Source organism: Bidens hawaiensis, unplaced genomic scaffold (genome assembly GCF_021521415.1).
Source record: "Bidens hawaiensis isolate Kalapana, Puna unplaced genomic scaffold, B.hawaiensis_p1.1 tig00046632_1, whole genome shotgun sequence".
Lineage (NCBI taxonomy): Eukaryota > Viridiplantae > Streptophyta > Magnoliopsida > Asterales > Asteraceae > Bidens > Bidens hawaiensis.
Genome location: NW_027498308.1, coordinates 1 through 72089, shown reverse-complemented (window position 1 = coordinate 72089; position 72089 = coordinate 1). Strand labels below are relative to the sequence as shown.

Below are 72089 nucleotides of genomic sequence, written 5' to 3'. Positions count from 1 at the left end.
CACTTAGTTTTATTTTTGAATATGTAATTTGAATATGTATTATCGGATAGGGGTTTCTAGAAGGAATGACAGCTGTCCTAGGTTGGCAGGCCTATAAATAGAATATTTAGGGCACGCCGCCAAAGAGAGGCAGACAGACACACACACACTACACACGACACATTAATTGAGAATATTTTGTGTGTGACGGCTGTCCTAGGATTCCTTATAAACCCTAAATCAATTACCCCGTTTGTATGATGAACATTATATAAATGGAAATCTTTTGAGTGAATCCTGTGTGTGCCTTCTATCTTTGAATATTCATTGCAACCGTATGTTTGTTATTGATTCCGCCTTTAACAAACGGTCATCTTTCTAAATATAGTAACCCGTCATTAACTCTCTTGTCAACACGATTAATTTTGTGTGAGTTATGACATGATTGATTAAAATCCGAGCTGAATCAACCATATAAGAGGGACCCGACACCTTCTTTGATTCATTCTCAGCTTCTTGTTTCTTCCTCAAAGTCATTAATCTTCTTTTCTTTTTGGGAGGCTCAGGCTGTTCTTCCCTTGATTGTCTTTTAGATGACTAAGATTGAACTCTCTCTTGCTTGTACTTTCGCTGCAGTCTACTATAATGAGAGTCAACAGCAGTTTGGGAAGACTGTTCACCAATTCTGGTGACATTCCCTTATCCAACAGGTAACCACATCTTCCATCAAACTTCTTTCTTAATTTGTCAAGCTTTTGTGTCAGTTCAGATCTCTTGCAATTTGCTCCGTTTCTTTTCTCTGCACATCTTCTCTTGTTGTGTTATACAACTTTTCAAGATCATCAATTTTGAAATGGGACAAGTCTTTTTCAGAGAAATTATGTTTTCTTAGGTACTCTCTAAATTTCAGACTGTCTCTATTTTTCTTCTCCATCATCCTTTTCACATCATCCCTCTTTTTATCCAACATTTTCTGCAACTCCTCATCAGTTAAGGAAACCAGATCTTCAAACTTGAAACCATGTCTAATCAGACCAATAATCAAGGGATGGTTCCTTCTTGCATCATCAATACTTTGTTGAATGCTTGCCCTTTGATCTTTTGTAATTTGTACTTGTAGAGACACAGCATCAACATTTTCAACAGTTTGGCCTTGATCATCTACATCATCATCATTTTATTATTCATCCTCCTCCTCTATTGATTCATTTACAACATCAATCTTAGGTTCATTAGGAGTTGGCACATCAGGAACTGGAACATTTGGGACCCCATCAACTACTTCCTCAGGCCTTAAGCTTTGTAGAGGAATAGCTGTAATTGGACTTCCTTGCTCATCTAGGGTTTCAATAAAACATTTGTTCTTATCATCCAATCTCCTCTTCTTGACTGATTCAGCTTCTCCAGCCTGATCATATGTTTTTCTTTTTCTTGTATACTTCTTCACATATCTTGAATCATCTTCACACTCCCAATTAGATGGGTTCTGTCTGATATCTTTTCTTATCTGTTCAGCCCATTTGTTTACAAAAATTGTTTCAACAAATTCACCAATTTCTTGAAAGTTCAATTCCATATTTAGGTTCTTTTCTGGCTCATCTTTTGAATTTGTTGCATTTTGAGGCTGACTGAACTTGCTCATAACCATGGCAAGTTTGTTATCCACTTCCTCAGTTCTCCTTAAATTGAACAATGTCTCAATCACTATTTGATCATCATCCTTCTCTTCATCAAGAACTCTTGAAATGTTTGCTTTATCAATAAGAACCTCCTGCTCTGCCAGTTCTGCTAGATCTATGGTTCGGGCAATGTGTTCCTTCTCCCATGTTTCATTCATGACTTGTTGCAATCTCCCGGCAGCAGCAACAGCAGCTTTGTCTTCTTCCTCCTCTTCTCTACCAATATTTCCCTTGACAGGCTCTTCTACCTCATCATTCTCATTAACTTTTGCTTTTCCCTTATCCATTCTTCTTTTCAAATCTTCCTCAGTTTCTAATAGAAAATTATCAATGTCTTTATCCAAGTCATCCATTTCCTCATCAAGCTCTACCCTCTTGGAGTTTTAGGTTGTTCAGTTTCAGTGTCAGTGATTATAAGCTCCTAAGTAGCAGCATCATCATCATTGATCTCATTAGTTTGAGCTTCTATTGCAGTAAATATATCAGTCAACAAATCAGTCTGCATATCAGTGGCCGCATCAGTGGTGACCACATTTTCATCCAAATTTATCTTTTCAATTGCATCTTCTTTCTCCTTTTCTCCTCCAACCTCATCATCATCTCTGTTCACAACATTTAACACTTCATTATTGACATCATAGTTCTGCTCATCTCCTTCAGACTCATCTGCTTCATAGTCCTCATCTGATATCAGTCTTTCACTACTTTCCTCAGAAGCATGAAACAAGTCAAACCATCATTGTTTGACATCACACCAACATCCACACCAGCATCTACCATCACAATCTCATCAGTACCAGTAGCACCAGTTGGCTAATTTATATTCTCCCCCTGTTTTGGGGTAGCTGAGGTCTTCTCAACCTCCTACTCCAGGGTTTAAATTCGTGATTGTGCTTGAGCCAACTGTGCTTTCAGTTCATCATTCTCATTCTTCAACTCAACATTTTCACCTCTCAGTCTTACTGTTTCAATTATTATATAAAAATTTCTCTTGTAAATATTGGCAATATTGGGAGCTGTTGTAGAAGGTGAGATGTTAAATGGTTCGGAATTAGATTGGTCTTGTTGGGTGGTTGGAGAAATGATTGGGTTTGCATCTGCAAAGATGTTTTCACTTGTTGAGGGTAAGGGATTGATGTTTGTAATTGAGAGTGTTTTTGTATGTCTGATGGTAAATGTTGGTTGTGTTGTAGTATAAGGTGGGGTTTGGGTTGTGGTTTGAGGTGGGGTTTGGTGTAATTGTTCAGTTTGGCTTAGGTTTAGGATGGGTGTATGAGTGGATGGGGATTGAATAGTTTTATCATTTTGTGGTGGAGTGGAATATGGTGAGTGTATTGGGGTTTGAGATATTTGGTCATTTGGTGATGGTGGGTATGGTGGTGTGTTTGGTGGTGAGTCAAGAGGTGTGGTAGTTGGTGTTTGTGTAATTTGTAACTATCCTGATTTTTGTACATTCTCATCAAAATTATCATTACCTCCTTTTGCATGCCCAGCACCATCATAAGCATCATCATTATCATCATTATCTCCATCATTATCTCCATCATCGCCATCATTTCCATCATCTCCATCATTCTCTCCATCATTTCCATCATCTTCATCATTCTCTTCATCATTGTCATTATCATCATCATCTCCATCATTCCCATCATCCTCATTTTCTTCTTCCTGTACCTCCAGGTAGATCTTCATGTACAACATCTGGATTGAATATCATCAACCATTAGCCATGGTAGATCTTCATGTACAACATCTGGATTGAATATGTTTACTGCTTGATATTGTAATTCTCTTGTATGTATCCGGATTTTGTAATGAATGAGTGATTCCGGTAACAGGTAAAACTTCCAACTCTTGATTGAAAATAATTTGAAGAAATCTGGGATAAGCCAAGAATATGTTTCTGTGTTCCTTCTTCAAGTTGCTCACAAGTTCTTCAAAAATCATCTTCGAAAAATTGAAAGGATATCTGAATAGAACAGCAACTGTGGCATTAGCCAGATCCCTACTCATAAGAGTCCATGATCCCTTTCGAGGGTCAAAACCCTGAATGATGTGATAAATCAAAAATCGATATAACAAGGGGAACATTCCCTTTCTGGAATTGGCCGTCATGAACAGTCCCCTGATAACCTATCATCTGACTAAAAATTCTGAAGCGTTGGTCAGTTGTCAAGTGAAGTGATTCTGGGTTATCATCGTTCAACCGTAAACATCTTTTAATCACTCTTTCATCTTTGCGAATTTCTTGGTTCGCAACGTTGGCTTCGATCCTCTTGGTCCGCAAGGGAATGATTTCTGTAGATAGTAGGATACTCTGTCAAAGCAAAATTGATGTTGGATCATTGTAGCCATCTTATCATCACTGCAACTTCTTCATTAGACGGATTGACTTGCAACAAGGCACACATGTTGTGCTTGTGCTCAAAGACATATCTTGGTTGATTTGCATCCGCCATATCTGAAAAAATGTAATCAAACACATTCAAAGAAGAAATTAGTCCTAAAGTTCACAACTTTAACTAATTTCAAGTCATAATTTTGAAGAAGAAAGAAAGAAATATCATTAAGAACCTGTTCTTCGACAAGTGTATAACCTACACATAAAACATAGATTTTAGTAAACATGAATAATCAGAGCCCACAGTCACTTAATCTTGGTCGGAAAACGTTTAATTAAAGCTTACCGAGTCGGATTGTGAGGGCTGATAAATTAGGGTTAGGATTAATGATGATGCGATAAGTCGGTTAGGTTTTTAGAGAGTAATCAGTGGAAGGAGAGAAAGATAGGGAAAATAATGTTGAAAAACTTCTCTCACTCCCTCTTACATACCTTTTGAAAGTGGGTTTTAAATGCATTTTGTCATTTAGTGAGTTAAAGGCTATCATATAAATCCATTAAAAGTTTTAACACCTAAAAACCTTACCCGATAAAAGTTAAGTATCAAACCTTGCTCGAAAATGTTCATTATAGAATACAAGGGTTGCCCGGTCCCTTCCACATACAAAGCTTGCTCGATTTAGTCAATAAAGAATTATTAAAGTATATTTTAAATTATATGAAGAAAGCTTACTTGAAATACAGGATTGCTTGAGAACTGAATCACAAGTTGAATAATCAAGTATAAAATATCAAGTAGACAACCTTGCTAGGAATCAGTTAAGATGCCCGAATAGATTAAACATACTTCAAATTTATAACCTTACCCGAATACCTCAGTTTAGCACATACCTTACCCGAATAACTTAGCCTATCGCAAACCTTACCCAAAAATTATTCACAATACTCAGTCGAGTATTCTTTGATGCAAAGTATGCCCGAAAACCTTCAAGAACTACAAAGTGTGCTAGGAGTAAATTCCTAATACAAAGTGTACTCGGAAAGTCAATTTGAAATTACCAGGTATATTAAGGGAATATATGAAGATTCAAAGTGTGCCCGGAATAGAAGTGTGCCCGGGAAACAAGGTTTACCCGAAAACACTTGTAATTTCAAAGAATCATAATCACAAAAAGCCATAGCTTGCTAGAAATGAATTTAAACAGTAAAACACACCTAAGTGTGCTAGAGAGGTCAAAATCACTAAAGCTTGTTAGAAAGCATCATATTCAGACATAAACAATCAGGCTTTCTCGGAAAGTGATTAGAGTAGTAAACTCTACTCGAAATGTATCAAGTACTTCAAAGCATGCTCGAAATTAATAAACTTAGATAAAATCATCTATGTGTGCCCCATTAAGGTTATAAATCATCAAATCTTACCCGAAATTACATAATCAACCTTTTGTAGGTAAAGTGCAACACTTTTTGCTTTAAACACAATATCAGTTATATTTAATAATAAAAATCATTGTTTAAGAGCAAATGGTGCATTTAGAGATCAAATTTCAGTTATGATTCTTTTCAAAACAAATTCTTTTCTTTTACTGAAAATATCTCAATAATGGGATCATATTGACTAAGTAGCTTTCTAAATACTTCATTCTCAGCATTATTATGACAACATAGACAGGTCAACAACAAGTCTAGACTTAACATGAATTTCATCTCTTTGGTGATATGATTAAGTTTCAATTAATATGCATAATTCTTAATGGATAACACATGTTGTTTTCTAATGCTCCTTATCTATTCACAATGCTTATTTGGCTTTCTCTAGATCACCCCAATTTAACTTTGACCCCCTGGATTCGGTCAAAATTTTAATGACATAACATATTTTTGAAAATTTCTTAGATTTTTCTTTTCAAATTTACAAAAATATGTGAGGTTGAACGTTGGACTTACAGGCTACACAAGTCGGACTTACAGGCCTTTCATTCGGAATGTTTAAAGGACTTATATGATTGCCTCCACCCCCTGTAATTCTAGAATTAACCCTCATGTTTGCATTTTCTTTTAGAAAAATTTGTGAACTTAGATCAACTTTTGGTTGATAAAATATTTAAAATTATATAGTTCACAGTTTTTCTTTGTCGTTCTTTTAAATCAGACATTTCATTTTGGTGACCAAATACCAACAGGCTTGTGTATGACTAAATAATCACTTTTCTGCCTATCATTTAGAAAGATTTATCTGGGAACATGCATAGACAACAATGTAACTCCACATAAGACATAGCAGTTTCTCTATGTTTATATCACCTTAGATTTTACACATCATGAGAAGGCAATTATACATGTCAATGACTGTACTAAGTGCCCTTTTGGCCTATTCAATCCATATGATTGGCTAAGTAGTCAATGTACTATCATTTCCCAAATTAAAACAGTTTTAAATTCAGAAACCCCAATATCTCCTATTTGACAGGTAGATGGCTATGTTGTTTGACCACATGTGGTCAACAGGACCAAACATATAAGTAAGTACATGTCCTTTCAAAACAGAGTTATTGACATAGTTTTAAGTGAAAGAATAGAAAACAAGTTACAGTTACTCCAAATGCTTTCAGTTTTCCAGGTGAATGGCTATCCTATCAATTCTGAGAACAGGTGACAGGACCAAATATATACAAGTATATGCCTTTCCAACTTGAGCAAATAACATAATTTTAAGCAAAGGTAACTTTTTGGACTTCATTGAAAAAAAATTTCTTCTTAAGCTTTTTCAAAGCTTTGAACTGAATAGTATTATCATGTCTCTACACCATTAACAACTTGCTCTTGTATTTTCAAAATATGTTTTGATCAAACATGTTTCTTAACAAATTTCAGTCATGCATATCATTTTGACTCAAAAACACATTTTGACACAATCACAAGCATAGCATATTCAAATCATGATCATCAATTACATCATTAAAACAAGCAGACTTCACAATATGCATAGTCTAATTTATCCTAACAGCATCATCAGATCAGATTACTCACATAATCAAACATTTAATCATAACATCAGAAAATCAAATTCATTTTTGACAATTCAAGAACTACTTTTCTTGACATCAAAACAATTAACTGACAAACAATCATAAGCATCAATGACACCTAATTTTCACATGTAATCATTTAAGCACATATCTGTCAACATAATAAAAGTATCAATGATACCATATCATATTCAAGCATATTCACACAACATTCAATTTGTGGGACCTCTAATAATATAATCAATTTGCACAAAGAGGCACACATCAAGCACACATCCTCAATCAGACCTCGTCAGAGTTGATCATCCCCAGGGCTTTCAAAAGAAAGTTAAACATGGTTCTGTCAAGTGGTTTGGTGAATAGGTCAGCCAAGTTATCACTTGTATCAACTATTTTCATCTCAATCAAACCTTTTTCACTACAGTCGCTTATGAAATGATGTCTTATTTCAATGTGCTTAGTCTTAGAATGTTGAACTGGATTCTTAACAGTAAAATATGCAGCAGTATTGTCAATAAAAATAGGGGTTTTCAGAAAATTCAAACTATAGTCCAGCATTTGGTTCTGAATACAGAGAACTTGTGCACAACAAGCAGATGCAACAATGTATTCAGCTTCTGCAGTTGGTATTGACACAGTGGTCTGCTTCTTGCATTGCCATGACACTAGCCTGTCTCCCAAAAATTGACATCCACCTGAGGTTGACTTCCTGCTCATGTTGTAGCCATCATAATCACTATCTGTATAGGCAATCAAATCAAAAGACTGGTTCTTTGGATATCAAATTCCCAAGTCTGGTCTTCCTTTCAAATATCTAAAGATTCTCTTGACTGCATTCATGTGAGAAACTTTTGGATTTGACTGGAATCTTGCAAAGACACACACATCATACATAATGTCAGGTCTTGTAGCAGTTAGGTACATCAGGGATCCAATTTTGGCTCTATATTCATGTTCATCCACAGGCTCCCCCTTTCCATCAGCTATCATATTTTCTTTTGTGTCCATTGGAGTTGAAGCAGTTTTAAATTCATGACATTTGAACTTATTCAAGATGTCCTGCACATATTTAGTTTGGTAAATGAAAATCCCATCAGTTTTCTGTTGAACTTGCAGTCCCAAAATGAAGTTCATTTCTCCCATAGAGCTCATACTGTATTTGGATTTCATTACCCCTTCAAACTCCATACACATTTTTTCATTGGTTGACCCGAAGATGATATCTTCCACATAGACTTGTAACAACAGCAAATCTGATCCCTTCCTTTTGTAGAAGAGTGTCTTGTCAATGGCTCCCCTTTGGAAACCATTTTCAAAAAGATGGTTACACAGCTCATCATACCATGCTCTAGGAGCCTGATGTAATCCATAGAGGGCTTAGTTTAACTTATACACCCTGTTAGGATACATTGGGTCCTCAAAACCTGGTGGTTGAGCAACATACACCTCTTTATCAATCTTTCCATTTAGGAATGCAGACTTGACATCAAGCTGAAATACCTTAATGTTCTCTAAGGCAGCATATGTAAGAAAAATCCTAATAGCTTCAAGTCTTGCAACTAGTGCAAAGACTTCCTCAAAGTCAATTCCTTCCTCCTGAAGGCATCCCAATGCCACAAGCCTAGCTTTATTCTTAATCACTATGCCCCTTTCATCCCTTTTGTTTCTAAAAATCCATTTAGTTCCAATTGCATATATGTTTCTTGGCATATCCACAAGATCCCAAACATGTAGATCTTTGAACTAAGCCAACTCCTCTTGCATTGCTTCTACCCAACTATTATCCTTCAGTGCTTGAACAATGTTCTTTGGTTCTATCTGGGATAGAAAGCAAGAGTACAAACAAATGTTTGCAGATTTGGAATGACTTCTTGTAACTCTTTCATATATATCTCCAATGATGTTTTCAGAAGGTTGATTCTTTTCAACATAAGGGGTTTGAACTATCACATCAGTAGACACATTAGTGTCAAGATTTGATTCATTGAGATATGGTTCCTCAATGATCAATTCAGTTTCAGCATCATGAAACTCTGGTGCTTCTTCATTATTCTGTCTTGAAGTGGATGCACCATTGTTTTCTATATTCAATCTTTCAAATAGATCTTGAAACGTTGCTGTTGGTACAGCTTCCTCTTCACTTGATTGGTTTTTTAGGTTTCCCTCATTCAAAACTTGATCATTTCGCACTTCTTGATTGTCTTGATTGATGTCTGCATGATCTTGTTCTGGACTGTGATGGTTCTCTTAATCATTGTCTTGAACTTGTTCAACAATTTCACTTGAGGGATCCTTTATAAATGTATATTCCTTTTCTTTACTTGCAACCTTCTTCCATAACTTTTACAAGTCCAATGTTTTCTTATTTTTCTCTTTAATCACACTGGTCTTGTAGAATGAATCATCAATGTCTTCAGTTGAAATCTTGAATGACTTAATCATTTTTTTATGATCAAACAACCATGCTGCACCATCAATTGTGTTGAATTGATTCTCATTAAAGATAATGTCAAATGATTCAATTACACTCATATGATCTTTCACATATACCCTGTAAGCTTTTGAGTGTGTAGAGTAACCAACAAAGAAGCAATCCATAGGTTGAAACTTGTTTTAATAGTCCTTGGTGTTCAAGAGTGAACATTTGCATCCAAAAGGCTTGAGAAACTTGATGTAGGGTTTCCTATTAAATAAAATTTCATATGGAGTCTTGTTGTGTCTTTTATTGAGAAGTGCCATGTTCTGAACATAGCATGCTGTGGTAATGGCTTCTGCCCAAAATGTAACTGGTAAGTTAGCATCTGCTATCATGGTTCTTGCAGCTTCAATGAGTGTCCTGTTTCCTCTCTCTGCAACACCATTTTGTTCAGGAGTTCTAGGAGCTGAGAATTGCTGTAGTATACCCTTTTCTGCACAAAATTCTTCAATCACTCCATTTTTGAACTCAGTACCATTGTCACTTCTCATCACTTTAACCCTCTTATCCAGTTGATTCTCAATCCTTGTCACACAGCCCTTAATCAACTCTGCAGTCTCATCTTTTGTACTCAGAAAATAAACCCAAGTATATCTTGAAAAATCATCAATGATCACTAGACAATATCTTTTCTTTCCTATGTTTGGGACACTCACAGGACCAAATAGATCCATGTGAAGTAATTCAAGCACTTGATCAATTGAATTGATGAGTTTTGTCTTATGAGATGACTTGTGCTGCTTGCATTTTTGACATGATATACAATTATCATCCAATTTGAACTCCCTTGTAGGTAAACCAATTACATGCTCACCTTTCACAAGTTTGTTCATGTTTTTCAGATTCACGTGACACAATTTCCTATGCCACAATTTTGACTCATTTTCAATGGCATTGGAAACAAAAAATGTAACACCTCTTGAAACAGCTTCTTTCATGTTGACCTCATATAAGTTGCCATTTCTTGGGGCCATCATCATAATCATGTCAGGTGGGATCATAAACTCAGGTTTTAAAATGAAACAATGTGAGTCATCAAAACCAACTTTATAACCTTTATCACACATCTGTGATATTCTCAACAGGTTATATTGTAGTCCCTCAACATAGAACACATTGTCAAATGAAACTTTTCCATTTGTTAAAATTCTCTTTCCAACTATCTTTTCCTCATTCTCATCACTGCCAAACCCCATAGGACCTTCAAACTTCTTTTCATAATTAACAAGTGACCTCTTGTCACAAGTCATGTGCCTAAAACATCCAGTGTCCATATACCACACTTCATTCAGTGGAGTGGACTGTTCCTGCATAAATCAAAGAAGTTCATTAGTTAAGTGATGAAGTGCAAGCTATTTCAACTTGAAAAACATCAGTTTCATTTTCAGTAGCAGCATTGGGTGTGAGTGTTATGGGTTCAGGATTTTCATGTGTTAACTCAAGAATATGTGAATTGTCAGTTTCATAACCACACTCTCTTGGAGTTTTCACAAATGAAGTTGTGTTCTTGCATTCTCTCAGTGCACTTTCACATTCCTGAACAACATAGTCTTTCTTTTCTGAGTAATTTCTTACATCAGCAGTCTCTTCCATCTTAGTTTCAACCTTAGGTTTCCAAAGAAATCCTTGAGGTTCATGACCATGTTTCAAAAGAAACTTTTCATCACCAGTCAGGTCTGTTGGTTTCTTTCTAAGAAAGACACCCTTGTTTCTTGTCTTCTCACTGCTTGGTGATCCATGAGAATCATTAGACTTCACTGATTTTGTGTCTTGTTTGGGGATAATTCTCAATGGTTGAACATTCTTCTTGACAGTGTTATCAGACTTCTTAGGAGACATGCTTATTCTAACTAATTTAGTAACATGTTTCTTTATCTTGACATCAGCTTTCTGCTCCTTCTTAGTCTCTACTTCAGCTTTCAACACATCTTTACTCATGGTCTCTCTTCCACACACCTTTCCTTTTCCCAGGTATGCATCATACTTTATCTTGTATAAAACAAAGTCTTGTCCATACTTTGTCTCATCTGGGACATGAAATGGTTTGAAGTTGAATCTCTCATTACAAGAATAGTGTGGTGACCATATTCATCACATTTCTTGCACCAAACTTTTCCCTTGTATTTTTCATGATCACTTACTTTCTTAAACCTTTCACCTGGTCTGGGTGCTTTGACTCCAAGTGTCTTTTGATTCTTCAGACCATCAAAATCAATTGAGAAAGGAACAAATTCCTCAATCTTGATGTCTTGTCTTTCAACCTTACTTTTGACAAAGACAATTTTCTTCATAATTAAAGTTTCTTCATCTATGCTTTCCTTATGTCTTGACTGCACTTCTCATATTCTTCCAAAGTTTCCACTTCCCCAATATCAAACACCTCATGACTAGAGAAAACTGGATAAAAAGGGATAAAGTTTTCAACATCAAATGTTTCAGTCACCTTTTTCTTGTTGTTGCTCTTTATCCTTTCCTATACAGCCTTGCTTGGTGGTCTTACTGCATTGTAGCTTACCTTTTTCTTCTCACATATGTCAAAAGACACATGCTCTCTCTTCATTCTTTCATTTTGTTTCTTCATTCTTGGTGTGACAGGTGGATACAATGGAAGTTTGTCAATTGATTCTGGTTTCTTCAATCTTCTTCCCCTTTCAGCATCTTTGATTTCTTCATCAGTGATCTGATCACTCAAATCACTTAAGTCATCTGTATTCAAATCATCAGAATCAAAATCATCTTCAGAGACTTGTACTCCAATTGACTTGTCTTCTTTCAATTCTTCATTTACCACAAATTATCCTTCTTCATTCACCTCAACATTCTTGTAAAGATCAACAAATTCTTCTTTGTCTTGAAAGACATCTCTGAATTGTTGTAGATATGCATCTCTCTTGTCTTTGTCCACTTTGGGCATAAAGTTGTCGTTGAATGTGGTGAAACTGCTTTGTATTTGTCTTTCTCTTTCACTTGGTTCAGAAAAGCACAAATGTTTCCTTTGGAAACCAAGTTCTTGAGAAATTCATTTTCAACTTGCAATTTTGTGTTCTGCACCTTCTCTTCTACAATTATCTTCTTCAACCCATCTATCTCAGTGGTGTATCTCTTTTGAGCTCTAAAGCTGCTTATACAATCATCTTCTAAACTTTTAATTTTCTCTTCATTAATCAAATCATTTGCCTCATACCCATTGATGATACTTTGTTTTCTAAAGCACTCACCCTCCAGCTTGCCTACCTTTACAGTTAATTCATTGATAATTTCATTTAAATCAACTTTAGGAGTAGAGTGTACCTAAGATGATGTTCCAGCTTATTTCTCAATCAAAGCCATAAGTGCAACATTTTTCCTCTTAAAGTCATCTGCAATGTCCTCTTCATGATTGCTCCAGTCAAAATCACCCTCATGTTGTGCAGCTAAAGCTACATTCCTTTGATTTCTATGTTGATTTTGATTGGTTCTGTTAGAGCTTGTTGGAGCAGTTTGAAGGTTTTGGTTGTTGTTTCTTTAAAAACTTTGATTCTGAGGCGCAACTTGTTGATTGTTCATTTGAGGTTGTTGAAAGTTGTTGAAGTTTGGATTGTAGTTGCTGAAGTTGTTGGGATTGTTATTGAAATTGTTGTTTCTCTCCTAGTTTTGTTGGTATTGTTGCTGTTGATTTCTTGATTGATTCTGGAATTGATTTATCTGAAAGTTTCTTGGCATGTTGCATTCTCTGGAAATATGACCAGGCTGTTGGCAGTTATAGCAGATGGCTTTTGACTTGTCAAAACCAATTCTTTCATTTGGCCCTGATAGAAGTGATCTACCAGTCCTGTTGTGCAACCTCTTGCTTCTAAGAGCCAACATGGCAGCTTGCCATTTCAAATCCATGTCCTCCAAATCATCTGCATCCATCTGCTCTAAATCATCTTGAACAATGCTGGTTTGAACCATATTCTTTGCTACAAAAGCATTATAAGATTTAGTGAACATTGAGAGCAATGCTTGGTAATCAGATCCGTGACTTCCATTTCCACCAACAATAGGTACATGTCCATTTGCCGTTGAGGCTGAATCACTGTCTTCTAAGAGTTGGACATTGAACCTTGATTGGTTTTATGGGTTGCTTGAGCTACCACCAACAAAAGCTTTAGGTGTATCAACACCATATTCAATTGGTTCCTCTATGATGGGAATCGGTTATTGGTTTTTGGTTGACAAGTTTCCCATAGGTGCAATGAGAGCATTGGTCACCTGGAAACATGGCTTCTCTTCTTTGATCATTTCGGTCTCAATCATCTCAATTTCTGCAGCCTGAAGGAAGCAGACTACATCATCCACCTTTAATTAGCTAAAGTTGGGCTTTTGAAGAATGAACTTGCAGGCAGTGTACCATTCCTTTGGCATTGAATTAAGCAACTTGGTGTTCAAATCAAAATCGGTCATCACATAGTCATTTGTTCTCAACTCATTAACAATTGCTAGAAATCTCTCTAGAATTGACTTCAATCTTTCTCCATCCTTATACTTGAATCTTTCTAGCTGTTGCTTGAGCCTTTGTTTCTTTATGTTCTTCAGTTCAGTGTTACCCTCATACATCTCATGGATTGCATCATACATTGCCTTATGTTGGTGCATGTTTTGTAACAGATGATCTTTTGTGTTTGTTAGAATTGAGAGCAACGGTCAAAGGGGAGACTGTTGGTGCATTTTGTGACCGTCGCTATGCAATTCAGACCAGCGGAGACGCCAACGGCGAAGTTAGAACAACTTCGCCGTAGGCGAAGTTATAACAACTTCGCCAACGGCGAAGTTGTAACAACTTCTGCCTTAGGCTAAGTTGTAACAACTTCGCCATAGGCGAAGGTAAGAACAACTTCGCCTACTGGCCCAAGCCCAAGCCCGAGAAGATGTTTTGTCTATATATATGTGTGTCTTGTTTAGGTTTTGTATCCAGAAAATAAGAGTATTGTGTTATAGTTCATTTGTCTAGAGAGTAAAAGAGAGGAAGTGTCGTGAGGGACGACCCGAGGTAGAGCTCACCTCGGGTCGGACGTGTTTCTGTTTATGTTACGGTATGTAACGTGTTTGATTATTATATTATAAAGATCTGCAGATGTGTTTTATCCCGTTCGTGTGTTTGTTCTTGTGTTTGTGTATGTGTAATCGTGTTCTTCGTCTTTTACACCATAAACGAGTCTAGGAGGATTCCGCACTCCTAGACCTCGTGCGGATCTCGTATCGATCGGCGACGCCCCCGGGGGGACTTACATGTGGTATCAGAGCCTTAGGCTCTTATGCTATGGTTCGAGATCTGCGTTTTGGTGTTTCTGACACGTTTCTGTGCGTTTTCGGCCGAACAGCCGCCGCAGGCGAAGTTATTGGGTTCAGGCGAAGTTGTCGCTTAAATTTTATGGTTTAGGCGAAGTTAGCAGCCAGGCGAAGTTATGAACAGGCGAAGTTATGAACAGGCGAAGTTATGGTCAGGCGAAGTTATGGACAGGTGAAGTTATGGCCAGGTGAAGTTAGCAGCCAGGTGAAGTTAAAAAAAAAAAAAAAAAAAAATTGTTTGGAGTTTTCGTCTGTATGGCCAGGTGTACACGATTATTGTGAGACCGAAGATGTTGTTCCGTCAACGAGTGAAACTTGTTATCTCTTGGTCTTACGTGTGAACAAATACGTGTCAACTTTGGATTTGGAGTTGAGGTTGTGAATGGGATATTGTTTGAAACTGGATATTGACACATATTCGGGTGTTTGTGGTCAATGAAATAGTTGTTGTTCGAGGTTGACCAACTGAAGAAAGTCAAATTGAACTGCAGGTTTTCGTCATTACTGGATTGCGGTCAGAGCATATTATTATGTTATTTTCATGGCGTTCGAGAATTGGATCCTGAAACGTGATGCTTATTTATTAGAGTGAAAATTCTGGAACAAGTTGGATTTAATCGGGAATTAAAGTGTTTATGTTCTTGATCGTTATCCCTGGTGATTGAAGATGCTTCAGATTAATTAATGGTCATGTGTTAGATTCTGTCAATGTGGTTTTGTGATGAAATTGATCACTTGATGTTGAGTAGTTGAAGATTAAACCTTATCGTATGCCGACGAGTTGGTGAAGTTGTGGAGGGAGCCCAACTTCACGTGTTGGTGAAGTCAGATGGACTTCACGTGATTGGTTGAGATGATCAATTTGGCACGGGGATGCATGCATTTCAAAGACCTCAATCATTATAGTCGGAGAAGCTTACACTGAAGGGGAGATCTGATATGGAAGACGTTGGGTGATTGGTAGATTTGTGAAGCTACAGGACAGTTTCAGACACGGCTGGTTGATGAGCAAACAGAAGATCATCAGTTAAGAGGGAGTCTGTTGGTGCATGTTTTGTAACAGATGATCTTTTGTGTTTGTTAGAATTGAGAGCAACGGTCAAAGGGGAGACTGTTGGTGCATTTTGTGACCGTCGCTATGCAATTCAGACCAGCGGAGACGCCAACGGCGAAGTTAGAACAACTTCGCCAACGGCGAAGTTGTAACAACTTCTGCCTTAGGCGAAGTTATAACAACTTCGCCATAGGCGAAGTTAAGAACAATTTCGCCTACTGGCCCAAGCCCAAGCCCGAGAAGATGTTTTGTCTATATATATGTGTGTCTTGTTTAGGTTTTGTATCCAGAAAATAAGAGTATTGTGTTATAGTTCATTTGTCTAGAGAGTAAAAGAGAGGAAGTGTCGTGAGGGACGACCCGAGGTAGAGCTCACCTCGGGTCGGACGTGTTTCTGTTTATGTTACGGTATGTAACGTGTTTGATTATTATATTATAAAGATCTGCAGATGTGTTTTATCCCGTTCGTGTGTTTGTTCTTGTGTTTGTGTATGTGTAATCGTGTTCTTCGTCTTCTACACCATAAACGAGTCTAGGAGGATTCCGCACTCCTAGACCTCGTGCGGATCTCGTATCGATCTGCGACGCCCCGGGGGGACTTACATGTGGTATCAGAGCCTTAGGCTCTTATGCTATGGTTCGAGATCTGCGTTTTTAAAGACAAATTCTAAATTTGGTGAAGTAGCCGATGAAGGAATCTTAGTCGGTTATGTTGTTGGGACTCCCAACAGACGTGTCTTTAATACATCGACCAGCAAGGTTGAGGTGGTGTGTAACACCGATATCACAAGTTACCAACCGCCAAAACCAAGCAGCGGACCTGCTGAGTTTTTCGACTATGTTAAACTTTTTAAGTCTTTTAACATACCATATTTGGTTATTGCTGAAGAAGATGAGAGAGTTGCTACGAAGATGATCCTTGATGAGGAAGAAAATCTATTGCAAAGACAGCTGATCAATAAATGTCAACCTTCCTCATCAAATGCTGTCGATACCCCTGCTGCCTCGACTGAAGAAGAATTTTTCAATCCATTTCACTCTCAGCATGAAACAACCATTGACGAGCTCTCTTCTAACTTGGAAGACAATTTGCATGTCGGTTCTGTTCCGACCACGAGAATTCATAAAGATCACCCTTTGGAGAATGTGATTGGTGATGTGTCCTCCGGTGTACAAACAAGACGTAGCTTGAATGAGCACACCTGTGTTTACACAAGCATCAAGGAGACAGGCATAATCAACGAATGCTTGTACACCTGCTTTATCAGCCAGATTGAACCGAAGAATTATCAAATGGCTCTCAAGGACAGCTCGTGGGTCGAAGCTATGCAAGAAGAGTTGGCTCAATTCAAGAAAATGGAAGTTTGGACTTTGGTTGAAAAACCGAAGCATGTGCATGCGATAGGCACAAAATGGGTGTTTAAGTGCAAGAGAGATGAGAAAGGGATTATCATAAGAAACAAGGCGAGGCTAGTCGTTAAAGGTTTTAATCATCAAGAGGGGATTGATTATAATGAAGTGTTCGCTCCTGTTGCAAGGTTGGAAGCCATTAGATTGTTTTTGGCGTTCGCTGCTTATAAGAAGATGAAGGTATTTCAGTTGGATGTGAAGAGTGCGTTTCTGAATGGGAAAGTTGATGAGGTAGTGTATGTTGAGCAACCTCCGGGTTTTCCTGACCCAGACTTTCCTGATCACGTGTACAAGTTAAGCAAGGCATTGTATGGACTACATCAGGCACCTCGTGCCTGGTATTCAACTTTATCAGATTACTTGCTTGAAAATGGGTTTGAAAGAGGGAAGATAGATAGCACGTTGTTCTTCAAGAGAGATGGAAGCGACTTCCTGCTGGTGCAAGTCTACGTGGATGACATTATCTTTGCTGCATCAAAAGTCTCCATGTGTCAAGATTTTGAGGCCGTCATGAAAAAGAGGTTTGAAATGAGTGCTATGGGTGAACTAACTTTCTTTTTAGGATTGCAGGTTGATCAGAAGAAGGATGGGATGTTCATTCATCAGACCAAGTATGTCCATGATGTGCTCAAACGCTTCAAGATGGAGGACAGCACTCCATTCGACACTCCAATCTGCGTCAATCACAAATTGGGTGCTGAGTCAGACGGTGATGCAGATGTGGACCCAACTCAATATCGGGCTATTATAGGTTCTTTAAGGTACTTAACTGCTTCTAGGCCTGATATAATGTTTGCTGTTTGTCTTTGTGCACGCTTTCAGGCAAACCCAAAAGAATCTCATCTGAAGGGTGTGAAGAGGATACTGAGGTATCTCAAGGGCAAGCCGAAGCTGGGGTTGTGGTACCCGAGAGGATGAGACATGGAGCTAGTCGCTTACACAGATTCTGATTATGGAGGGTGCAATCAGAGTCGGAAGTCAACAACTGGAGGATGTCAGTTTCTTGGTGGCAGATTGGTGTCGTGGCAATGCAAGAAGCAGACTTCAGTCGCAATTTCAACCTGTGAAGCAGAATACATGGCAGCATCCAACTGCTGCTCCCAGGTTCTTTGGATTCAACAACAGTTGCGCGACTATGGTCTGAATTTCTTACTTACTCCTGTTTGCATTGATAACACAGCTGCTATCTCAGTAACTAACAATCCCGTGAAGCACAGTAAAACTAAACATATTGACATACGTCATCATTTTATACGGGATTGTGCTGAGAAGAAACTGATTGTGCTTGAAAAGGTGGATACGCTTGATAATTTCGCTGATCTTTATACTAAAGCGTTTGACAAAACAAGATTTCAAAACCTTATCGAGCTGAATGGGATGATCAATCCCGAGTAACTATGCTTTTCATGTTATTTTAAAAAAAAAAAAAAAACGTCACTATCGCTTAAAACTTTGTCGGTTGCCTCAGTTTGAAGGACTTGTCTTCGGATATGTTTTGGTCCTCATTTTCTACTTGTAGAATTTGAGGATAGCCATTAACCAAAGGACTGAAAGTGACCGGGGCGGTTTATGATGAGTTTTCATTCTTTCGCTTAAAATTAGTCGATCATACTTAGTTAGAAGGACACATACTTGTATGTGGTCGGTCCAGCTGATCAATTGGATCTTCAGGATAGCCGTTTACCTGAAGACTTTGTTTTGGTCGGGGCGATTAATGTTAAAAATTTTTTTTTTTAAAGGGAAATGAAATTATTTTTCAAGTCTACTACTTCGTAAGAAGTTCGTTTGCTATGTTTAACAGAAAATTGATCCAACCTTGGAAAATGATAGATATACTGATTCTGTGTGCTTAACTAGTGAAGTTATTAGGCTTAAAAGGCTTTAGGACAGTCATTGTATGTCATGGTAACATTTTATGGTGCGTAAAAGTAGATGTGATACAAACTAAAACTACTCGATTTTACGTGGAAACTCCTTAAGAGTTTTGCATGTCTTCGTATATATCTTTCCGAATGATAGGCAGATATGTGATTACCCAGTCATACACGAGCCCGTAAGTGTTCTGATTCCCGTGAAGATAGCGTTTCAAGAAACTGCAGTGATCCAGATTCGGGACTTGCAGTTGTTTACTACTCTGAAGTCTATATGAATGTTTGATTAAAAAAAAAAAAAAAAATTTAATATGAGTTATGAAAACATTCTAGAGCTGAAAATGTCAAGACTTCTCAATCATGGAGTAAGAAAGAGAACGGGAAGCAGATGAAGAGTACTTACAAACTTAATCAGACACTATGGGTCGAAGTCAATTCGGGGTGACTTGGGGAAAGCCAAATACGCTTTGAGAATAGATAGGAGGCATCATAATCTTTGAGTTGTTGCCCACTTAAATTTTGAGGAATAATTGAACCTAACTCGTATCACAGAAATGATGAAAACCATCTTAAGTTATATACATGCCTACAACCTGTTTCCTTCTGTCATAATACAGCTAAACACGGATCTATGTGACAGTCACGTAGTTAGTATGATTCCTGTTCGGATCTTTTCTAAAACGAAGTAGTCCCTATCGAGACTGAAATTTGATCCCTTGTACTTTAATTTTTTTAAAAAGTTTTTTCGTACTTAGGTAGTTTATGATTTTATAACTGGTTACTTGGACTTGATCGGGTTATTTAATTCTTAAAGGGAAGTTTTAAAAGTTAATTGCAAAATGTTCAAATTATAAGGGTTGATTTTGTAAATATAGGCGATGTTGTTAAACAGGCGAACTTGTGAATAACTTCGCCTAGGCGAAGTTAACCGTAACTTCGCCTGTATAACTCCGCCCCTATATAAGGATTTTCAAAGGTCATTCGTTCATTGTTTTATATATCAGCGAACTTATTCTCGAATATCACAGCGAACTTAATTCGATTATCATCTGATTATCTTTTTTTCGATTTCAATCAGTATTCAAGGTGTGTTTGGGTTCTATATCTTATAATCGATGTTCAATGTTGTTAACCCTAGGTTGTTTCGACACCCGGTTAGCGACCTCGGACGTTCGAACCTTATACCCGATTTCAAAGCTTGTTTTTACGTGTTCATGAGCAAACTGATCGTCCGGATTGCCTTAATATCATGTGTTTTAGTCTCCTAAATCGTCAAAATTGACCGACACACCAGATTTTCGACGATTGAATCAACCTTACTGTCGCCGTTTCAGATTCAGGCGAACTTAAGGTTTAGGCGAAGTTATCCATAACTTCGCCTGAGGCGATGTTGTGGTGAGGCGAAGTTATCATTAACTTCGCCTGGACCTTTTAATTTTTTAATTATTAGACGAACTTAAAGATGAAGCGGAGTTGTTCCCAACTTCGCCCCAACTTTAACTTCGCCTATACAGATTTTATCACAACTTCGCACATGGTAACAAGCGAACTTGTGGTACGCCTTAACGTTTATCTAACTTAGTTCGTTTGTTGCAGATATGGCTGCAGTAGCAGGTGCTGGAGGTGCTGGAGGTGACGATGGAGATAATCAGAGGCAATTCTTCCCGGGTCATAACATGTATATCACCTTAGACCCGGAAGCGAGCGGTGTTGAGGATTACCGCGAGATAATCACATTCCTCATTCGCTCGAGGATATTCCACGCTATCACTACGACTCTGCCGATATCCTTACCCAATATCGAGGATTTCTTGCAGACTGTGGAATACGATTGCCGCGTTGAGCCCCCGGTTATGCGAGCAACCGTCAACAATCAAGAGGTTCAGTTCTCATCTGAACAAATACGGGTGGCTTTACGGTTCGGTGAGGAGACTAGGGATGACCCTACAGAGTTTGTGGCTCCGTTCCGTGATGGAGCGTTTCTCCGAATGGGATATTCTGGTCCATTAGGTGATACTCAGAGGAGGAAGGGTTTCCTACTCGATCAGTGGCGCTTCCTCATGCACGTAATGATTGTCTGCATGTCAGGGAGGAAGGCGGGCACTGATGGTATGGGTGCGACCATGCAGTCAGCAATGACTGCTCTGACTTATAACAAACGTTATAGCTTTAGTCAGATGGTCTTTTACGAGATCGATAGACAGAGAAGAGCGATGGCTCGTGAGAGGTTCATCATGTATCCAAGATTCATTCAGATGATCTTGAATCATGTTGCTCCCACGTTGCCTCAACGACGTCCAATACGATACGTGGAGAGTGTGAGCAAACGTATCTTCGCTCAATGCCGCACATCCAGTGCGAGGAGCAAGCCTGAACTACGTCCAAGGCATACTCCACTCTTTGAGTACTTAATAAACCCGGGGTATGTGCCAGCTCGTGGGGATGAGTTCAGAGACCCTCAACCACGACAGGTAGGAGCACCTCGAGATATACCTGCTGTGCCTGTTGTGTCGGCTGAGGAGGATGTAGACCTTGATGCTGCATTTGGCGGCCAAGGATTCTTCGACATGGACCGGTTTGATCCGCAAGAAGTGGTGCAGGTCTCTGCTGCACAGGTTCGGGAAGTGAATGTTACTAGAGCAGCTACGACGGTGGCTGACTCAGATCTTGATGATGTTATGGATGAGGCGAGAAGGATGTTGGTGAATCAAGAGAGGACGTTAGGGAAGAGAAAGAGGACAGTTGATGATACTGAGTCAGAAGAAGAAGAAGAGGATATTCACAAGTTGATTAGACGTTCAAGACGGGAAAGGACAGGTGCAGGTATGGGAGCTGGAGAGACTTCAAGAGTTGTACGTTTCGCTCCATCCGCACTGTCAGGTATGTCGATTGTTCCTACATCTGTACAGGTTACAAGTTTAAGCGCCGCGGAAGTTCCCGTGGTGGCTACATCAGCTGTCGGCATCCCATCCATCACACTTCAGATGACGACTCCGGAGATTGTGTCTTTACCACCTCCAACGCTTACTCCTTCAGAGGTGGTGGCACAATTTGTAGAGTCAACAGTCGTTGCAACTGCAGGGTTGTAGGTCACGATACCACCTACGGTTACGTCCACAACTGCTTCTGATGTCCCGGTTTCATTCGAAATCCCTGCTGAGTATACTCAAGACACATCTCACATGAGGTTTGATTTCGATGCAACCCTCTCAGACTCGGAGAGAATAGTTGCACTTGAGCGGGTCGTGGCTGAACAATCAAGGGTGAATCTTGTCCAGACCCAGGCTATTCAGCGCCTTGTAGCAGAGAAACAACTACAGTCGTCCCTCCTGGTTGAACAAGGGCGAATTATAGATGCTATGAAGGAGTTCTTGGCATCTCAGGGGGAGACAAGCTGTAGAGGCGACGAGTTAAGGACAAAGAAGAGAAATGATAGAGACGATGATCCCAATGCATCGAAAGGTGCAGGTGGTTAGTTGCCAAGAACTACTCAAGCTCTTGGGACTTCCACAGCTCAGGGGGAGTCTGCAGGTGCAGTTGGTGGTGATGAGGTGGTGATGGTTGATGATGAAGATGATGTGATTGATGCTTTGAAAGAATTAGATGATGATATGTTAGATGATGATGTGATGTTTGATGATGATGTGCTGCCTATTGAGGAGATTGAGAAGATTGGCGCACAGATTGTGATTGAAGAAGATGTTGAAGAAGGTGAAATAGTAGAAGAAAATGTTGAACACGAGATCCCAGATATTGAGAAAACAGATATGGGTAATGAGACAGTAATCGATGAGACTGAATGGGAAGAGCAGCCTAGGTGGAAGGAAGGCTATGCTCAGTGGTTCGTCAAAACAAAGAAACCAGCGGTCCCTACAATGTTTAAGAAGAGTTACAATATTAAAGGCTATGCTGAAGTGAAGAAAGGGATTATTTGCTGGATCTATGATGAGCAGTTGAAGCTCTGTGTGATTAAACGATATGATGGGATCCAATACTTTAAGAGAACGTTGAGATCTCTCAATACATTGCCTGAATGTGAGGTGAAGGATTTGGCTAGATTGGGGCTGATTAATAGAAGCGACGACAACATGGCGAGAGTTATTGGGAAGATCGTGTGGAAAGAAAGTATTAAAGAAAAGAAGTTTGAGTTATTAAAGCCACAGAAGGGAAAGATAGTGGAAGATAAAGAAAGGGGAATGAGAGCATATGGCAAGCCATGGATGGTAATGAAGTACAAACCGATCCGATGCATTAAGGAGGTTCCAATGAAGACTATGCCTCAAGATGTGTTGAAGAATCTTAAATGGTGGTATGTTGATTGCCAGACTGCTGAAGCGGTGATGGAAGACGAGGATGAAAAAGAGCTCCTAAGAGTTTACGATCCGATGCATTTGGTAAACTTATCGCAAGCTGATCTGAAGGTGCTTAATGAGAAGAAAATCTTTTATATTCCTGCTTGAAAGGACGAAGCGAGGAAGTATCAAAGAGTTGTGTCAGTTTGTGTTAGAGAAGGAGTGCATGCGTGAAGATACAAGATTGAAGATTACAAGACACGTGCTTAAAGATCAAGATATGAAGCTACTGCCAAGGGGGAGTCTGTTGGTGCATAATGTCAGTAGTTCATAGTCTAGTGTCTGTAATCGAGTCTGTAATGTTTAATTATGTTTTGTATGTTTAAGCGAAGTTACTGACAAGTTCAGTTAACAGGCGAACTTGTTAGTCAAGCGAAGTTATGGACAACTTCGCCTGAACATGCCAGGCGAAGTTGTCGTGTATATATAGTCCTAGGTTACGGCTTGGTTTGTAATCGTTGTTTAAGTTCGTGTCAGTTGTTCAAGTTCATAGTAACGTGAGGACGAGAGTCTGTAACAGTGATATTACATCACGTGTTTGAGTTATAATATATAACGTGTGTTCGTTTCGTGTGTTCGTGTGATTCGTGTTCTACGCTCGTAACGATCTACGCAGGGATTCCGCACCTGAGTAGACCGAGATATCTCGTGCGATCCATCCAGGGAACCTACACCTTAGCAGTTGTGTGATGAGCAACCTTGGTTTAAATCTCCCAAGACAGTCCTAGCTTAATCATGGCTAAGGCCCTGTCATCCACCTTCCTCATTCTTTCACGCATAGCTGCAGTTGCATTTGCACCTTCAGTATTATCTTGTGGACCGTTCTTAATCGAATTCCACATATCCACATCGTTATAGCAAATAGTTGCTTCAAATAAGACTTCCCATTTCGTGATATTTTCCTGTCCATTAAGTCTAGGAATCTTATTAGTAGACACCTCTTGTTCTTCGTAACCAGACATTTTGAAAAGCAGAATCAGTTGATTAGTAAAAACAGATGTTGGAAATAATCATATCTGAGAACCGGATCTTCAGATCTGATGTATCTGGTTCGATTAGAGCAAGATTAAGTAATAAAGATGAAAACTTTAAACAAAATAAGTAAAAGAAAACACTGGTAATATGCAGATCTGGACGGAAATGAAGAACAGAGCAGATGACGTCACTCTTAAATGAAACATTGTTCTACTTACGTCATTGTTCTTCAACAGATCTTCAATCAACAGCCGATTCTTTACCCAAATCAGCAACAAACAAGCTCTTATACCACTTGTCGGTCCCGAATAATAACTTACAATCACAATCAGGTCATAACTCACACAATAAATATGTCGACAAGAGAGTTAATGACAGTTGCTAATTTAGGAAAGAAAACCGTTTGTTTAAGGTTGAATCAGAAACAAACAGTGTAGTTGCTAAAAGAATAACAAAAGGTAACTAACACACAAGAATCACTCATAAGATTTTCATTCATATAAACAATTCATACAAACAATAATCGATTTAGGGTTTCTTTGATGGAAAGTTATATTCGTAAGATTCTAAGACATCCGTCACGCTCAACAAATATTTTCTCAATATTAATTGGCTAGTCCATCTCTATCCGTTAGGAGGCATGCCCTAAAATATTGGTCTGACACCTCCTGATAGTTGTCATTCCTTCTAGAAACCCTAAATAAATAATACATATTCAAATTACATATTTAAAACTATACTAAGTGTAAAAACAGGTCTTCTGGGTAGACTTTGCATGAGTTGTCTTCACCGAGTATCGTTTTATGCCTTTTGTCTTCTTCGGGTAGACCTGGTAAACTTGAAGTGTGCTCGGAAACAGTTCTCAAGGTAGACTTTACTTAGAGTATTTTCCTAAGAAAATACTCACCTAGCAGACTTCAATCTTCTTGATCATATCAAACTTTGCCCGATATGACCTTACAGCAACCTTGTTCTTCAATGGTCCCTTCAACTCTTTGCTAGGAATAGCTTATTAGCATAGTAAAGTGTGCTTGGTAACACTGTAGCTTGCTAGAGTTGAACTCTGCCCGATGTTACTTGAGATATTTCATTACTCATATCAAGCTTACTCGGGCCACTGTTTTATTGATGAATACCTTGCCCGATCTTCCAATCACTGGCTTCATGAGCTTGGTTAGCCAAGAGCTTACTCGAAGGTAAACCTTACTCGACTAAGAAGAAGAAACTTGCTAAACATAGTGAACCCTGCTCGGATATACACTAAAGAAGACTTCTAGAAGATAACCTTGCCCGATGGATAAAATACCTTGCTAGGGTAAGAAAACCTTGCTCGGAAATCCAAGTGTGCTCGGATTCCATACTTAGCGATTTCTGAGGAGGTTGAGAAGATTCCAATCTTCCTTATACTTCTCTTAGGTCAAATCTTGACTCAACATAAGATAAAGTGACAAACCATTTCAAATTTGATGGCATTATCCACCAGTTTCACTCATAAATTGACACAAAATACAATAATGCTTTCCAAAAACCAGAAACAAACAAAAACACAGTTTTGGAACACATGAATCAATATACTAAATATAGACATGTCAAATAAACCTGCTTAGCTAGTGAAGTGGCCACCGAATTTGAAGTAGCTACAGAAAGAAACATGAATCTGTAACTCATATAATCACAAACCACCGTCCCCGGCCCTGCAATTATTTATATTTTTATTAAACTTCTATTGACCAGTGAAGATCATCAAAATTAGGGTTTTCACACATTAGCATCTTATCACAGTTCCGGTGAACACCCAGATTAAGTCAATAATAGAAGTATATGTCGGGCAAAGCTTAGGAGACCATCATTGCTTCAACAACGAAAAAACGGAGGCCATAATCGTCATCAAAATAGAGACATAAAATGCTTGTCTCAACTGTAGCCACACAAATAGCACAATCGCAACCCAAATCCTATAAATAACATAACATCACATAAAGAACTCGTTACCTTGCATCGTCGGAACAAAGCAAATGCGGGAAACAACACCAATTAGCCGTAGCCGCCACGTAGGGTTTCATAATGGAAGCGGAAATGACGGAAATCATTACAACACATAATCATATACATACCTAGTTTATTGAAAAGTTGATCTCTGATATTTGAATCGAAAGATATGCATGCATAAGGCCACGGATTTTCAAATAATAGTCTTAGAGCGGGGATTAGGGTTTCTGAATAGTGGCAGCGAAAATAAAATAGAGTATTTTAAGTTTTGGGTTAATGGGTTAAATGGATATCCAAGACCCGCGAGAAAAAAACTTAAATGGGTAGGTTGGTATTTTAAGTAATAATCTATGTGGCATCTAGGTGGCAATGACGTGGATGGACTAGAATGTTGACAAGTGAAAATTGTTGTTTGCTTTAATAGTATCTATAGATATCACCTTTTAAGGGAGGATCAGCTTGTATGTTACCTTCCATATCTCCTTCGTGGAAGATCATCTGCCAATTGAGTCGTTTCTGCAGTTGATGGAAGTAGACGGACCCTTGTGTTTAAAAGTTTGAGGAGCACTACTCCAGGATATGCAATTATTGGTGAATGGCCAAATATAGCAAAGCATATTAACTTACAAGTTAAGGATTATCTTATCTTAAAACCAGTTGAGGAAAACCATCTAAGGTTGTATGTGTTTGATAGTCGTGGTGTTGAACGTACACAGTTTGATCAACAAAATATTGTTGGTGTTCACTCGGCCAATGCTGATATAGTTACTATTGAAGGTTAGTTTCCCAATATTCAAAAAAAAAAATTTATATCAAAATTTCATTATCTTATAAATTGTGTTCTATGTCTTTCTAATTAAATGATGAAAGCTATGATGTTGTTGATCTTGAAGTGCACGGTGTTAGAATTAATGACGACCGTGTCAATAACAATTTTGTTGAAGTTATCAGTGATCATTTGGTAAGTTTTATTCCAATGTTATAAATTTGTTATAGTATCACAATCTTATTAGTCATTTACTATGCACTATGTTTAACTTTAAATAATTTTGTTTATATATTTATAGCGTTTACCTGTTCAATTTTCACGCGACAATGGATTGGATGTTGAGACTGACTTGGTTTTAATAAACCCGTGATGACTGAAATCCGCATTGAACTTATTTATGTTAAAAAAAAGGTTTAGAGTTCATTACTGGCCAGAGTTTGTTCGCTTAAATGGACTCGATATTGGTAAACAGTGTGTACTTGAGTATAACCATAGCACTCATTCTTTAATTTTACCCGAAATTTTGAATATGTTTATGTAAACTTTGGTTGTATCAATGTTGGATTATAATTATCTTTTGGTTGTTTAAGCTCTATTAATATTTACATATTAGACTCTTATGTTTAATATCTTTTTTAATTAATATATTTTTGTATAAATTTTATAGATGTTATAAAACTTGTGTTTATCATATGTTAAGATTTGTCATACATGTTGTGATTTTAAAGTTGTTATTATACATGTTAAAATATGTTATGTAAACTTTATTATATTGTTGATGTTTTATATTTCGAAGTATATTTTATATTAACTATGAATCAAATCTCTATGATTTTATAATTGGTCATAATTATTCTAGAATCAACCTCTAAATATCCACTATGTTCCACATTATTTTTTCAATATTTAAATTATAATCTCTCTAATTTGATATTATGTCCATCCGTATCTCATTCGACTATTTAGACTGTTAATTTATCTACTATTACCTAACTTTTCCTTATCATATTATTTTTTCAATATTTAAATACTCAGCAATCTAATTTCATATTATGTCAATACGTATATCATTATTTTGATATGATGTCCTTAGACAATTTTATCAAAATTGTCCACTATTACCTAAGTTAGACTGTTAATTTAAAATTTAAAAAGTCTTATAAATCCCTAAACATCTTTTAGGTTTATCATCTTCTACTTCCTTCTGCTGTCATTCATGTATGTCTCCATCTCTTAATTTTCGTCTTCCTCATGCTAATGTATAATAACCTTTTTTCGATTCTTTAAACTTATATTTTTTACATTAATCCTACAATAACTAATATATTATATTTATATTATGATGTTTCATGTAAAAAGATTACTCCGTATTTTATAATGTCAACTTCCTTTCTCATGCTTATTTAAGATCCGAAATTTCTTATTCAGATATTGTTTTAATTTGAATAATAATATTTTTATCTAAACATTCAATATCTTATTGGTGTAAATCTTAATTTTGTTATTAGAAAAATCCAAAAGAATTTATCCTGCAAAATTCTTTGATGTTTAAAGGGTTAAACCATTGAAATTCAACATTACAAAGGTTCATCGATAGTGGAGTTAAAACACAAGAAAAAACTGTTTGTTTGGCAGATGGAGTTACTGATCTAATGTGTTATTTAAAGATTCTTCCTTATTAGAGGATTATTTTTGTTTTATTTGAAGATGAAAGTAAATGGTTAGTTAGAACTCCTTCGAATAAGGCGATTTCTACTGGTCATCGACAAGCATTTGTTTTATACAACCATAATATAATGAATGATAAATTGGTAAAATTCAGTTTCTTTGTTTTTACTTAATGGTCAGTGTTACATATATATATATATATATATATATATATATATATATATTAAAACGGTGTTAACATAAAATATATTTTCCTATTTTCCTAACAGGTTGAATCTCAGTTTCAAGACGCGGTCCAAATCAGAGTAATTAAGTTCATTTTTTATCATAACCATTCAGGGGAGATAAGTTTTAAATTTTATTAAAAACACTATTTATTTGATGACGGTTGGAAACAGTCGGTTCAAGATTTGTCTTTCAGAAATGGTAACGTTCTGTGGTTAAAGTTTGTGAACAAGTCTACCATTGATTTAAGAGTGTATGACAAGATCGGTATTCCTTTATTGTTTCCACATTTACCAGCAATTATTTTTCATCAATTATCAAATTTCAATACACATGGTGAACATACCGTGGAGTCTCCATATTGTCAATCAGTAGTTGGCTATTCTCACAATCCCGTTATAAATCATGGTGATAAAAATAAGGCTGAAAACTCTAATTGTTATTTAGAGTTCCATAAGAAGATTGAATATCGTATGGTAATAAATATTATAATCTTTTATTCTTTTGTTATATTTTTGTTACTTTAATTTTAAAATAACCATATTAACTTTCTAATTTATTTTGTTTTTAATATGTAAGCAACTACCTGCTGAAGTCGTTAGACTGGCAAAACTGAAAAGAAAGCGCTTAATTAAGTTCAGGAGTTTAGCAGCAATGAAACAATCTTTAAAGTTCAAAACGGAGGAGAAAACGAGAAGGGTCGCTTTACGTTAATTGGATGGAAGGATTACGTAATCCAGAATCGATTATGTTTTGGCTAGAGTTTAGTTATTCGTTATTATAAGAATGATGTTGTTTTGGTTGTCCTTAAAGTTCTTTAGTGATGATGTTTTGTTTTCGTTTTTATTTTTATTATTTTCATATTTATTAAAACTTTAATGTAAGAACCATTCTATCTTTATTTAATTTGTTTGCTTTTGGAATAATGTGTTTATGTATTGTTATTTTTTTCATTCATTTATGTTTCTACCTATTATTTATCAACATAATCATAATCATAACATGATAACCAAAATATTTGTATAACCGTAACCTATCTAAATGTAAAATTTATATTATTCACGTTTTATACTTTTTATTTTTAAACATGGTCAAAATATATTTATATCAAACACTTGACTTGCATTAATATTTATATTAAACTTAATTACGATTTCCTAAATATATTTATAATTGAAATCGTATTCCCTAATTTAAGATTCTTTCCATTTTGTTATATTAATCACATTTTTAAATATATTTAATATTATAAATTCGTTAAATATTCTTTCATAATTTTTTTCCCATATTTACCATTTTTTATGATTTGTCAAGATATCTTCCACCATTTTTTTAAGGCCACGTTAACGATGCCCTAAATTTGGACGTTGGATTTACTCATAAACACAGTTCTAATCATCAGAGTTAATTAAAACTTTCGCGAAATATTAAAACTTTCATAAAACATAACATATTAAATTCATAACTTGTCTTAAACAAAACGTTCTTGTCATTCAAATCAAAAACATTAAACATAAAACATCTTGGGTCTTCATATGCTAGCATCTTATTCTTCTACCATGTGCCCCTGCTCAAGCCAGCTGTCTCATTCTACTCACCTGCGTGCATACTAAAAGTCAGCTACGCTGAGTGAGTCAAGTTAATCATACATCACATTCGTAACTAAATACTTTAGTACATACATCATACTTTCATACTTTAATATACTTACTTTCATACCTTCTTTCATATTCGCACCTTACATTTTAAAGAGCATTACGCCTTATAATCTTCGCATATATTATTAGGGTATGCAACTCTTCAACCTTCGCATATATTATTAGGGTATGCAACCCTTTAACCTTCGCATATATTATTAGGGTATGCAACCATTTAGCCTTCGCATATATTATTATGGTATGCAACCCTTTAACCTTCGCATATATTATTAGGGTATGCAACCCTTTAACCTTACATTACTTTCATCATCATCATCATTATCATTCTTACGTACCTTTCACAGTATCATACATACCATATTCATACATACTTCCTTATTCACATACTCATATCATACATACTACACTATACTTCACTTAACAATACGTGCAATATCCGAAGATCGTTCACGTACCATCAAGCATGCATTCATATTATAAACATAACTATCACATTCATCATTAGGACATACACATACCATTTAAGTTAAGTGTATTAACATTCACATTGAGTATGCACACAGCCCCGAAAACATAACAAGGAAATGGGGCTAAAAACTCACTTGGATCCTGTTTCTTTCTCTGCTAATTGTTAATCCCTTATTTAATTGAGCTCTGCTAACTGTATAGGAATTACACGTATCAATACTTGTCCTATTTGTATTTCAGCCAAAAGTGGCTAGGTCTTGTCTAATCTAATGGCCTCGTTTTAGATTGCTTTTACTTATATTTTATTCTTAAACCATAGCATATTTGAATTTGTGGTTTTCATTTACTTTAATATTCTTTATTCTTTGGTAATATTTCTTTCATTCCCTTGCATTCGAACCATCAAGGTATTCCAAAGTAATCGAGCCTTAATGTAAGCGAATCTTGGATATGTAAGCGAACTTAAATGTAAGTAAACATAAATGTCAGCGAACTTATATGTAAGAGAACTTGGATTATGCGAACTTGCATTAAGCGAACTTGCATGTAAGCGAACTTGAATGTAAGCGAACTTGCATGTAAGCGAACTTGCATGTAAGCGAACTTGATTGTAAGCGAACTTGTTGTAAACGAATTTGCTGTAAGCGAACTACTGCTATCAAAGGTTCGTTTTATTGTCCAAAACACAGATTTCGTGACCTTAATTCCCTTATTATGGTTCGGCCTTAGCCACAACCGTTCCCTTGAGCGTTTGTGGTCCAAACTTGACCCGAACGAACGTAAAGCTTGGATCTTTAAGGCTAAGATGTTCAAAACTAGATCTAGGTTTTCTTTAAACGAGCTGTATATAGCCGTGGGTTTGTTAAGTTCATATCTAACATCAAGTTTGCTACTTTATGGTTTGTTCGTACCCGATCTACTCAACGTTTAAGTTTCAAGGCAAACCGTTCATAAAAACGTAAACTTTAAATATCAAGAACGTACCTTTATTCGTTTTAAAGATACGGTTTTTGCTATGTTATGAACCTTTATCTTGTATTTAGCTTGTATATCAAAGATCTATCAAGATTCAACGTTCGTTTGATCTCGGATCTTTCTCTCTCTCTTGGTCGTGCATGGTGTAGGTGTTTGTGTGTGTTTTTGAGTGTGTAGAGATTACGGAAAAATGGAAATGAGGATTTAGGGTTTTAGAGGGGTTTAAGGGAGTATTTATACTCTCCAAGGCCCATGGACCTAAGGCCCATCCCATCCTTTATTCCATCTCTAATTATCCAAGTCCATACACTTTATTTAATCTAATTTAAATATTAACACACGCCTAACAACATCACTCCTTTTTATTATTATGAAATTTAGGATGTTACAATTTTTTCGGTTATTCGTATAATCATGTCTTCATATTCAAAGAAACGTAAAAATATTCTCTCCACCTCAAAGAGCAAGAACTAAGATCCAAATGGTATATCAGTTTTTGTTCATATATGTATCAACTCAACCGATTGTTTTCCTGTATTGCCTTTTCATTTAAACGAAATCTTGTATGTTTTATGTAGGTAATCTTCCAAGAAACCCATTGTCTGATGTTTCAAACACAACACAGTCAAATAATGTTCAAAGTGTTCATATTAATCCACCTAGCACATGTTTCTTGAACGAATACTAATCTCCAATCTATCATTATAATCAAAACGGTAAAAAATGGAGTCGTCAACATTTTAATATTAATTTTAACCATGTTTAATTTGGTTTTTTTGTAATATTAACATTTTCATTTACATTGAATTAATTTATTTTCGTATCCTATATTTTTTGAAATAAAGGTCAACCTCAAATCAGGCAGTTAGGTAACGTTTTAAGCAATACACCACTTATTATATCTCAAAATTACCCATCAAATAATTATGTGTCTATTTTTGGTTAAGTAAGTTTTGTATGTATTATATTTATAGCATATTTGTAAATTTATTGTTAATAGTTTATTGGATTTATGTTAAAATTCTAAACGCATATTATAATATTAGAACCGGTACTCCCTATGAAGTTCAAAGGAGTTGTGTTTCTATAATTTACAAAGGGAAGGAACACTTATTTCCGTCAACACTACCAAGCGTAAACAATAATTCCCTATATAACCAACGTACGTTTCTCTTTTTGTCATTGATAAGTATTCTAATTATCTAGCTACTGTTATTTTCATTATTCATTATTCATTATATATATATATATATATATATATATATTATAAATATATTTCCAGATGATACTTCTACGCAACTTGATAGTTCTTTTGCTTCAAATCGAAAACTAAGAAAGGAAATTAAAGATGGTAAACGTGAGAAATTAAAACCGTCCTTAAACAAAGCTTCTCAAACAAGGCCGTCTTCTTCAAGTATAACCTTTTTTCTTTGAATCATACATTTGTATTTAATCTATTTGTTGTTTTATTAGTTTTATAATATTGTTTTTAACAGGTTGTGTTATTTCTTCTAACATCATCCCTAATCCAACGTCAAATGTTAGCGGTTCTGTTTCTAACTACATAAATTCTGGAAGTACGTCATCAAAAAGGCGTGTTGGAAGACCAAGGAGAACAACCAATACTACTCCTATACCTATGCAGCCGTTAAACGATTTTGATATTGTTGTTGATGTTTTTAAAGGCATATCAACAGGTTATTAGTTAATACATTATATAAGTCCACATAGTATATTATAAATCTTGGTCATAAACCTAATTTTATTTATTGTATAGATTACGTTGATCATGGTGATCAAAGTTTCAAATGTGAACCTTGAAACGCGTGCTTGTGGAAAGTTGAATCTAGGAGAGGAAAAAAGAAGTATTGCCGATACAACATTCACTTTATGTTGTCGCAATGGAAATGTTAAACTTCCTGATTTGAAGCAACCTCAAGAAACTTATGTAAAGTTATTTCGTAGCGAAGATCCTATAGGCAAGTATTTTTTGAAAAATATTAGATGATTCAATTCAATGTTCTCCTTTATATCAATGGGTGGAAAAATTGACAATTCCATTAATAGAGGAAACGCTACTTACACGTTTATACTCGGCGGAGAAAACTACCATTCTATAGGAACTCTTCTTCCATTAGATGGTAAGAATCCTCAGTTTTCTCAACTCTACATTTTTTATACGGAGAACGAAATATCAAACTCATAGGAAGTTTTTGGGTAAGACTTACTTTTAAACATTATATGTTTTTCATTTTTAAAACAGCTACTATTTTATCATATATTTCCTTTATATTAATTTTAAAGTGTATTTTTTTGTTTGTTTGTTTTACAGTCAATCATCATCAGATGCTGACATTTATGGAAATTATATTATTAATTATTTGAAGGAAATGTTAGACTCACAAAATCCATTGGTTCAGGCGTATCGTATGGTACATGATTCTTTAAAAGAAAATCCTCAGATTGATTTTAAGCTCTACATTGTTGGAACAAGGAAATACGATGCTAGGACGTATAACTTACCAACGGCCTCTGAGGTTGGCGCTCTTATTCTTGGAGATATTGGTAAGGCCATGGACAAGAGAGATATAATAGTTAACTCCAGGTCTAGTGGTCTTTGACGAATTAGTGAACTTCATCCTTCTTATACTCCTCTCGAATTTCCGTTGCTTTATCCTTTGGTGAGGATGGTTATAAGGTAGACATTCCTCATAGGAATGTCGATCCTTCATCTACGGCTGCCCGTAAGAAGTGCACGATGCGAGAGTTCTTAGCATATAGGTAACAAGATAGGCCGAACCAATTCTCATTACCCTTAAATGGAAGAAGGCTTTTTCAGCAGCAATTGGTAGACAAATATACCATGTTGAGAGTCGAAGTTTGCATTTTATATGTGGTAAAGAGAGGGAACTTTGGTCTGACACCTATGAAAGCCTTTGAAACCTTAAGACGGCTAGAAATTCAGATGTTTCAACATCTGGGCAGCGTGTAATTCTTCCATCATCTTTTACTGGTGGAAGTAGATATATGATGCACAATTACTAGGACGCTATGTGTCTTTGTAGATGGTACGGTTATCCAGATTTTTTCTTAACAATTACGTGCAATCCTGGTTGGCCAGAAGTCAAGCGCTTTTTTAAAGGATACCAATTTAAATTCTGAAGACAGGCAGGTATACTATGTCGGATTTTTAAAATGAAGCTTGATTTAATGATTAAGTTGTTGAAGGATTAGTCTTTGTTTGGAAAAATTAAAGCATGTTCGGTTACCAATTAAATCTTTTTTTTCCATATTTTGTTTTCTTATTTTAAAGATATTTATTTAATTTTATTTATGCTAATTGTTTTGTTTAATTCCAAATGCATCCGTATACACAATTGAGTTTTAGAAACCTGGTCTGCCTCATGCCCATATTTGCTTATTCATTAATCCAGAGAATAAAATTCACAATCCATCACATATAGATCAGTTTATTTCAAGTGAAATTCTAGACAATGTCACTGAACCAGACCTATACCAGCTTGTGTCAGATCATATGCTTCATGGTCCTTGTAGTGAGGCTAATCCGAGTTGTAGCTGCATGATTGATAGAGAATGTTCAAAGAATTTCCCAAAAATATTTCAAAGTGAGACAAGTATAGATCCCAAAGGTTTTCCAATTTATAAAAGAAGAGACAATGGACGTTACTTCATTAAGAAAGGTATAAATTTAGATAATAGAAGTGTTGTGCCTTACAACAAAATTCTGTTACGAAAGTATCAAGCCCATATAAATGTCGAGTGGTGCAATCAAGAAGGATCAATCAAGTATTTGTTTATATATATAAATAAGGGTCCAGATCGAGCTACAATTTCCTTTGTCCAAAATAACAGCGCCAACAATGAAGATCCTAAAGTAGATGAGATTAAAGCTTTTTACGATTGTAGATATCTTTCTGCATGTGAGGCTGCTTAGAGAATATTTGCTTTTGATGTTCATTACAGGGTCCCGGCTATTACGAGACTTCCTTTTCATTTACAAGTAATTTATGGTCCTGAGGAAGATATTGAAGATGTTCTTACCAAGACTTCCAATTCGGTTTCAATGTTTACTGGTTGGATGGAAGCAAATAAAAACTACGAGCATGCAAGGAAGCTATCATATACTAAGTTTCCAACACAGTTTTGTATGGAAAAAAACATCACCACCGAAATGGGTACAAAGGCAAAGTGGATTTGCTATTGCTAGAATTTATGCCGTTCAGGCATCATTTGACGAGGCCTACTACTTAAGAATACTTTTAAACAAGGTTAAAGGACCGAAATGTTTTGAAGATATTCGAACAGTAGATGGTGTTGTTTGTGATTCTTTTAGAGATGCATGTTATAGAAGAGGGCTTTTAGATGATGATAAGGAGTACGTAGAAGAAATAAAGGAAGCAAGCCATACCGCAAACGGATATTATCTAAGAAACTTGTTTGCAACAATGCTTATAACATTCTCCTTATCAAAACCTGATTACGTTTGGGATAATACATGGCATTTCTTAGTCGACGGGATTCTTTATTATCAACAAAAGAAACACAAGAATCCAGGTTAGTTTTGTTATATATTGGAACTGGTGTTTTTGTAGTTTAGTTTACGTTAACTTAATTTGTTATTTTTCAGGTTTGACACTTAGTGACGAGAAACTAAAGAACTTGGCATTACTTGAGATTGAAGAGTTTTTGGTATCAAACAATTCATCTCTATGTATGTATAAGAAAATGTCATTTCCAGATCAGGAATCTATATCTACGTCAATGAATCCTCTTATGATGGAAGAACTATCTTATGATAAGGATTCTTTGTCAAATGATTTTAAGCATTTGTACATTTCTCTAACTAATGAACAAAAAGGCGTTTACAACGAAATATTCAATTCATGTAAACGTAAAAAAGGTGGTGTTTTTTTCGTGTATGGTTATGGCGGTTCTGGCAAAACATACTTATGGAAAACTTTATCGGCCTCAATTCGGTCTAAGGGAGAAATTGTTCTTAATGTTGCTTCAAGTGGAATAGCATCTTTATTATTAGATAGCGGTAGAACGGCTCATTCAAGATTCCTCATTCCAATCAATCCGACCGAGGACTCCCAATGTCAGGTAATTATTATAAATTTTATTAGGTAGTGATTATTTCACAGTTAAATTTATGATTTTTAATTGTATTATTTAATATAATTTTTAGATATTAAACATTTTCAGGTTAAGGGAAATACTGATGCTTCTGACTTATTGAAGAAAACATCATTAATAATTTGGGATGAAGCTCCCATGATTCATAAACATGCATTTGAAGCGTTGGACATAACCCTAAAAGATGTTATGAACTATGATTTGGGCAACACGTCTGAATCATTGTTTGGAGGTAAGGTAGTTGTTATTGGTGGTGATTTCAGACAGATTTTACCTGTTGTACATAATGGAACAAGAAATGATTGTGTGAATGCCACAAATAGTTCTTCTTACATATGGTTAAAGTGTAAGGTTTTGGAACTAACTAAGAACATGAGGTTGACTGTTGGTTCTCAAGTGTCAAATACTTTAGAGATTAAGCAATTCGTTGATTGGTTGTTGGATATTGGTGAAGGTAATCTTGGTGGTCCTAATGATGGTGAAGCAACTATATCAATTCCAGATGATCTTCAAATAAAGCATTCCCTTGATCCTAAATCTGATTTAATAGACTTTGTTTATCCTTCTATGTTAGAAAGGTTTAATAATCTTACTTACTTTTAAGAATGGACATTGCTTGCTCCATTAAATGATGTGGTTCAAGAGATTAATGATCGTATGTTAGCATATTTTCCTGGTCAAGAAATGGAGTACTTAAGTTCAGATAACATTGACGAGGTTGAAAGTGTATATTAGGATTTTGATCCCACGTTGTACTCTCCTGATTTTCTTAATGGTATAAAGATGTCTGGAATGCCAAACCATCGTTTGTTACTTAAGGTTGGAGTTCCTATTATGTTACTACGGAATATTAATTAGAAAAAAGGGTTGTGCAATGGAACTCGACTACAAGTTGTTAGTTTGGGTAAACACGTCACTGAAACTAAGGTTGTTTCTTGTACTAATATAGGATTTCGTACTTTAATTAGCAGAATAAGTCTTACACCGTCTGATAAGAAGCTTCCTTACAAGTTAAAGAGGAGATAGTTTCCTATATCCGTTTGTTTTGCAATGACTATAAATAAAAGTCAAGGACAATCGTTAGCGCGCGTTGGATTATATTTAATAGACTTGGTTTTTACACATGGCCAGCTTTATGTTGCGTTGTCTAGAGTTAAGACTCGAGAAGGTATTAAGATTTTTTTATTAGATAAGGAATCCAAATTGATTAGTGAAACAAAAGATGTTATGTATAAGGAAATATTTGGAAACCTTTAATGAGTTTTTTTGCAATACTTTTTTGGTTTGTGTTTGTATGTTTTAATTACCTTTAAGGTTTTTTAATAAAAGGATTGTACTATCATTTTATTTTGTCTAACTATAGGTATATGTTTGTATGTTAATTTCCCGTCCATTAGTTTTTTTTATATGTTTCTTGTATATATTTTATGTTATAGAAATTTTAATTTCTATACTTTTATTTATAGCCTAAAATATTATAGATTATAACTATATCCGAATATATTATATATGCATTTATATCTTATCAATTTACTAGATTAAAAAAATGGAAAATAGGTTAAATGTTCATAAATAGTTTAATAAATATAGGTTTGATGATGAGTTTTCTTGATTGAATAAACCACCACTTTTAATAATAATTAAAACAAACTCTTTAGAAGATCAACACAAACACCATAACTTCTAAAATTAATACCTATCTGTTTTTCCATTTTCTTCAATCATGGCCACATTTGTTTACTTGAAATTTTCATCTGATTTTAATAACTATCAGTTTGTTCTTAGCGATATGTCAATAATCCACAAGGCATCTATCGAGTCGGTTATGTCTTTTAGTATGTTGTTTAAGTACCAAATAAAAGCAATCAGAAATTGCAAACAAGTTCTAACCGAGGAAGAGAAAGCACTACTGAATGTTATAAATGAAGATATTTTACAACATGAACAAGAAGTACTTCCTTTGGTCAATGTTAGTGAGTGGTTTTATTATCCTTTGCAAAATAATGTGGTTATAAAGTATGTGAATGGGCAACAAAAGACTGTTAAACCTAAGTCAATATTGAAATCTAATGATCTTTATCTTTTAAGAGATCTTGATTTCTTGAAGCTTTCTAACGTGTTTAAACAAAGGGCACATTTAGATATGGAGAATGAGGTCGTTGAGAATGTTAAATGGCTGTTAGAGTGTCAAAACAATGAATCCGATTTTGATGATCTTCAAAGCTCATTTGGTTCTGATTCTGAGTTTAAGGCAACACTATTGAAATAGGTTACTTATATTTTTTATAACTATAAATTTTGACTTTATTGTTAACTTTGTTTTGTTTCTTTTTGTTATTAGTTTACTTTATAAACACAGGCTTCGAAAAAAGTAAAATACAATGTTATAATCGTTTATTTTTGTTTTGTCAGGTTGTTATGACAGTTTGTTTTTTTGGTGGATTGTCACACCCCGACCAAAGGCGGCGGAACATGCCGAGGTGTAACGATTGCCCATAAGCGCATGATACTATTTTAAGCGATGATATTTAACAAACTCATTTAAATTTCACAACATCAAAATGTCACATAACATACTTTTTCATAAGATAAACATAACAAAATGTAGCAAATAAATATTGTTCATTTTTGTTAATATCCTAAAGGTCTTGATGACGTTTTCTCCAACTCCATAATCAACCTAAATGCAAACCTGTAACATTTCATAAAATAAAGTTTCTCAACACAATGGTTGGTGAGCAATTCATAGTTTTGAGCATATATGTATATATTAAGAAATGTCACAATCTTGTATACGAAACAACAAAAAAATAGCAATAATTTGGATAATATGAGGTCGCTAATAAGAATACATTAGCGGCACCATCTATAAGAGAATACCAAGTACATTCGGATTTCATGAGGTCGTTAATAAGAATACATTAACGGCACCGTGCTATAAGAGAATACCATATAGTTCACGGATTTATGAATCAACCCTCCAAAAGCGATAAAACACATAAGCATATAAACATATAAGTATAGAACACCAAATCGATCATTTATTTAAGTAAAGTATACAATAACGGTTGTGGTTTAAGATTTAAGTATAAAGCATTTAATTTGAATAAGTATAAAATGTCACCCCCAAAACGAAATATGGAAAACGGGGTATGAAAGTACTCACGTTCAAGTATAAAACTTGGTCGGTAAAAGACAGGAGTTCGGGAGGATGGAGTCTAACGTGCAAGGCCTAAATAAAAATAAAAGTCTTGTATTAGAAAGGTTTTTTTTTGGGAAAGCTTGAAAATAAAAGACACGAAACGTAAACAATTGAAGTTTAATGTTTATAAAGTAACTATTTTAGAAATTATAGAAATAATTCTTTAAAAATGTAAGTTTGCTCGAAACCGGGTTAAAGTATCTAACCTTAATATTTACTCAACCTATGTTAAGTAATAAAGTGGGTAAAAATGCAAGTATGCAAGTCCCTTTAGAATAAAGATACTAAAACAGGTTTTTAACGAGTGTTCGGGTTGTTGGTTCGGGTCTTGATAATTTGTCAAACCCAAAGTCAACTTTCCAAAATATTAAATGTTATGAGATAACTCATAAAAATATATTTAACTAAGTATGTAGTTCTATTGTTTTAGAACTAACAACGTACGTTAAGAGAGTGTTCGGTTTTGTCGGTCCAAACTTTGTTATAAGATCAAGTTGGATTCAACATTCCATGTATTTTAATAAAATATTTAAAATCAGTTTGTAAAGTATTTTTAAATAAATATACAAGTCTTGATAGCTAAAAACGCACTTGTGTGTCTTAAGGGAGTGAAAATCGGTTTAGTTCGGTTTGGTTCGGTTTCCATCTCACAATAAGTTCATAGATGGTTTCCACATGTCCAAATATCAAAGAACTTGTATAATAACTTATAAATGATGAAACTTAAGTTTTACAACCAAAATGTTAACAACAACGTCTTTAAACGAAAGTTCGGTTTTCAGTTCAGATCTAGTTTCGGGTTAAGACCGAGGTTAGAATCTACATACCCATAACCATAGAACTTATAATAATTATTTTAGAAACTTAAATCCAACATAAAACATGTTTAAACAATTATTTAACAAAACTAGTAAACAAAGTTCGGTTTACGCTTTGGAGCTATTTACGGTTAAACCGAGGCATAGACTCTTCAAACCCATAACCATGGAACTTGATAAATAAGCAACATAAGTATAATTTAGCATGATTAGTAAGAAATAGTAAATTTAGATGGTTAGATGCGGAAAAATATATAACAAAAACCACAAAAGTCCTCCATGTATCCTTACCTTAAGAGGCCTGAAACTTAACCAACCGAGGCCGGATAAGTAACTACCAAAGGTAACAAGGGTTGTATTATATATATATTTGTATCATATGATTCAAGTATTAATTTACACTAAGATAAACAAACAAAAATGTAAAACTTCAATAGTTTGACTTTGGAAGTCAAACCCGACAAAATCATGAAATAACCTTGTAATGTCTTTGAATTTGAGAGAGGAAAGAGTTTATGAGCAGAGATTTATGTTAGGGATGGCCTTGTATTTATAGGAAGAGCTAAGTTTGGTTAAACAAGTGACTTAGTGGGCAAAAGCCGATTTTTGGATAATAATACAAACAAGAAAACATTTCTGGTCTGCTATTCTCGTCGCGGCACGCGACCATAGAGTGGTCTCTCCATCGCGTAGCGCGATAGGGGTGGCTGGTGGATTTTTCAAACTTTCAAAATTGGCAAAGCTGGCTCCTGTAGTTTGTTTTAAGTGATTTTAACACGTTTTAAGGCCCGAAAAGGATGTTTTCAAGACCCAACAAGTGTAAAACAATATTGTAACATAAAATCAATCATTTTTATTATATAATAAGTTTCGGTTTATAAAGCGGGTCAGTTTACAAGATAAACGGATCATAAAATGAATATGAGTACAAACGGGACCCGATTTTGACGAATGTCACACTATCCCCTACTTTAAGAAATTTCGTCCTGAAATTAAGACGAAGATGATGATGATGCAAACAAGTGTGGATACTTCTCTTTCATTGTGTCTTCTCGTTCCCAAGTAAACTCCGCGCCCCGCCGTGATTCCCATCGAACTTTGACTAACCGAATACGACTACGCTTGGTTTTCTTCTCGCTGCCATCCATGATCTCAACGGGTAGTTCAACCATAATCATTGACTCATAGACATGTACTTCGTCAAGAGTTATATGGAGATTACCCTCGGCTAAGCACTTTTTAAGGTTTGAAACATGAAAAGTCAGATGAACACCGGCAAGTTCTTGCAGTAGTTCGAGTCGATAAGCTACCTTCCCAATAAACTCAAGAATTTTGAAAGGACCAACGAAACGAGGAGCTAGCTTACCCTTCTTTCCGAAATTGACTACCCCCTTCCGAGGAGATACTTTTAGAAGGACAAGAACGTCAACATTAAATTCGATCGGTTTTCGCCGTTTTTCGGCGTAACTCTTTTGATAACTTCTAGCGGCTAGGAGGTTCTTACGGATTCGATCGATCACATCGGTGGCTTGTTGGGCCATTTAGGGTCCCGTGATTTGAGCTTCACCGATTTCGTTCCAACTAATCGGGGAACGACATTCACGACCGTAAAGGGCTTCAAAAGGAGCCATCTCGATGGTAGAATGATAACTGTTATTATACGAGAACTCGATGAAAGGGATGCGAGAATCCCAATTCCCACGAAATCAAGTTCACACGCTCGTAGCATATCCTCGAGTGTTTTAATCGTACGTTCAGATTGACCGTTCGTTTGAGGATGGTAAGCGGTGCTAAGATCGAGAAGTGTTCCAAAGGTTTCTTGAAGAGATCGCCAAAAATGAGAAGTAAAACGAGCATCGCGATCGGAGTTGATAGACAATGGTAAACTGTGTCGGCACACAATTTACTGCATATAGATTTGAGCAAGCTGCTCGACCGAATACTTCTCGCGGACCGGAATGAAATGAGCAGATTTGGTTAAACGATCGATGATCACCCAAATACTATCGTTCCCTTTTTTGGTGTTGGGTAGTTTAGTGATAAAGTCCATAGCAATGTCTTCCCGTTTCCAAACGGGAATCGGTGGTTGCTCGAGTGGACCAAAAGGTCTTTGATGTTCGGCTTTGACTTTTGAGCAAGTAAGACATTTAGATACATACAACGCTATGTCCTTTTTCATACCCGACCACCAAAAGGTTGCAAGAATGTCGAAATACATCTTATCCTCACTGGGATGAACGGAATAAAGAGAGGTGTGACCTTCGTCGAGTATACAAGTACGAAGATCATCACGATCAGGAAACACAAACGATTGAGAAAGTACAAAAGACCATAGGTTTGGTTTCGAGTTGAAGTTCAGCTCCAGATGACATTTCGTCGTACATGTTGCCTTCTTCAACGGAGGTAAGCTGAGCTTGAAATATACGAATTTGAAGATCGGTTTGAACAACGACGCAAAGAAGCAGAACGGATTTAACATTAACCTTTAGACTTAGGGCGTCGGCGACAACATTCGCTTTTCCGGGGTGGTAGCGAATTTCGCAATCGTAATCACTAAGTAATTCGGCCCTTCTTCGTTGTCTCATGTTGAGATCTTTTTTGTCAAAAATATGTTGAAGGATTTTATGATCGGTAAAAACCACACATTTTGTACCATAAAGGTAATGTCTCCAGATTTTGAGAGCGAAAACGACGGCACCAAGTTCGAGATCATGAATCATATAATTCTTCTTGTTGACCTCAAGTTTCCTTGATGCGTAAGCGATGACTTGACCTCGTTGCATGAGAACACAACCAAGTCCTTGATGGGGGGTATCTCTAAATACAACAAAATCGTCGTTTCCATCGGGAAGGGTTAGAACGGGAGCATTGCAAAGCATGTCCTTGAGAGTAAGAAAGGCTTCCTCTTGCTTCGAACCCCAAACGAATGGTTTTCCTTTATGAGAGAGGGAGGTGAGGGGCAAAGAGATCTTGGAAAAATTTTGAATGAAACTCCGATAATACCCGGCCAAACCGAGGAAGGATCGAATTTCCGTGGGAGTCGTTGGAGTTTTCCAATCCTTAATGGCCTCAATTTTAGCGGGATCAACATGAATACCTTTGTCGTTTACCATATGTCTCAAGAATTGAATTTCCTCGAGCCAAAATTCGCATTTGTAGAATTTAGCGTAGAGTCGTTCGTTTCTAAGGAGTTTGATAATGGAACGCAAATGATGCTCATGTTTGGCTTTGCTCTTAGAAAAGATGAGAATGTCATCAATAAAGACAAGAACGAATTTATCAATGATGGTTTGCAAACGTGGTTCAAGAGATCCATATATACCTTGGGTGCATTGGTTAACCCGAAGGGCATGACCAAAAATTCAAAATGTCCATATCGAGTACGAAAAGCGGTTTTCGGAATGTCTTCTTCGCAAAAACGCAATTGATGCTAACCCGATCGAAGATCGATTTTTGAGAAACACGTTGCTCGTTGAAGTTGGCAAAAAAGATCGTCGATTCGTGGCAAAGTATAATTATTTTTAATAGTGAGTTTGTTAAGCTCTCTATAATTGATGCACATACGAAAAGAACCATCCTTCTTTTTCACGAAGAGAACGGGAGTGCCCCAAGGGGAAGAGCTTGGACGATTGAAACCTTTATCGGAAAGTTCTTCGAATTGGTTCGATAATTCTTGCATTTCCGACGGGGCTAAACAGTCAGGAGCATTGGCCACGGGAATAGCGTCGTGGGCAAGATCGATTCGGAATTCAATCGGATGAACGAGTGGAATAACGGAGACATCATCGGGAAAGACGTCGAGGAAATCACGAGCAATAGAAATATCTTAGATTTTATTTTCCTTTTTGTGTTTTACCACCGCAAGAGTTAGGAACGAAACATACTTTTGGCGTAAGTGTTTTTGTGATTAAGAGCACGAAATTAGATTAAGCCTTCTAGAAGTTGCTTTGCCGAAGAATTTAAGAATTTTACCGTTGACGAGCGGAATTCGTATGAATTTATCAAAGCAAACGACTTAGGCACGGTGCAGAGATAACCAATCCATGCCTAATATGACATCGAAACTTTCGATTTTCATCGGGATGAGCTCGATGGAGAATTTATGATTAGCAAGGATGAGAGTACAATCGCGGACGACGGAATTGATGGTGATGGAATTGCCATTAGCGACTTCAACAGAAAACGGTCGGGAAAGCTTGGTCCGAGGTATAGCAAGTTTCGACTCAAATTTAAAGAAATAAAACATCTATCTGCACCAGTATCAAATAAAATAGAAGCCAAATGATGGTTCACCAAAAACATACCGCTCACAACATCGTTTACCACTTGAGCTTGATTAGCATTCATCATGAATGCTCGTCCTTGATTGCCATGGTTTCCTTGAGTTACTTGCAGCGGAGGAGGAGGTGGTGCTTGAATTGCTTGCATGGGTTTGACGAGTGGTGCATTGAGTTGGGGAAGTTGAGGTTGGTAAGTTTGGACTTGGTTGGTTTGGGTTTGATAATAGGGCACGGTCACGGTTTGGGCTTGGTTGGCATAAGCTATGTGAGGGCAATTGATGCGGAAATGGTTAGGGTCGCCACAATTGAAGCAAGCCCTGGGTTGTTGGGGTTGGTTTTGTGGGTATGGAGCTTATCGGTTTTGGGAATTTTGGGGAATGGTTCTTGGTTGGTTAGGTTTGGTTTGTTGTGCGGATCGGCATGTGGTGTTGAGATGACCAAAACGGTTACAAATGGTGCATTGGCGACATGGCAAGTGTGATGGGTGGTGTCGTTGGCAATTGTTGCAAAGTGGGAAAGTACCGGTATAGGGTCTCCGGGTTTGTGGGGGGTCTTGGGTTTGTTGTGGTGTTTGTGGTTGGGTAACAGCAAAGTTTCGGTGATTGGTTTTGGGTTTCTTTTTGTTATGGTTGTTGTTGTTTTGGCAGGAAGAGTTCGAGTAGTTAATGGCTTGTGGTGCGGGTTCAACTTTGGCTTTCTCACTTGACTTCTTGAGGGTTAGTGTACCCGCTTTCACATGGTTTTCTGATAACGCACCGGCTAGAGTGATAGTGTCCTCAAGGATCACGAGTTCGCTACTCATTACTAAGTCCCGGATTTGCATTGGTAGGCCCCAATGTATTTGTCAAGTTCACGTTCGGTAGGGGTAACCAAGTGAGGGACAAGGATGCTCAGCTCGTGGAAACGGAGTGATTAGGCGGCATTGTCACCACTTTCTTGCTTTAGGTTCCAAAATTATTCCTCGAGCTTTTGGAGCTCGTGTTTAGGACAGAATTTCTTCATCATGAGTGCTTTGAGGTCGGACCATGGAAGAGCCATAGCCGTTTCCGATCCTTGGAGGTGCATAACAATACCCCACCATATAAGAGCCGTTTTTCAAAAATTCTCGAAGCGAAATTTGTATTTTTTGAATCGGGGAATTTGATGTGTCGGGACACACTCTCAATCGATTCGAACCATTGCAACAAAGTGGTTGCACAGTTGGTTCCAAAGAACTAGGTAGGATTAGCACTTGTAAATTGCTTAAACAAGTAAGATCCAGGTTTGGGTTCAACGGCTGCAACAACGGGTTGAGGTTGGGTAGCTTTGATTTGGGTTACAAGTTTGGGAATCACAAAGGCCATTTTCTTGACGATGAAAGAAGCCATTCGTCGGTTGGAGTTCTTGCAGGGATTGCGGCTTACCAGAGGCATGCTAAAAATTATAAGGAAATGGGATAAGTTTGAGGTAAAAAGAAATGAATAGGAGGGTGTATAAAAATAAAATAAACTTCAATTTTTTTTTGATTGTGAATCCTAGAGTTAGTGAGGAGAAGATGTTAGTGTTAAAAAGAATATAAAACTTCGTATATAAATAACAATTCTTAAACAAAACGTAAATGATTTTGAGAGGTTAAAGCTTGCCATATATAACAAAAACCACGAAAGTCCTCCATGTAGTCTTGCCTTACGAGGCCTGAAACTTAACCAACCGAGGCCGGATAAGTAACTACCAAAGGTAACAAGGGTTGTATTATATATATGTTGTGTCATATGATTCAAGTATTAATTTAGACTAAGATAAACAAACAAAAATGTAAAACTTCAATAGTTTGACTTTGGAAGTCAAACCCGACAAAATCATGAAATAACCTTGTAATGTCTTTGAATTTGAGATTGGAAAGAGTTTATGAGCAGAGATTAATGTTAGGGATGGCCTTGTATTTATAGGAAGAGCTAAGTTTGGTTAAACAAGTGATTTAGTGGGCAAAAACCGATTTTTGGATAATAATACAAACAAGAAAACATTTCTGGTCTGCTATTCTCGTAACGCCACACGACCATTGAGTGGTCTCTCCATCGCGTAGTGCGATGGGGGTGGCTGGTGGATTTTTCAAACTTTCAAAATTGGCAAAGCTGGCCCTGTAGTTTGTTTTAAGTGATTTTAACGCGTTTTAAGGCCCGAAAAAAATGTTTTCAAGACCCAACAAGTGTAAAACAATATTGTAACATAAAATCCATCATTTTGATTATATAATAATTTCGGTTTATAAAGCGGGTCAGTTTACACGATAAACGGATCATAAAATGAATATAACAAGTACAAACGGGACCCGATTTTGACGAATGTCACACTATCCCCTACTTTAAGAAATTTCGTCCCAAAATTAAGATGAAGATGATGATGATGCAAACAAGTGTGGATACTTCTCTTTCATTGTGTCTTCTCGTTCCCAAGTAAACTCCGCGCCACGCCGTGATTCCCATCGAACTTTGACTAACTGAATACGACTACGCTTGGTTTACTTCTCGCTGCAATCCATGATCTCAACGGGTAGTTCAACCATAATCATTGACTCATAGACATGTACTTCGTCAAGAGTTATATGGAGATTACCCTCGGCTAAGCACTTTTTAAGGTTTGAAACATGAAAAGTCAGATGAACACCAGCAAGTTCTTGCAGTAGTTCGAGTCGATAAGCTACCTTCCCAATAAACTCAAGAATTTTGAAAGGACCAACGAAACGAGGAGCTAGCTTACCCTTCTTTTCGAAATGAACTACCCCCTTCCAAGGAGATACTTTTAGAAGGACAAGAATGTCAACATTAAATTCGATCGGTTTTCGCCGTTTGTCGGCGTAACTCTTTTGATGACTTCTAGAGGCTAGGAGGTTCTTACGGATTCGATCGATCACATCGGTGGCTTGCTGGGCCATTTAGGGTCCCGTGATTTGAGCTTCAACGATTTCGTTCCAACTAATCGGGGAACGACATTCACGACCATAAAGGGCTTCAAAATGAGCCATCTCGATGGTAGAATGATAACTGTTATTATATGATAACTCGATGAAAGGGATGCAAGAATCCCAATTCCCACGAAATCAAGAACACACGCTCGTAGCATATCCTCGAGTGTTTTTATAGTACGTTCAGATTGACCGTTCGTTTGAGGATAGTAAGCGGTGCTATGATCGAGACGTGTTCCAAAGGTTTCTTGAAGAGATCGCCAAAAATGAGAAGTAAAACGAGCATCGCGATCGGAGATGATAGACAATGGTAAACCGTGTCGGCAAACAATTTCCCGCACACAGATTTGAGCAAGCTGCTCGACAGAATACTTCTCGCGGATCGGAATGAAATGAGCAGATTTGGTTAAACGATCGATGATCACCCAAATACTATCGTTCCCTTTTTTGGTGTTGGGTAGTTTAGTGATAAAGTCCATAGCAATGTCTTCCCATTTCCAAACGGGAATCAGTGGTTGCTGGAGTGGACCAAAAGGTCTTTGATGTTCGGCTTTGACTTTTGAGCAATTAAGACATTTAGATACATACAACGCTATGTCCTTTTTCATACCCGACCACCAAAAGGTAGCACGAATGTCGAAATACATCTTATCCGCATCAGGATGGACGGAATACCGCGAGTTGTGAGCTTCTTCGGGTATACAAGTACGAAGATCATCACGATCAGGAACCCACAAACGATTGAGAAAGTACAAAAGACCATAGGTTTGGTTTCGAGTTGAAGTTCAGCTCCACATGACATTTCGTCGTACATGTTGCCTTCTTCAACGGAGGTACGCTGAGCTTGAAATATACGAATTTGAAGATCGGTTTGAACAATGACGCAAAGAAGCAAACGGATTTAACATTAACCTTTCGACTTAGGGCGTCGGCGACAACATTCGCTTTTCCGGGGTGGTAGCGAATTTGTATATTTAGAATCGGGGAACTTGATGTGTCGGAACACACTCTCAATCGATTCGAACCATTGCAACAAAGTGGTTGCACAGTTGGTTCCAAAGAACTAGGTAGGATTAGCACTTGTAAATTGCTTAAACAAGTAAGATCCGGGTTTGGGTTCAACGGGTGCAATGGGTTGAGGTTGGGTAGCTTTGATTTGGGTTACAAGTTTGGGAATCACAAAGGCCATTTTCTTGACGATGAAAGCAGCCATTCGTCGGTTGGATTTCTTGCGCGGATTGCGGCTTACTGGAGGCATGCTAAAATATATAAAGAAATGGGATAAGTTTGAGGTAAAAGAAATGAATAGGAGGGTGTATAAAAATAAAATAAACTTCAATTTTATTTTTTTTTATTGTGAATCCCAGAGTTAGTGAGGAGAATATGTTAGTGTTAAAAAGAATATAAAACTTTGTATATAAATAACAATTCGTAAACGAAACGTAAATGATTTTGAGAGGTTAAAGCTTGCCATATATAACAAAAACCACGAAAGTCCTCCATGTAGCCTTGCCTTACAAGGCCTGAAACTTAACCAACCGAGTCCGGATAAGTAACTACCAAAGGTAAAAAGGGTTTATTATATATATGTTGTGCCATATGATTCAAGTATTAATTTAGACTAAGATAAACAAACAAAAATGTAAAACTTCAACAATTTGACTTTGGATGTCAAACATGACAAAATCATGAAAATAACCTTGTAATGTCTTTAAATTTGAGAGAGGAAAGAGTTTATTAGCAGGGATTAATGTTAGGGAGGGCCTTGTATTTATAGGAAGAGCTAAGTTTGGTTAAACAAGCGAATTAGTGAACAAAAACCGATTTTTGGATAATAATACAAACAATAAAACATTTCTGTTCTGCTGTTCCCATCAAGCCACGCGACCATAGAGTGGTCTCCCCATCGAGTAGCGCGATGGGGGTGGCTGGTGGATTTTTTAAAATTTCAAAATTGGCAAAACTGGCCCATGTAGTTCGTTTTAAGTGATTTTATCGCGTTTTAAGGCCCGAAAAGGATGCTTTCAAGACCCAACAAGTGTAAAACAGTATTGTAACATAAAATCCATCATTTTGATTATATAATAAGTTTCGGTTTACAAAGCGGGTCGGTTTACACGATAAACGGATTATAAAACAAATATAACGAGTACAAGCGGGACCCGATTTTGACGAATGTCACATGGATTGTGCTTGAAGGTGATTGTTGGTAAACTTAACTTCCACATGTTTATATCTTCTTTTAGAATACCCCTTTTATGTTTAGGGTGTGTTTGGGATTCCTTATTTTCCTCTCCTTATGACTTATTAAGGTTGAATAAGTCATTTTTATGTTTATAAAGTGTTTGGGAACACATAAGGCCTTTTAGGTTTCTCCTTATAATCAAGGCTAAAAGATGGGTTTTCAATAAGTTAGGATTTAGTAACGTATCTCCTTATAGGTTTAGAATACACACTCCACCCTTCCATTCCACCCAAACACTTTAAAAAAACAACTTATTCACATATGCAAAAATGTCATTTTTGGTCATTTACATCACTAAATTAAACCAAACAGTTTTTAAAATACAACTTCGTAACTTATGTTAATCCAAACAGTTTTTTGGAAACTCCTTATTAGAAAGTCATAAGTCCTTTTTCACTTATCACAAAAAGGCATTTTCAACTTAAATAAGGAATCCCAAACAAACCCTTATATTTAGTTTGTGTTAGTATTAAGATTGTATTAACGGGATCAGAATTTTGATTTCTTGCTATTAGTGGTTACTTTTAATATTTCCGTCTCTCTAATATGATAGTTTCAATATACTTTGATTTGTGATTACCAATTTGATTCATTTGTTTTGTTTCTGGTTATAAAGTTAGGTTGTATTTTATTATTTTTGATAGGTTTTGTTGTAAAAGGTTATGATTGTTTATATTTAATTGCTAATTGTTACATTTTCTCATTTTCTTTTTACTTCAACATAAGTAGCTAGATATTTAACTATCACACATTCATTATGATATACGTTAACTTTTTGGTTTAATACTTAATTACGTTCCATGGTTTTTTTGTTTTTTTCAGGTGGTCAAGGGGGATTATTTTGTTTTAGGAGGGAAATTTTCAAGATCATCTTGGTCAATTCATGTTAATATCTAATGTTTTAATGTTTTTGATAAGACAATCAAGTTTGTGTATCTATCAACTTATTATGTAGACAATGTTATTTCCTACTCTTTTTATCATCTATTTGAATATTCATATATGGTTGTATATTTATGATAATGTATGGTTGTTTATATACATTTTCTTATTTATCTAATGTCAACCCATGTGTAACACGGGTACTATCCTAGTAAGCAATATAATAACGAATTGTAGATTCAAGTTTCCACATACATTAATAATCAATCGGAATCATCACTACTATACGATGTGCCTACAAGATCATCATCTTCGTCATCCTTATCAACTTTTGTTTCGTCCTCCTCATCCTAATTGTATGTATCTTCATCTTCTATATCACCATCAATGAAGATTTCATTATTACCATTAATGAAGCTTTCATCGTCCACAATCGGGGTTTAATTATAAGACTTGAGTCACCACCTTCTCCTGAAGTCGGCACCGTGGGTAATTAACCTATGTCGATAAACAAGTTATCACCTATAAGTCTTGCTTCTTGGACAATCAGAAGTTAAGACTTTATTCGCCGCCTTCAAAGCCTTTGTTGACAAACTAGTTATAATCAGATGATTGAGTGTTGTGCATGCAATACATCTATCTCATCGACAAGAGTGGTACTTGGCCTATACTCTAATGTGTTCGTTGGTGAACCACCCAATAAATGAAAATGAAAGATATAGTAAATTTCGTTGTCCCAGCAGCATTTCATCATGAAAAGGATTTCCGAAAGCACCAAAAACTTTTCATTTCCCACTAACCATATTCCGATGGCATGTTGTTGGTATAAGTTGGCAAAAATTTAACAATATGATGGAGCCTATGCTGACAATATCTCGTCGCCTTAGCCAAGCTATCCCGATGACCATTCTCGTTTCTAAAGATCCGATTGGTTAGACAAGAATTCTTGTAATGAATACAATTTTTTTGTGTTTTAAAGAATGTTTAATGCTATCACTTATGTAAGTTTGTAATGACACGCTATTCAAATGAGTTCTTTGGTCACAAATATTCAATATAAAATTAAAATTGGCTTAGTGTTATGCAAATGATGGAGAGAGGAGTCACTCTTAACTCCCCAAGGAAATACTGTAACACTAGGTTAGATTTCATGTTACACACCGGTGAATATATATAAACTTTATATATATATATGGGAAGGTTAATGTACAAATGAAATTAACGTGCTAAATATGAGAATCAAGTATAGTAATTATGTAATTAAATCATGGAGTAATTACATAATTACTCTACATGATTCTCATGTTTAGCACGTTCATTTCATTTGTATTTGATCCAAACCATATATATATATATATATATATATATATATAGGAGGGTTATTTTGAGAACCATGGTGAGTTTTAAGAACTCAATTTTGAACCATACATTTAATTAAATGATATGAAATATGTGGTTGAGATTAAATTTAATTAAAAAATGAAGCAGGAGAGAGAATAAATTTTTTGATAATTACACAAGTTTCAACGTTAGTTACACATGTGTAAAAAGTCGATTCGGTGTGTAAAAAAATACCGTAATTTTTTGTACATCACTTACACTTACGTATTACACATGTGTAAAAACAATTCGAAAAAAAAAATTGTTACGTTGAGTTCTTTCGAGTTCTTAAAACTCAAAGTGGTTCTCAAAAGAAATCAATCATATATATATATATATATATATATATATATATATATATGAGGGATGGTCTAGACGAGATGTCATTTTATTGCGAGAAATCAATCTGAGCTATTTTTTCAATATTCAAAGTATTATTGCTCAAAAACTTATTCATAATGCCTTCTTTCTCAAAACTTTCATAGTTATTTTTCTTATTTGTTACAAGTTTGTCATCACAGTTATATGCCATTGATTAGATAAATTAATAGCTCAGATTGATTTCTCGCAATAAAATGACTTCTCGTCTAGACCATCCCTCATATATATATATATCAATATTCAAAGTATTATTGCTCAAAAACTTATTCATAATGCCTTCTTTCTCAAAACTTTCATAGTTATTTTTCTTATTTGTTACAAGTTTGTCATCACAGTTATATGCCATTGATTAGATAAATTAATAGCTCAGATTGATTTCTCGCAATAAAATGACTTCTCGTCTAGACCATCCCTCATATATATATATATATATGAGGGATGGTCTAGACGAGAAGTCATTTTATTGCGAGAAATCAATCTGAGCTATTAATTTATCTAATCAATGGCATATAACTGTGATGACAAACTTGTAACAAATAAGAAAAATAACTATGAAAGTTTTGAGAAAGAAGGCATTATGAATAAGTTTTTGAGCAATAATACTTTGAATATTGAAAAAGTTTGCTTCTATAATCACAGTAAGTGAAATCCTAATTTTTTTAGCAAAATTATCTCACTCCAAAGTCCAAACAATGACAAAGTTGTCTGGATGGATTGGAACAATCTTCGAGTTATTTTCAATCCAAATTTTTACAGATAAGTGTAAGGATTATAATACTATGGTGTGTCATATTAATATTAGTATCGGACATTGCAAGAATTATTTCAAGTCAATGAATAATATATATTGGATTTTGTAGGGATTGTTTCATTGTGTAGGGATTACTTTACTGTGTAGGTGACTCGTAATAAATTCACCTAAACAAGTAACATACTATAACAAAAATAAAAAATGTAGGATGAGCAGATAAAAATGAATTTTAGTGTTGGAACTGTGTAGGAATTATTACATGGTGTAGGTAAATATGTGATGAGGACTTCAAAAAGAATCATAGTGTTCTTTAAATTAATTAAAAATAAAGAACCAGAAAAAAGCCACTTATTGAACAGGGTAATAAACAAACTAATAAAAGAGAAATAAAATGAAACTTCTAAATACCTAATAGTTACCGAATATAATACTTTTCATTTTTTACCATCTTACCCCTTGATTTTATTAAAAGAAAAAAAAATTTGTGATTGGTTAGAATGATTTTTCGCATTTCTCGCATTAAGATGATTTCCCTACTGAACTTAAGCATATCTATCTATTCTAATAAAAGCCTACCATTTTTGCCACTTGTCAATACCATAGCCATCCTCATATTTTTTCAACCAATTTTCATATATGATCCTTATCTTTTAAGTCATTTCAATATTAAAGTTATAGCTTTATTCCAACTAAATCCATTACTACATATAATAAGTATTCTCCATATGGATTTACAAGAGACGATTAGTGAATTTTGAAGTGTTTATGGTTTATATTCAAAATAATAAACAATAAACATTCGATTCATAATATGTGGAATGAGAACAATCGACTTGGACTAAATCCTGATAACGTCAGCGGCTAAGGCTTAGCCTTTAACACCTAAAAACACATATGATGTTAAAACTAAAAGTTTTCGTGTTTACCCGAAACATAAAATTCGGACCCAAGAACCAACCCGAAATACTTCGGTTCAAGTTTGGGTTAGTATGTTCTTGGGTTCGAGTTTTTCAGGTCGGGTTAGTTTGGGTTAAGGTACGGGTTTTCTTGGGTTGGGTTTCATGTTACGGGTAAAAGTGACAGTCCTACTTTCAACGATTATAAATAAGAATCACTACATTCACATTATGCAACTTTAAATCTTCTAATATTCTTCTATCTCAGAATAATCGCTATTATCTTAACATTGTTTTAATGTTAGTATGTATTTTCATTTTCCTGACAATTACATTCATATGAAATAAACAAATCATTTTGTTATATTTAAATTTTCGGTTTTTATGTTGCTTGATTATACAATTTTTAATTGTAAAATATAATATCAAATAAAAATTTGTCATACACAGAATATTAATGACAACAAATTTATCATGATCAATCAATTTTAAATTGTAAAGATGGTTTTTGGGATAATCATGGTTTTTTTGGATAAACATAAGCAGATGTTCTCAAATGACATCATATTAATGTGTATGAATATTTTTTTTATTAGTATCATGGATATATATTATCATTTATCTAGAGTCGGTATGTACTTGGAGAACCTTTTTTGTCACATGGACAGCTATATATGGCTATATAAAGAGTTATAAGCAGACATATATATTACTTTATTAAGAGTTACAAGCAGACATTGACTAAAGATTTTGATTTTTGATAAACAATGTATACTTGCTAATACAATCACAAATGTAGTGTATAAGGAAGTTTTTACCTGTTTGTAACATATTTGTGTAATCTTAGTCATGTAATTTCTGTAACTTCAATTTAATTGTAATTGTATTAACAATATATGATTAATTTGTTGACTGTATTTCACTTAATGGTCAAAGTTTAAAATTTTCAACAATTACCCGTGTAATACACGGGTTTCAAACTAGTATATATATATATATATATATATATATATATTATATACATTTTAATGAATTGTAAACGTTAGATAATCACACATTATTAATATAAGATATTACATTGTTGTTTTTATTAAAAGAATCCAACATACAAAAATGAACATTAAAGATAACAATTTAAAAGATATGTTTAACTTATAATACATATTTCTAACTTATAGCATGAAGTAAAAAACGGCATATTAATTAAAACTCCATTATCTACTGAAGTCATATATTGTAAACTATAAAGCGTAAACATGTAGATGTTATTATATAAGTTATATGTTATAAAAACTATTTTTATTGAAATTATTAAACATAGAAGTACACAACATAAAGAATGCTACAAATATAACAATGAGATATAACAGTTATAATTTTGATTAAAACGTTTAATAAAGTAACAATAAAATCCAAACTTCGTGACTTAAACCACCATTTCAATCCAAACATCTATACATCCAATCCAAACATTCATAAATAATCTCCCAGAATCCAAAAAAAAAATAAAATAATAATAACAAAGTCTCAAACTTTTAAAAAATTACAATTAAGAAATTAATTATCTTTAGTACTAAAGAAAGAGTGAGTATAACCATTTATTTAATTTAAAACATTTTTCAACATAGGAGTTAATGTTTAAAATTAAATTGTTTATTAAGGGGATAATTTATTAATAGAAATTGTATAGCTGACATTCTATGTATATAACTTAGTTAAATGACATGTGAAAAAGATGTGTTGCTAGTATAGTAAAATTTATAAGATCTTTTATGCCTCATTTTTTCCACCGGAGCATCATTAACACTTACAAATTTGTATTAAGTAATAAGGCTGGTCGCTATAGGGTGGGGTTGGTTTCTGGGGCGCGGTCCAACCAAGGGCGCGGATGGTTTGGTGGTTCAAACGGCCGGCGCGGTTTTATAAATTTGGTGGGTCCCCCCACCCCCCATCATTCATAAAGGGCAATTTATATAAAAAAGAGAAAAATCCAATTTGCCTCCCTGTGATATAACGGCGGGAGATGGATTGACCACTGAAAAAGAATCTGTGCATTTTGCGCACCTGTGTTTACTGTGCGTGTTTTTTTTGGCTCCCTGCAGTGTTTATTATGATCAGAATGCTCCCTACAGTGGTTAATAATTGGTTAAATGACTATATACCCTTCATCTTCATCTTCATCATTAACATTCAAACACATCAAGAACATCAAGAACATAAACCCAGAAAATCAAGAACATTAAGAACCCTAACACAAACACAAACCCAAAAAATCAAGAACATCATCTCCGTCTAAGAACCCTAACCCATAAATCTTATACAAACACATAAATTAACATCATCATTCAAACACAAACTCATATCATCATCTTCATCATTAATTTTCATCTTCTTCACCCACAACCCATCACCGCCGCCGTCACCACCATTCCTTCGCCACACCATATCTTCATCTTCATCACCACCACCCATCTTCTTCACCTGCAACTCGTCACCGTCGCCGTAACTTCTAATTCGATCCCTTCGCCATCGCCGTCACTGCCGCCGAAAATCGTATTCCGGTCATTAAACATTACAACCGCCATCCTCTCATGCCTCTCTGCCGGAAAATCGGATTCCGGCCACCGGCTGCCGGAAAATCGGATTCCGGCCCTTTTCACATTTTCAACCTCCATCATCACATCATTACTCACCAAACACCATGCGCTACCATTCTTGCTCACCAAAATGGCATCACCATATTTATTTTCAAATCTCATCCACACCTTATATCTAGATCTATGCTTTTTTTGTTCAAATTCTTGTAAAAAACCTATGGATTTGGTGGTCGGAAGTTTTCCGATGGACGACGACGGCGACGGTAGCGACGGGGAGGGATGAGAGAGTTGAGAAGATGATGATGATGGTTGAGATGATGATAATGAGCTGCTCTAGTATTATTAGTATTACTATTATTGTTATTATTATTAGATATTATTATTATTATTATTTGTCTAATTACTAAAGTACCCTCAACCAGGGGCTCAATACACTCAACCAGGGGCTCATATTACAAAATAAACAAATATATTGTTACATAACGCGCAAATTCTTTTTCAGTGGTCAATCCATCTCCCGCTGATATATCACAGGGAGGCAATTGGAATTTTCTCTATAAAATAAAGTAATTATTTTATTTATAAATTCTAACTCATTTTATCATTTTTTACTCAAACACTCGAAAGAGGAACTCAAGATAATACACGAAAAAAGAAAAGCGATGCATGCGGAATACAATGCCATGCATGAAGAAAGAAAGAAAGAAAGAAGGCTAAATCGGAGCGGCAACGAGAGAAAAACTTCAAGCTCCTCGTAAAGGATCTCTCGCATCTAGATCCGGCCACGCGGGCGTTTTTGGAGAAAAATAAAGAAATGATAATGGCAAAATAAGCAAACGAGGACTCGGACGCCGAACATTAGTTGTATTTTTTTTTCTATTTGTATGTTTTTTTTTTTGTTTTTTTTAGTTCTTAAAAAAATTAGTTCTTAAAAAAAATTAAGGGGCTTCGAAGCCCCCTCACCATAGAGGGCATCTTTGTGGTGGGGCTTTGAAGCCCCTAGTTCCCACGTGACGCTGACGTGACACTGGGAGGAGCTTCGAAGTCCCACACCATAGAGAACAGCCTAATGATACATAATAAAGTAGCTATCTATCGTATCACCAAAAGTACACACATCCAATGTTTCAAAAACGTCTTCGACCACTTGGTTTATTCATCACTACCACAAGCACTCCATTTGGAAAGAAATATCATAAATACAATTAGAGTTCAAATCATATCATTTATTTAGACAATTGTACTTGAATGCCTACAGACTCACCCTTTTGATTCCCTGTTCATAGGTTTCAATGATAAAACAGCTATCTTTCTAGTCAATGTGCACCCAAACACCAGTTCCAGGAACACCCAGATAATTAACAAACAGAATATAGTACCCCGGAGGAGCAAACGTTCCGGACGGTGGCGCCAACGCGGTGATCACATTATCATCAAGCTCGGTCAGTGTAGGAACAATAATCCTTTGGTTTTGTGAGAACCCGTGAGTGGTGAATGGTGGGTAAAGCAAAGTTACCTTAATCTCACCTAACTCAAAAGATTCTAGAAGTGGGAGACTAGCTGCAATCTTGAATGGTCTTCCGTACTTTAACAGCTTATCAGTACCTTTCTCGTCTATTACCGGTCTATGATTGTTGAGCTTCGGGTCTAAGTAATGTGGCGAGAACTTTTCGACTCCCAGTTCAGTTGGATACTCGTCATTGAAAGTGTAGTACTGGTGCGGGTTGCTACCCGCAACCAAAACCGTAGTGTCGGGCAACAATGCACTTGTGGAATGATACAGTCTTGGTGTGTTGGTAGGGGTCATCTCTGTAAACCTTTGACCCATGGGCTTGAGCGGTTGATATAATAAAGGCATAAAGTTGGGATCTCTAGCATTTTCCCAACCAGAAGTACCCTTTTGTGCACCATTGAGCATAATAAGATCACCAGTTGGGAGGTGTAAAAGATCCCCCATGATTCTCGGAGACGGCATGTCTTGTTCATCCTCCCATTGTGCACCTATGTTCATGGGATGTATTCTATGACAATCTTTATGTGCGGGTAAGAATTCTTGTACTTTTTCATGCCTTGCATCGACCAATTCGAACGCGTCGGGGCTGTTTCCACCGCAAATGACAACTTCAACATTAAGGGCTTGGGTGTTATCTTGGGACATTTTTAATGGGAGGAGCGCGGAACTACCTGATGGAGGGTAGTTCCGAGATCCTCCTGGACACACGGGATGTTGTTGAATGGTTTGTCCGGATGACGGGTTGAACGTGATGGCTTGATTGTTAGCGAAAAGAAACACGTTTCCGTCTGGAAGGAGGAAAAGGAACGGATAGAGGTTGTTCTCGATGTATTCGAATGGTCCCTTTGCGGGTGTGCATGTTTCTTTAAGGAAAGGTAGGTCGATTATATTAGGCTTGAACTCAAGTGAAGGCGGCACAATCTCGTAGCTGAAAGCGTTTCGGCCTCCAACAACAATTGCACTCCCGTCTGGTAAGATCTGGTTAGTTGAATACCTGCAGTTGGTTCAATAGAATATGTTACATTTCGGGCATTCACGGGGTTCAATCTCACGTTGACTGATTGAAAGCTGTCGGAAATAATTTAAAAACTGATTGACCTATCAGTAATATATATATATATATGGGTTTAGATCAAATACAAATGAAATTAATGTGCTAAACGTGAGAATAAAATAGAGTAATTATATATACAAATAGAGTAATTATGTAATTACTCTATGATAATTACTTTACTTGTATATATAATTACTCTACTTGATTCTCACGTTTAGCACGTTAATTTCATTTCTACGTTAACCTTCCTATATATATATATATATATATATATGGGTGGGTTATAATAAAAAAGAAATAGTTTTCTAGGAAAAGTAAGAATAAATTTAGGTCATTGGATCTATGATCTAGTGGTTGAGATTAATAGTTTTTAAAATACCAAATAGTTTCCTAGGATTAATGATTTATGCTATATAGTTTTCTAATTTTAAATTTTGTGTCATTCCTACTATTCCTACAAAACTATGTATTTTTAATTTAACCATTTTCTATATTGGGGGGGGGGGTATAATCAGTGTTGTAAAACTCGGCCTGGGCGGCCGAGTACTCGGTGCCTAGGCGCTCCTCGGCACTTCACTGCACCGCTTTTCTTCTCCAAGGTCAAAAAACTCAGAATTGGCACTAGGCGGTCCAACTCGGACCTAGGCGGCTCTACTCGGGCTAGGCGGTCCAATTCGATATTAACAAAATTTTGAATTTTATTAAAAAAAAACTCAATTTCTTCAGGAGCTTACCACTGCTTTTTTTCCTGTTCACACTAAGACACGACCTAATTTATGTTCTAAACTTGCAACCACCATTGTTATCATCCGATTCGAAGTTCTAAACTCACAAACATCTTATTTAAGTACGATTTAGGTACATCTTTCATCAACTGAGACATGTTCTTGAACCAATATGTATGTGTTATTGATTGTTTTTGTAGTTTTCATTTGTATTTTGTAAAATATTTAGTAAACTTTTCATATTTGACATATATATAATCTCCGAAAAATGAATTTCTTTATAAAATATCATGTCTGAGTACTCCCCGAGTACACCCCGCCTAGACCGAGTACTCGCAACTCCCTAGTTGACCGCCCTGGGAGCGCCTAGCGACTTTTGCAACCTTGGTTATTATAAAAAAAATAGTTATTTTATGAAAAGTAAGAATAAATTTAGACAATTGGATCTATAATCTAGTTGTTGAAATTGACATAGAATTGCTGAAGAGTGCTAGCCTAGCTACAGTAGAGGTTATCTTAAAAGGGTGGTACAAGCATTCAATCCTTAATTAAAGTCAGTTGTGAATGCATTCACTTCTATTCCTAAGCAACCTTCATATAGTCCGTAGTTAATGTATTCAAGCTAAAAATATTGCGCTATGATGAATTTAAAACATCAACTTTACTAAAATTCAAATGAAGCCTTTGTTAAATATGTAGAAATCATTACTACAAAGGGACGGAGAGAAGTCGACTCAAACTTACTTGAGATGAGAGGTTTATGCATGATTTGATAGAACTACACATCTCAAAGGACATGGTTGAGGATAGGATTTCATGAAGACATATGATTATGTTTAAAGATTTCTATGAGCAACATATGGTTTTTCGTTAAATACGTTTCCTAGGTGGATTCTAAGAACGATGTACAGTTTCAATATATATTATTGTAAGCTTTTTAAATTAATAGTGTAATTTTAATTTAGTATTATTATTACCTATTCTTTTATCTATTTACCTATATGGACACACACACACACTTTTATATATATATATATATATATATATATATATATAGGGGATGGTTCAAGAGAGAAATGATATTATTGTAAGAAATGTAAGAAAAAAATATGGACCACTAGTTTTGTTTTAAGTTTTAAATGCTTAAATCTAAATAAAGAAAATATTAATTATTTTCTTTCTTCAATTAATATAATTAATAAACTATAATACTTATCTATTTAATTAATATAACTAATTAAATTATTATAATTAGATAATATTAAAAACTCATTTATTTTTATAACTTACTTTTTGTTTCTTGAATTTTTATCCTACACAAGTATAATTTATTCATACATTAAAATTTTTTTCTATCCAAAACTAATTTCTTTCAACTCAATATATTAATATCCATCAACACATACTTATATTATGATGAATAATACCAAAAAAGTATTTTACATGTGTTTGCATAAGATATCAACAAAAAACATACAGCATACACAAAAAAATATAATCTACACTTGTTCTAAGAATAAGACAACATATAACCTACACATGAAAAACATATAACCTACACACAAAAAACATATAACCTACACACGAAAATTTTATATTACACAAATACAATTTATTCCTATATTAATTTATTTTCAAAACCAATTTCTTCAAACTCAATATATCAATATCCATCAACACGTAGTTACATTGTGATAAATAATATAAAAAACTATCTTACACATGTTTGCATTAAATATCAAAAAAAATATACAACCTATACATAAACATATAACCTACACTTGTTCAAAGAAAAAGAAAACATATAGCTTACATACGAAAAACATATGACCTATGCATGTGTAGGGTATGTGTATCTTTGTGTAGTTTATATAATTGTTGATGTCAAATTACATATGTAAGCTATATGCTTTTTGTATGTTGTATGTTTTTATTGCTCAAAACAAGTGTAGGTTATATAACTTTATGTAGGTTGTATATTAATTGTTTACATTTAATGGACACATTTGTATGATATTTTTTTATTATTATGTATGACAATAATTTTTAGAGGCATACCAATTAAAAAAAATATATATATTATGTTTTGATATTTAATGTTAAAAAATACGTTGATATATGCTAATATATTGAGTGGAAATTATTTTTTTAATATAAAAAAATAGTTTTATATGACTAAATTGTATTTATATTGAATAAAATGAAGAATGTGTAAATAAAAAATAAAACTAAAGTAGTGTTTTTATCTTTTAATTATTATAGTTAAATTAGTTAGATATATTAATTAGAGAGAAATTTATTATAGTTATATTAGTTGTATTAATTGAAGAGAGAGTATGCATTTATTGTTGCATTTACATCTTTTTTATTTATTTTTAAATATTTAAAACCTAAAATAAAACTAGTGGCTCATATTCATTTCTTTCATTTCTTATAATAATTTAATTTCTTGCAATAATTTGATTTCTTTCTTAAACGTAAACATATATATATATATATATATATATATATATATATATATAGTTTTTGAGCTAATGGTCTCTCTGGAATCAACCTCTATATTCTTTGGAATAGAGATACAGTTTGCTTACATTCCACCATTCTCAGACCCTGCTAATAGCTATGCTATTAACCAAATTTTTACTTGGTGTCATTGATTGAATGAACTTTACTAAATTTCATAATTAATGCATTAAATTTCAATCTAAAATGTTTTTTTTAATATATAAAAAGAGTATACTATTATATACGTCATGGTGTTTCCATCACTTTTTTCATTTCCGTCCCAAAAAGCTTTGTTTTAGAATCTTTGTCATCGTGGTTTCATTTTCTCGTCATTTCAGTCACTTTTTTCATTTCCGTCTAAAAAGCTTTGTTTTCTTCACTTTATCATTTCCGTCCAAAAAGTTTATTAACCCCGTTTGTTACACTCCTTTAAATGGCGGGCATTTATGTTTATTTTAGGTGTTTAACCCCTTCCCTACCTCACTTCTCTATTCTCTGTCTCACTTAAAGATCGCAAGAAAGCACCACCACTGCCGTCAGAGTTCAACACCGCCCTGTCAAAACTCGATATGTATCCTGCTATGAAAACCGACCACCTCTAGTATCCAAGTAAAATCTACCCCCCCCCCCTTTCTTCTTCATTTTATGGCGACCACAAACCACATTGGTCGTCTTCCCCATCATCGTTGTTAATGGCAATCAGATTTAGGGTTTCATTTTCTTCCTTGTTTGCCTCGCCTTTCTTCCTCATACCCAACTTCAAATCCACTTGCAAACTCTATATCTATGACTAGCTACCTTAAAGGTGACCGATGAATATTACAAAAGTCTGAACCTTCTCCTACCATTGTGAACCCTTTTTCGTCGTCAGCCCCTATGAACCCCTCTCTCATCATTGTGGGTAGATTGGTTCACATATTTTGTGCACAGGGAGAGAGAGAGAGAGAAAGATAACGTTATTATTTGGATACCTAATTTTTGAATTTTATTTTGAAAGGTATTTTTGTCATTTTATATGAACTTAATAAAATAGAACTAATGAGATTAATAATTTTGAATAAACTGACAAGAAAAATGAAACCACGGTTACATAAATGCTAAAAGGAAAATTTTAGACGAAAATGATAAAAGTAATCATACCACAGGAAAGAAAATGACGGTTTACTATAGAAAATAAATTTCTCATTTAAACTCATGATATACATGTAGAAGCAGTGAGTGAGCGAAACAAGTATAAATCGTTAGTATGTTGATGGATTTTTAAATTTAAATGGTTAAACTTATATATTTATTATTATTAAATGATATCCCAGAGACACTTAAAATGGTGTAAACATGACATGTCTTAACATATTTTTATAAATAAATCAATTGAGTTGTCGGGTTATAATAAGTTAAGATGTTAAAACGTATGAAACCGGTTACTATAGAAAATTGAGCCTTGTTTTTTGGTTTTCTTTCTAATTATTTAAATCTTAGAAAATAGTTTATTTCGTTATTTATGCTTTAAAAATCTTATCTTACTATACTAATAAACAAAAGTAATTATGCTTAGTTGTCATAATCACATTCAATTCTAGCATAAAATTCTTTTCTAATCTTTTAATCTTTCTTCTCCTTAATTCATGTTATCCATAGGTAATTGGTGATAATGGTTTAAACCATGAGTTACAACATTTTCAATATACTTCAAGATATTATTCATACATTAGCGACTATTTACAACAATTTAATATCAAAAATATAATTATGCTCAATGTATACATTACTTTTTATTAAACAAATCAATATTTTTTAAAAATAAGGACTCGTGAATTCAGTTTGAATTATGAAAACATTTTCGTTTTATATATATAATATGCTATTTAATTTAAATTTTTAATTAACATGATTATTTAATTTTGAATATTGTATTTTATTTTTTAAACATAATCATTTTATAAAACTTTTAAACATTAAAATCATGATTAATTATACCTAAACAAATTTGGAGTCCTACAATTCATGTTTTTTTATGAAAATTGTAAATCCAAGTTTTCTGTTTTTTTTGAAACCATCAATTCCTGTTTTCTTTTCTTTTATTTCATAAACATTTATCATATAATCAATTTCATCAAAGAAATATGATCATATAAAAAACTTTTCCTCATAGTATTGATCTCATATACATGTACCAAATCATTACATGTGCTTATATATATATATTTTTTTATTTATTATGGTCATGAATCCGTTTTTACTGCTTCTTCGAACTAATTGCAATATTGGACACTCAATATCTAGTTTGTTTATAGTTTTCCACATGACTGTAAATTTGATATTAAGACTTCTTATTATATGTACTATATATATAATTTTTTTTTTGTCTTAAATTTTGTGTCTTTATTATTATTTTGTGTCTTTATTTCAAGTAATGATGTGTAATACACGAACTCAAAAACTAGTTTAAAATATACTCAGTACGTTAAAAAGATTGTATCTAAACATGCATGCTTTTTTAAAGAGGGTCCAGAAACATACCATCGGTAGTCGCCAAGAGCATCTTTTACTTCGATAAAATCTCCTTTCGGGTCATCAATACGCATCAGTCTAACTGCTTTTACACCACTGTAGGTACCTCCAGTAGCCAACATGTTACCATTAGGCCACAAGTGTCCTGATGAACACCATGTTTCACCCCGCAACTGCCATAAACATCATGCATATACATCACAAGTTTTCTATATATTCATTGATGGTTAACTTAACTAAAAAGTAAAAACATACCTCAACAGTTCTACTTTTTGAGGTTTTCCATTCATAAGCTACAGCATGAGCCCAGCAATCGGGTTGGTTATTTGCGTCTGGATTAATCGGACAGTTTCCCTCGGGTTCCAATACTCGTGCCGATTGGCCAAGTGATGTGGCATCATACCAGATAACCTGATCGTTAGGCATCAACTGTATATGCATGGCACTCACACCCACGTTAGGGTTATCAATAACCCATCCACCTTTGTAATCGGTCTCAATCTCTGGCTTTGTATACTCATTACCTCCATTGTCAGTGTCCGCAAACACGAAACGTGCCAAAAGTTGAAGGAGGAGGAGGAGGAGCAAGCAGGATTTTGATAGTAAAGCCATTAAATGTTTTGATAAACAAAGGTTCCAACACTAGTTTTAGGACATTAGTAGACCATAAAATCGAAATTATGTTATGTCATGGACATAGTCTTTAACTTAAAACGCCTCATTAACTCTTGTTGGTTAAGTTGTAGGATGTTCCAGTCTGTACTATAAATGCATTCAAAGTTCACATTTACTTAACATAATTCTGAAACCTTTACGCATCATTTATATCATACACTTATTAAGGTTTAATTTCCATGCTCAAACGTATTACGTTTTAAAATCTATAATATATATAAACGAAAACCCAAAAATCCTATGTGTGGCGATGTGGTCGCTCCCCCTTTTTTTGGAGTCACCAGATTTGTTTGATTTTTAAATGAAGGCTTCTCATGCATTTGACCCGAATTCACGGGTATGGGTCTTACCAAACCCAGATATTCCTTAAACGGGTTATAACATCTCATTAAATTAAAAATTATTCTCACCAAATTATTAATGTGAAAATCCTATAAAATAGGATATACTAAAAATTATTATATGATTTTTTTAAAAAAAAATATTATTTATAATTAAAAAACTATTTTATAGTAAAAAAAATTAGCGGGTCTTGAGTCTTACCAAACCCAGATAACTTTTAAATCGGGTTATAACATCTTAGTTATTCGTGAAACTTTTTTATTATCAAACTCTAAGTATATTATAAATTTCATTACAACAAATAATTATAAACCAAAAAAATTATATAAATATTAAAAACGAGTAATGTAAAACAGCCCCCGTAATACGGAGGATAAAAACGAGTTTAATTTATATACTATGCTTGATACATGTATAATACGCATATTGCATAAAAAGTATTAAACTAATAGTTAGTAATAAATATTTAAACATTAAGAATAAGAATCGGAATTAAACTTATTTATTAGACGAAGAGAGAAATTGAAACACAAATTATAGTAATAGGGATTTAGAAATTAGAAATTCTGAAAAGTTAATCAAATTATTTATTAAATAATCTAACTATAGCTAAGGATTTCAATAACCTAGAAATATGATATGGATAGGTGATAATTCAGTAGGTAAACACCTTCTTAAAGACCGAGAGGTGATAGGAAGTAAAATCGTCATATTGCTTTTTCTTGTTAGGATTTTGTGGGTGTCGATGGCTAACGCACCACATAGGATGACAGTTGCAGACCGGGCCCGTCCGGTCGATACGGGCGCAAGATCCAGCATTGCTCCACCAGCCATAGCAGTTAACGCGAATTGGCAGATTCCATCGAACATTCTTAATACCATCTCACATTCTGCTCAATTTCACGGGTTGCTCAACGAAAACCCGCATTCTCATCTTATTCCTAAATATTATTGAACTTTGTCCTATAAATCCCTAATTTGATATTTATTGACTAAGAACCTTGAGCCCCAATAGCGATAACCTCAGAGTCACTATCCACTTAGAAACGCGTAAACTCTCAGGCCCGTCTATTACGTGCAACTTTGGTCTCTTTTACTATTTTTGGATGCTTTTTTAGCATCTTTTTTTTTCATGCTTTTGCACGATTTTTTTTTTCACCTAAATAAATATAACTATTTTCTAACCTCGTAAAAGATGGACATGTGGTGGTGTGCTGGTTTGAGTGCATCTAAGTCTTACAATCTCAAAGTTTTTAGATTACGAGTGAATGAGTCATTGTAGACAACTTAACCAGTTCGTGAAGACCCTGGTAGACAACTTTAGCCCCTTTTCTTGACTGTTTCATCAACCCAAAAGTGTTGGGTCCCATCGACTTCATATCCAGTGTCTCAACAGATCTAACGAGGTCAGTGTAGTGTGAATCAAAGATCATCTGTAGAAACCGAGGATACATGAGAAACATCTCTTTCTTCTCTCCCTTCAGATTGCTCATCATCTCATCGAGAATAAACTTGGAATAGTTGAAATTCCAATCCATGATTAGAGCAACCACAGCCGACATCTGCGTGTGGCTAATCTCATCGGAACCTCCCTTTCGTCCCGACACACACGTAAAGAAAGTGTGTATCAGAAATCTCCAGTACGGGTGGAAAAGCTTCTTGATCGCTAGAGGATAGGATCCCTCATATCCCATTCTTGTAAGAACCTCGGAGATAGCAGCAGTCGGGTATTCCGTTGGGTAATCAGGTTGATCCCCAAATAAAAGAACCTCCCGTATGATGGCCTCTGTGATGACGACCGGCTTCCTTTGCACTTAGGAGTCCATAGACACAACTCCACCTGGTCCTCGTTGGTTAATCGAAACATTGTTCCAGAAGTCAGTGATCATCTTCTTTCAAATGACATGATTTTCTCGTAAAGCGTGAGAAATCCTGCAAGTATTGAGGCCAACGATCATGGACTTGAACTCCTTGTGTGCTGGAGGGGGATCAAACAGATGTCCAGCTATATTGTGAGTGTCAACGAACTTTAAAGGATCTTGATCAGCCATTAGTATGTATTCAACAAGTTTAATGACACGATTTAATTATTTCAAACATTAAGGGCTAAGTGTGATAGAAACCATATTAAAAGGACCATAAATTAAAAACAATAAGGGTATTATAATAGATTTCGGTCCAGGATTGAGTTTTCTATCCACAGAGGAGATTCGGTCAAATAATATAGTTTTCAGTCAAGGGATATATTCTCTGTCTAGTACCACCGAAAATAAGAGTTTTCGGTCATGACAAGAGATCTCGGTCATCGAAAGTCAACTGAGAACCCTTATGGGTTTTCGGTCAGACACGCTGAGAACTGAAAACCATTTGTATTCTCTCTTAAGATATTTGTCATCTCCTCCAAGAGGGCCGAAACCCCATTAAACTTGCAACAAAAATTTTTGAGTCCCTGATAGTTAACCCTAACACGTTCCTATCGAAATTTCAATCAAAGATCTAACAGCCCATGACCCCACGTTCATCTATGAGATCCGTCTATCCATCTATCCATCAATCCTTGAGAACACGGTCCATCGAGTCTCTCAAAGACAATCAACTTGAGCCTGGGTTCATTACCTGTGAGTCAAACAAAAACGAACACCAATGGAAGCTTAGTGTGAATGGTTAAGTAGAAAAGGTTTTCAGCAAGATGACTTGAGAGAGAAGATGATTTTGAATGTGAATGAGATGAAAGCAATAATTTAGGTTAAAAGTCCATTTATACCCCAAACAACATGGGCTGAGAACCTGCAAAAACCAAGTTCAGTCCAACATGCGAGCCCAGAAAAAACGGGCTATCCATTTCAAAGAAAGACCCAATTTGAAAGAAAGCCTATTTTAGCCACATTAAAGAAAGCCTGAATTGCACACATGATTCGAGGAGAGTAGTTTCGAGATAAAACAAAAAGATCAAAATATAATAATAAATAAAAATTACAAAATAATAAAAAATTAACAAGAAATACCAATCCTTTTGAATTTTTTGCAAATTTGGGATCAAATTTCAGTTTATATGGAAATGCCGCCTTTTGTGAAAAGATTCGAACATGAAATCATATTGTTTAAGATGCTGTCACAAGGATTAATGTTCAGCGTTATTATGACATAAAGAAACAGGTTGATAGTAGGTATAACAAACTCAACATGATTTTCATTGCATCAGTGATATGAGTTAGGTTTAGTTCGGCATAAAGCTTAGATGAACATCACTTATGGACCTGTGATGCCTCCTATTTCTTCTGAAGGCGTATTTGACTTTCCCCAGATCACCCCAAATTTGACTCCAACCCCCTAGTGCTTGATCAATGTTTTTAAGAAAGCGATAAAACTTTGGACCTCAAGCCTATTGAAAGATAACATCAAAGATTATATACGTATTTTTTACTAACATAATAATAATAATAACAAGAGCCTGTAAGTCCCGAATCTGGATCACTATAGTAAGATAGCACAATATTTTTGGAGATCAAGACACTAACGGGCTCGTGTATGACAGGGTAATTGCTTTTCTGCCCATCATTCGGAGAGATGTATATGGAGACATGCACATGTCTTCAAAATGACTCTCCACAGTAAGTTTAGCATATTTAGTTTATATCACTTCTACTTTTACGCATCATGGAAAGCTACCATATAAATCAATGACTATTCTAGAGCCTTTTAAGCTTAATAACGTCACCCGTTAGGCACACAGAAACAGTTTATCTATCATTTTTCAAAAGTTGGATTAATTTTCATTTGAAACTATTTTGAGGCTTCTAAAAAGCTGTTAACTGAATAATCATATCGTTTCCCAAGAAGTTACAGAAGACACACATGTTGAGAACTCAGTCACCCCGGTCACTTTTAGCTTTCAGGTAAATGACTAACTCGTATGACCACAAGTGGTTAACATGACCAAACACATATGAAGATACATGTCCTTCCAACTCAGAGTTACCGACATAATTTTAAGTGAATGAATTCAGAACACGAAAACACATCACAATCGCCCCAGATGCTTTCAGTCTTTAGATAAATGGCTATCCTGTGAATCTACGAGTAGATCACCGGACCAAACATATACAACTATATGTTCTTCAAACTTGAGAAATCGACATAACTTTAAGCGAGAATGAATCTTGAAAAACGTAATAAAAAATTTTAATTTTTTTGTTTTTTTAAATAAAAATAAACACACACACACTCTTTTTTAATTTTTTAATTTTCTCCCGCTAAATTTGTGCAAGTTTATAAAATATGTACAATTTTATTCTCAAAAAGACTAAATCCTCGAAACGAAACATTTTTAGAAAACTCACAAGCACATTAAATTTGACTGTTCCGTCCGGTTTTGTAAATAAGTCCGCCACATTATTATCAGTGTGAACTTGTTCAAGGTGAATCAATTTTCAGTCGTAACAGTCGCGAATAAAATGAATTTTAATATCGATGTGCTTGGTTTTGGAGTGTTGAACCGGATTCCAAACAATTGCAATGGCATCATCATTATCACAAAAGATAGGGGTGTCTAGAAATCCCAAACCGTAATCCACTATTGATTTTGCATCCAGATAACCTGTGAGCAGCAAGCTGATGCAGCAACATATTTCGCCTCGGTAGAAGAAGTGGACACCGTTTGTTGCTTCTTACACTGCCATAAAATGAGACGATCTCCTAAAAACTGGCATCCGGCAGATGTGGATTTCCTGTCAATGTCATCTCCACCATAATTGCTATCAGCGAAAGCATAAAGATCAAATTCTAAGTTTTTAGGATACCAAAGACCTAACTTCGGTTGTCCCTTTAGATATCTAAAAATACGTTTAACAAAAATTAAATGAGAGAGTTTAGGATTAGCCTAAAATCGAGCACATTGGCAGACTGCGAACATGATGTCAGGACGACTAGTGGTGAGATACATCAGGGACCCGATCATCCATCGATAGTAAGTTTGATCTACGGGACTCCCTTCCAGATCAGAT

At 35.4% G+C, this 72089-nt stretch overlaps 1 pseudogene; it reads right to left on the bottom strand.

The window, feature by feature from the left end:
- Positions 1-59073: 59073 nt before the first annotated feature.
- Positions 59074-66681, bottom strand: LOC143596487 (putative aldehyde oxidase Art an 7 pseudogene; annotated as a pseudogene).
- Between the last annotated feature and the right edge of the window lie 5408 nt (positions 66682-72089).